Source organism: Accipiter gentilis, chromosome 14, assembly GCF_929443795.1.
Source record: "Accipiter gentilis chromosome 14, bAccGen1.1, whole genome shotgun sequence".
NCBI classification, from domain to species: Eukaryota; Metazoa; Chordata; class Aves; order Accipitriformes; family Accipitridae; genus Astur; species Astur gentilis.
The window spans coordinates 13,396,912-13,468,244 of record NC_064893.1 but is presented as its reverse complement, the minus strand read 5'-3'; the positions used below and the strand labels follow the sequence as shown (position 1 = coordinate 13,468,244).

Genomic DNA, 71,333 nt, shown 5'->3' with positions numbered 1-71,333 from the left:
CTGCCTACTTTTGCTTTAATTTTTCAGTAGATTAAAAACAAATGTGAAGCTGTATAAATCAGATCTTTACATTTTACAGTATGTAGGATCATATCATCAGATGTTTACTTGAGGCTGTTTCCCATGCTGAAATCTATGGTTCTCGAGCACATTTTTGTTGTGGCTGCTGCACATACAGCCACAGAAGATTTGTGGTAGCCACAGTTTTGGTAGTTACTTAGTGAGAAATCCATGTAAGTTTTTTCCAGGGTTGCCTCACATAAAGTGCCTACACCAAAATGACCATTTTATGCACACTTTCCCTCAGGGAAAAAGACTTACATTTCCTGCCACTTTCAGGTTTTTGAGAGAAACAAATAAAATTGCATTTCTCACACCTGTGCAATTGCAACAATTAATAATATATTTATTATCTCTCACTGATGGATACAGGAGAATTGTTCTGCTAGGCCACTACTGTAGAACGCTCCTCACTTAGGAGGCGGTGGGGTTTTTGACTTCACGGTGCTACGATTCGAATTCCCACAACTAGGGGCCAAGAACGATACTTTTTGGGACACTTTCAGGTTTGAATCTGAATGCTGCCAAGTGAAGTTAGCAGTATCTTTGATCACCAGTAGTTAGCTTCAGTATGGTGCGCCTGAATGCGGTAGAGCACCCACTGAAAAACATAACACAAATAAAAAGATAGAAAACTCCATGTTACGGAAATTAAGAGGTAGTAACTTCTGTATTTGCATTTACTTCTGACTGTACTATTAATGGTGAGCCTAGAAATAAACACGGAAAATTAGGTGGAGAAGGAAGGGAGAAAGTAAAACAAGAAAGGTTCATCCTGAACTAGTAGAGGCAGTAGTAGCTTTGTTATTCACTTCAGTGGGCATAGGAAGTAGTCCTGTTGCTGGAAAAAATAGCGAGATATAGCATGTTCCAAAACTTAAATAAATGTGTAAACTAAGTGACGAGAACTCACCAAGAGTATTATTTTCTCTTTTACAGAATGGCAAAATTATTACAGTAGTGAGAGGTGTAAATGCTTCTCTTATAAGTAAGAAAATAACAGAGCTAGTGCAAGAAGAGAGGGAAATTGCAGCTGGACAGAAGGAACGTGACGAGGTACTCACAAAACAGATATTTAAATATAAATGAGTATTTTTATTACACTTACATGGTTTCTCTAAATGCCTGCGATAGTGGGTTTGGTAATGTTTAATTTTTTGTGTTTTTTTCTTAACAGTAAAGTGACATATGTGAGGCGGGGTTTTTTTTTTAGAAATTTCCATTAAATGGTACTTTATTAAAGCTTAAGAAATTTACAGGTTAGCCTGTTAATGGAAGGAATGGAGAGATGGACAAAAAGTCACTAACACGTAAAAGTTCTAGTCATCTTTTTTCTTTCAGGACTAAGTATTTTTCATATATAACTTAACAGCAATACATAATATGGAACAAATACAGACATGGGAAATAATCACATCTTATTGCTTGGTTTGAGTGAAAATGGAGATCAAAGAACTCTGCTTACAGTAAAAGGAAACTTTAACAAACTGTAGCTCAGTTAAGGAAAATGAGGCTAACCCAAGGTCTTTCTTAGAATCGCCTGCTTTCCAGGGTAGCAAAGATGATCTTAGGTTAAACTAAAAATGTTGTAAAGATCTGACAATCTGTTTGGTGACTTTAGTTTTGCACTGGTGATGTACTTTTACTCTATTTGCTATTACTTTAGGTAGATGAACTTGTTTTCCTAGAAGAGAAATCATCAGAAGAGACTGTTGAGGAGCCTGTACCTGAGGGTAAATATATTTGACTTATTTTAGAAATGTTAACAGAAAGAAAAAGAACAAATGTCTTTTTAGCTATTTGATTAAGAATCGGGTATGTCCAGCACTAACAGACCTTCCTTTGATTGAGTTGATAATATGAGAGGCTATGATTAAGGATATCAAACGGAGGGGAAGCTTTCTTCTGTAAGGAATTAAGATATCAGACTGTCATCATTAGTATTTTTACCCCCTCTTTGGGAACCTTCATACTTCAGGTTCCTGGCACATAGCAGCAGTGCTATGTGCCAGGAAATTTTCTTGTGTAAAACCAATGCCTGAAAGTCACTTCTACACAGTCCCTGTGTTAGCTATGCACTTTTGTTGAGGTGGTGTTTGTTAACCCTTGGATGTTCTGCAGGAATACCAAGATGGGGGCAACCTGAGAGGATTGGAAGAGTTAATCTGTGAAGGAATGGCATGCCTTGTATCTCAGATTATTTTTAATTAACTTTCACCAGATTAAAGAACTAAAGAACAGACTTACATATGAGCATAAATCCACAATAGTAAGATAGGGTTCCAAAAAGATGGAAAAATAAGCACCAAACTGTTTGTGAGTTTCATGTCTATGATTTATCTCAGGCTTGTCATGAGCTGGGACCTACATCTTTTCTATTCTTATTCTTATTCTTATTCTTATCTGTGGCTACTGAAGCTTCCTACTACTTCATGTATACACAGAATGCCATTTGGCAACATTGAGATGGAATAAACTCCTCCATCCTCTCCTTCTTCTTGATCTTGCCTTTTTTTTCGTGTAAGAAGGCATTAGATCACAGTCGCAGATTGAGTCATGTCCCTTCTTCCTCTTCATGCCTTCTTTATTGTATGGTTCAAGTGACATATTCCTGACCTCAGCTTTAGCCTATTTTTTTTTCTCATAAACCCTCTGAGATCTAGTTGTACAGCATCAGAAACCCTTCAGGAAGTATATACAGACTTCACACTAATCAATGGAACCTAAACGTGCAACAAAATCAGGGAACAGGGTTTTCAGCTTGGGTTCAGCTTGAGATCAGGGGATCCTTCAGAAGCCATAATACACTGACATTTTGTGGGAATATTTTCCTTACCACATGCAGGTGCCTATGAGTGTTTTCTAGTATAGGAAACAAATTAGTAGCCTGGTGTTTCTGTTAGAGCTATCATTAAGTTCTTCTACAGTGTTTGGGATCTGATTGAATTACATTCTAATGCTGAACTGTACGCTTCACATTCTGCAAAGATGATGTAGTTTATGTTCTCTTCTGACCACTTTCTGTCATTTTGCAGGGATCTGTACGCTACGGATGTTGTAACAGTATGTCTACAACCAGGAACACCTGTTGTTTTAAACATTAGATTGTGTTAGCAAGCATGTGTTACTTCAGCATCCACAATCCGAGGGAGGAAACAAACATCTACTATGACAAGAAATGTGTATTTTACTGGAAATCTCCAATATTCATACAGATTTTCACTTAGTGAATTTTCCCTAGTAATACTCATTCCTTTCAAATTTCTAGTCTTGTACATACAGAGCTCCGTAGACAAAGCATCCATCTTAAACTGCAGTTTTCTACCACACCTAGCTGCATGCGAACCATTTCTCCACCATATTACCCAAAACACCAGTGGTTCATCAGGAATGTGGATTCCAGGGATGGCCAAGGATGGTCCTGCACTCCAAGACATGCTTTAAGTTCTGGAGTCCCTTATTTTTTGGAACCACTGTTTGGCCATCTCAATATTAAAATGGAGAATTATTTAAAGAAACCCACTTGTAACTAATGGAAAATTTAGTTGTGTATTTATTTTGATAAATGTATTCATTGACACATGATTTTTTTCCCTTTTCCAGAAGTAGTAGTCAGATATTCTGTTGGCATTATAAAACCTGATGATGTCTTAAAGGGACGCGTAGAAGAAATTAAACAAAAGGTAGACAGAATTTGAAAAGATTCATTCATCCTATTTAGTTAAGATGCGTAGTAGCAAGATGTAAGATTAAGTAGATCCGAATTTATGCCCAGGCTTTAGAACAAGATCTGTTAATGCTTCTCTGATAAGGATGATAAAAGCATTATAATTTTGACCTGAAATAATATGGTGTTTGCATTGATACTATTGCTTTAATATTTTATGTCAGTAGATGAGGTGTGACTTTGATTTATACTGTGCCGACCAGTGACACATGAAATCTGCAAACAGAAAAGTGTCTTTTTTCCCTCATATCACAATAGAAACAAGAACTAGAGATCGTGGTGGTGAAGTTAATTCTTCACATAGCATCTTGAAGAATGGTAGGCACACAAAAATCAACTAACCAGTTTCTTATGGAAGAGAGAGTGTGTGCGCAGACAGATGTGACAATATATGCATGTAGATGATAAGGCTAATCCATGTGCACTAGTAATTGTACACTAATATTTGTCAGTAGTGCAATATTTGTTCATGCAGTGAAGAATGTGATTCCAGCAAGTATGCCAGGGTGCATCCAAGAATTCAGTATTTGTTTTAGCCGTCACACAATGAAAGAAAAATTCTTTTGCTTTCCAGAATATGATACAATAGTAATGCTCATGGCAATTACAGGAATTTCTCACTGTTTCTGTTAAAAAATATGCCTCATAACACTAGATATCAAGATAAAATTATGCTAATTTTAAAAAGGATTATGGCAGGGCCAGTGACTGCAGGAAGGAAAACCGGGGCGCTGTATAGATTGTTTCTGCAATTACTCTACCTTGGCCAGAAAGGAAAGAAGCTCAGTAAAGGCAGAAAAAGCAGGCTGTGCTTGAAAGCAATTTAGCTGGAGCTGGGCAGCTGCTCCTTGGCTTTGCCTTTGCACTGCCTTATGAGGTGTGTACCCATACTGTTTCCGCACTCAGCCTTGTCAAGGCAGTCTGGGAACACTCAGCACCATCGTAGGGGCTTTTAAAGAGCAAAGTGCTGGTAAGCAGATTAATAGTGGCGTGTGATCGGTACTGGGGCTGGGCAGTGCCTTTGTTGTTTAAATATCAGTATGTGCTATAAACCTCATACCAGTGGACTATGAATTTTGATATAAGTCATGTAAGTGTCCATCTCTTGCACATACTTGAATTTAGTGCAGTAATGTAACTTAAAATTGATAATCATAAAATACATTTCATTTTTGTTTATTTGTTGTTTCTAAAGCCAAGTAGTTTAGCCTAATACAACAACTGTTGACAAGTACAGATTTATATGACTACTATGATTATAATACCAGTTATAACAACATTTTTAGAAGTGGTTGCACGTTAATCACTCACAATGGTTAAAATGAGTTTATTCAATGTTAAATAAAAGGGATTATTATCTACTGAAGGAATACATACATTGAACTGCACTGTATTTTTCACAAACATTAACTTAATGAGCATTATAATCCTGAATTTAGCGAAGTGCTTTGAAAAGCTGGAACTTCAGTTTAGGCACATGTAGCAGTTATATTTGCAATATTTCAGAGAATTTTAAACTTAAGATAGCTTCCAAAATCAATCAATCTTTAGATTTACAATAACATATGATTTTGTATATATCCATTTTCAAATGCCACCAAGTAATAACTGAATAATTGCAGATTAGAGATGCAGGATTTGAGATTGAAGCAGCAGAAGAGAAAATGCTAACTGAAGAGCAGATCAGAGTGTTTTATGCCCGGAATAAAGAACAGGTAAAAACAAACTAAAAGCTAAACAAAAGGAACAGGTAAAACATATCATTGTAGCTATATGTGTTCACAAATCTCTGTCTTGTGAATTTTTAGTATGTTGAAGAACTGAATTAATGTAGACTTTGTACACAGAAAAAAGCAGATATTATCAGAAAAAAGGAGGTAGTATCTCTCTTTTTTTCTTACCGATTCATAAAAATATGGCTTGGTAGCACTCTAACATTCCAACTGAATTAAACTGAACTCCAATTAAATACCAAAAGATTTTGTAGTCCTTTCTGTTATTAGAATCTGTATGACCCTTAGTCATGGCCCTAAACATGGGCTGTTCAGTGCTGAAATGTAGCACGTTACCAAAATCCAGTGTCATCTATATGACAGTATGTATCTATTTGACATGTACTCTTGTAGTCCTTTCTGTTATTAGAATCTGTATGACCCTTAGTCATGGCCCTAAACATGGGCTGTTCAGTGCTGAAATGTAGCACGTTACCAAAATCCAGTGTCATCTATATGACAGTATGTATCTATTTGACATGTACTCTTCCAGCCAGAAAATAAGTAGCACTATATAATACGTTTTTTCTTCTTTACAGCTTTTATCATGGGGTAGTACTAAGAATAAGCACGTGCACAGGCAGAAAAAGAAAGCATCTCCATTGATGTTTATTTTTCTGGTCTTATCCTATATTAGGGGACAACAAATAGCTAAGAACAGACAGAAAGTTCAAGAAAACAATGAAATTATATTGGTCACCACTAAATGGCAGTGGTCTAGCAAACTATCACCTGGATATTGTCAAGTGCTTTGGCAGTATGATAGCTAAAGTTAACTCTACAGAAGGATCTGAATCACAAAAATAAAGCTGCTTAGCAAATATTTATACCTTCTCCTATTTAATATCTGTGTAAGATAGAGGCTGGAATTATATGCAGACAACTAGTTTGTTTGATATTTTTAGAAGGACCAATGGAAGGGATCAATGAAAGGGTTGTCATAATCAAAAGGAGCTGGGAAAGTGTTCTTGTGGCATTCCAAATGAATGAGAGTGAGACAAGATGGTTCCTGCTGAAGCCAGAGGGAAAAAAGAAATCTGATAATAATCACCAGATGGCTGCCCTATGGTTTAGAAAGGAAGTAACAGGGAGAGCTTGTAAGGAGTCATGAAGAGCTTGGTTTTGGCAAAGCTGGGATTGTAGTTTAGACAGAGGCAGTTTTGAAATGGAGGTAAAAATAAGTCATCTTCATGAGAACAGCAGCCAAATTTGAGATTAGTTAGGTATAGAGGGAGACGTGGGAGGAACAAAGACAGAGAAGCATGCGATGCTTGATACATGGCAGCACGACTACACCGCAGCAAATCTCCATCAGGACAGGTAGAATAACAAAACTACTATGAACTATAACAAGTGGTCCAGAGGGCCCTATGCATATTGAGGAGCCAATTACTTGCCATTCTTTAAGTGTAATTTTAGACTGAAAAATAATTATGTTAATGTGACAAAATAGAATATAGATTCCTTTGTGCTCAGTGGGCAAAATTATTTCCAATTTAATACTCTGCAAGCTTGTTGAAGGTCCAGAGGCTGCCAGTTTTAACAGAATGGAGACTCAAAGCAATAGACCTTCAGATATAACTGGAAGCAGAAATTGTTTCTTTTTAATGATGAAGCTGGGTGACCCAGGACAGCCAAATCTAATAGCCACACCTATTTCTTCTAACATGAGCAAATGTACTTTTGAAGACGCAACAGTATAAACGCTCCCTTTATATGTCATACTAAATGTTCTTGTACTTGCATTTATTCTGAATCTTTCAAATTTGTTCATCTTGTGAAATGGGTTAAGTGTATGCATAGTATGAAGATAATTGAAAGAGAAAAGCAATGAATTGAAAGCATACATGTGAATATTTCATACTTGTATTATTAAAGGAAAAATGTATGATACACAGTCAGATAAGTGTGACTGGTAAAGAAAAGATTTAGTCAAATATTTAAAAGGAGAGAAGATATTTGAGGAAATCCACAATATTGAAGTAAAAGGTGACATACAAGGAAAAAATATTAAAAACTCACAACAGCTTCAAAAGTTATTTTCTGATGAAAATGTACATTTATAGGATTGAAGGTTGAAACTGAAGGGAGTGAAAAGAACATAGCAAAGAAAATGAAAGAAAAGCCTACAAATGTCTTGCAAATATCTCAGTGTTCTATATTTACAGCCAGCTACATGATTTTTAGTTTCAAAAATTATTAATGGAACTGTATTGCAGTTTGTTGTGTCACACTATATGTGCTACTGCAAGCATAGCATTTGAGCACATCGAATTTCTAGGTCATTCTCTTCACTCTCGTCATTTGCATTTTAACCTGGAAGAACATGTGGTGTTTGCTTAGTGTAGTTCCATGACTTCTTTTATCTCAGTTAATTTTGTTTTAGACATTTTAAAATGTTGTTGCCTCAAATGATTGATCAAAAAACTTCCCAAACAATTTGACAGGGTTTTGAGTAATGTATGTGAATGCCATTTTAGAACAGGAATTATGAGTTGATTTGAACAGGATGGTTGTCTCATTTCTGATGATAAACTCAGAGTTCCAGCAAGTCATTGGGGGAAAATTATGTTTTTTAGCCTGATTTTGATGATTTTGTTCAATTCATGATGAGTGGACCATGCCACGTTTTGGTAATCACTAAAAAAGAAGCAACTGATGCTATTCCTCACTGGAAAGAACTACATCAATCGAGTGAGAGTGTGCCTGATGAACCTGAGGCTGAGAAGCCAGACAGGTAACTCCCAGTGAAAATGTGTATATGTGATTCAGTTGCAGCATTCAGAGCACACCATAAATCAAGGCACATTCTTATGGACACTTATGTTCCTCTGGTTCACAGGGTCCAGGGAGCAGGCAGAGCTCTTCACCTGGTCCTTCACGGGACCACCACTAGCCATGCAATCACAGTTTCTGTGGGAACATAGAAACTCCATGCTTCCTAGGTAAAGGTGACAAGCAAAGGGCACCGATCTCTTGCTTTTTCAGAACTAACCTTGAATGGGAACCGTGCTACACTTCAAAGCTGGTGTAGTCCATGCAATTCCACTTCATACTAGTTCACCCAGACAAAGTGACTGCCAGCATTGCCCATGTTTACTCCCATGTATGCTGGGAAGCTGTAGAAGTGGCCCAAGGGAGACGGGACACCTGAATCGTGCTGTGCTCCCTGGGACCACTCTGTAAAAGCCTGCAAACAAGTGGGACAGTTTGGGGTTTTGTTCCCCCTCCCAAGATGCATAAAAAATTGTAAGGATTAGCTGTTCACAACCATGGTATCTTGAAATGTCTGGTTTTCTCCTATGCCAAGTATTTGTAGAGAATTTTAAAGAGGATGATAGTTGCATACACAGAATCAGACAATAAAGACAGTGTTCACAAGAATTCAAATATTGGATCGAGTTTTATATTTAGACAAGAGATTTACTTAAAGCAACATGAATTTAAATACTGTTCCAAAAAAGAACTTGCCATAATAATTGATATTTTTGTTGATGTCTGCTGTATCTCTTTCTGCATTAATTTAGTACAACGGGGGAATATTGCATTTTCTCTAAGTGGCCAAGAATGACTGTCTTTACGTAGCTAAATAAACCTTAGAAATGCAGGCAAGTAACAATGAGAAGTACCTCTGTTAAAGACAATTCTGTAGTGCTATCATTTTTATGATCATGCTGTACATGAATTAAGCACAATCCTTTTATTGATCATTCATGATACACTGTACACTTCTCAGTAGTAATTCTGTCTCATGAAACAGAGAGACTATTTTGAATAAGCTAGAGGGGAATTAGAAAAGCTGCATGGCTGAGATTTCTCTTTCATAGCACATGACAAGGCACTTTTTGAGAAGATTAATAATTATTTTCTCAGAAACATTAGTCATGAATCTGAATTTAATAAAAACTTAGTTTGGCATTCTATTCTTATGTTTCACTAAACTTTAAGAAAGTACATTTTCAAGAAGTCAACTGATAACACAATGCATGCAGTGACTTAAATACTGTATTACTTTGTGTCTCATTAGGTTGGAAGGAACCCATGAAACTGAGACTATATTAAATATATGTGATGTGCAAGACAGTGTAGAAGATGCCAGTAGACAACTTGCCTTTTTTTTCCCAAATTTTGGAATAAAGAGGACAGACCAAAATGTTGAAAAGACTTTGGCCTTAATTAGACCTTCTCTCTTAAAGGAAAGACGACGTAAGTGTTAATAACTACATTTTCTATCTAGGATATAGAAAAAGTCTCATATTTTGATTTTTAAAAGTTCTAACTCTATTAATGAAATGCTCTTAGGTTATATTGTCTCCCTAGCATTAAGTCAACAGTAATCTTTGTCAGGAAAAAAGTTACATGGTTAATGATTTTGATATATTGAGAATGTAATTGGCAATGCTATTTTGTTCCTTTAGTTGATTTTTCAAGAATGTCTTTAGATTGTCTATTTGGATGGAATGTTTCTAGAAGACCTCTCAGAGAAGCTAGCATTTTAAAAGCATAGTATAGGGGATCATACTTCCCACCATAAGAAAGTAGCTGGTATTATTCTTGTATGGCAGGTCCAAAGTATATCAGTGGAAAGGTGAAAAAGATCTGACCCAGGGTGTTCTGTGCTGCACAAGGTAGTGCTACAGAAGGGCAAGTCTACACAGACAGCATTTTACAGATTGTATCAAAAAATCTACCCCATTTGCATTAAGCTCCATCCAAACAAGTTTACTTTTTTTCTCAGGCATATATTTGCATTTCTTCCTAGATTCTAGATAGCATTTTTATTTATAACTTGAGGACCTCTGTACTTGAAATAACCTATGCACAGAGATCTTAAAGACTACAATCTTGACCTCTCCTTGTGTATTTATTTTCTTGATTGTTATCTGGTATGGTGCTTAGAGCAGCAGTTCTGCAGTGTAGGTAATTATAGAGTCATTTTTGACTTGTCCCAAATACTGCTTACTTACACACGTGGTCTTGTAAGACTTAGTTAAATGAATATCCACCTATTCAAACCTTAGATTTTCCCCTGGTGATAGTAATACATATCATATTTCTCAGTCAGGAGTTCCAACTGAGGTTTCTGAAGTGAGAGAAAGCCTTAAGAAGGTGAGCATCAGCATTCTGAGTGTCCAGGCAACTACTGAAGCCCTCCAGCAGTTGCTTGAAGTTGGTTTTCTGTTCTTCAATTAGGAAATTAATTCACCTGTAAAAATTTAACATTATACTTGGAAAGCCCATGCCATTTCTTCTCAAATGTGCAAATTAATGAATGGATGCAATTTAGCGTTATTTCAATATATTAAACAGATTCTGTCCTGCAAAGAATAAAGGACGATGGCTTCAAAATAGCAATGCAGAAAGAAATAATCCTATCTGAAGAACAAACACGTGAATTCTACAAAGAGCATGAAAATCAAGACTACTTCCCAGTCCTTCTAGAGCAAATGACCAGGTACTATGAATGAATAATGAGAATGTGGATCTATAAATAAGACTGAAATTTTCACAATGACTAATTAGCCTGAATGATACATGGCTACAAGATACCCATGTATCTGAGAGTTTAGTAAAACTGAAAACAGGATCAGACAACTGCAGATGAGGTAATTCCCAAGTACAGCAGGTAAATAAATGAGGTTTTTTAAAAATTACTAGCTACTCCATCTCTGTATGTATGATGTCAAAGTCAGCAGCAAATTCCATTGATTTGGTGAAACCAGTCGAGCTCCACTCTGGAAGGCTGCATTTAGGTTGTCTGTAGGAAAGCTCTGAAATCTTCATCCAGGCTGTGTGCTGGATTCCTCAGGGAGGAAAAATAAATCATGTTTGGATATTGCCTTCAGAGGAAGTTGGGATATGGCTGGGACAAAAACTTTGGAGCTGATCAGCATTTTTATGTCTAATGATAAAGACATAGCCCAATTCTATAACATTCTTGCTGTTGTAGTAACATTCAGTAACTGTGAAATTTAAATTCATGTTTAAGCCCCAAAAGTTTTTATCTGACTGTATCTGTTTAAACAGATATTGGTTTTAAAATCCTTCAGTATAAGAGCTCATTTTCCAAGCCTGGGCTATGTATAATCAAATTACTTTTACAAATTACAGAGAGTTTCTTTTTTTTTTTTTTTAATGCCAGTTTTTCCATTTCACAGTGGTCCAACCCTTATACTTGCTCTAACACGAGAAAATGCAGTAGCACACTGGAGAGATTTATTAGGCCCAAAGACTGTTGAAGAGGCTATGAAGGAAAATCCAAACAGGTAATACTTAAAATAGTAATTTACTTTCACATTCCTCATCTCAATGAACACCACACTCCAACTGGTGTAGCTATAGTGCCATCATCTGGGAACTGATACATATTTCTGTAGTTTGTTAAGCTTTTCTTGGAAGTGTTGTATTACACATCGAAACTATAGCATTTTTTCAGAAATAATGGCTGCTAAACACAATGAACAGCTGAGTTTAAAAACAGGTATTGAAGTGAAAGCAGATCTCTTGAGTCAGAGAAATAATATTGGTAATATCTCATTCTTTCTTTTTCTCGAAATAGTACCATTATTTTTTAGAACAGATGCTTATTTTCTCAGCTTAATGAAAACTTTGCATCAGTAGAATATTTTATTTGTGACTTAAGTTTCTCCTACACACTTTATAAACGGACATCTTAGTTTTACCTGCTTATTGTATTGTTCTAAGAAACTGCTGCCGCGTCATCTTACCTGTTGTTGACAGAAGTGCTGTTTCATTAAGAAAGAACAGGTATTATCTTGGAAATATAACAAGATGAGAGCTGGGAGGAAAGGTATTCATATTTCAGATCGTTAATTAAAAAGTTGATTGTTCTTTTTGTAGACAATGAAGGCTTCTTACTCCTACAGAGAGATCATCAAGCACTTAAGTCGCCATATCAACATTAATTTATATTCACTGGGTTAAGGCTAGTCATAGTTAAAGCTCAAAATGGCTATTCCTTTAAGTAACTTCACTCTTTAAATGACTTAGTTTACGTGCAAAGTATGCAGTCAGCAACATACCTATTGGTCAGCTGCATGGTAGTTCTACACCTGATGATGCTCAGAAGGAATTACAGTTCTTCTTCCCTGAGGAGCACACTTTGGCATTAATCAAACCTGCAGCTGCTAAAAAGCATAAAGGTAAGTGATCTAGAAAGTATGGGCTAAGTCTACTGATGTAATTTCTACAAAATATTACCAATGTACACTGCAGTAAATCCTGTCAGATGCATTCTTTTCATTCTTTGAAATATTTTTTCCATACAGAGAAATGCTTTTATAGGGCTTGCATAATTCATACTGAGATCTCAAATTTCTTTGCTTAAGCTGCCTATAGCTCTTTATTTACAAGAATGGCAGTGAATTGAAGTGAGAGAGTTCTTAGCTAAGTTAAACTGTTTAAAAGCCAGGTACTTGGCCAAAGTAGCTGCCCAGCATCCTTCCAAGTCAAAGAAGAGAGAGGCTTTCCAAATTCATGTTACTTATTTCAGACAGGTATCTCTACTGACTCAAAAGGGGTCATTGCTCAATTAGATGCATTCCCGTCCTTGGTTTAACTTGCCATTAGACAATGGGAATGAGGAGGAAAGGTCAAAGTAAAAGGAACACTCTGTACAATTTGGAATCTTACCTTAAAGATTTTTGCTGCCACTTTTTTTAAACCTTATATCCAAAGCCTCTTCTTGGCATTCTTCTTTTCTCTCCTAACAAATTTCAGTAGCCTTTCCAATGTTAATTCATCATTGGCTTTTGCGAGTCTTTCTCCCCCTCTTGGAACAATCCAGATTGATTTTAGCAGGCCAGCTGGTGTGTGATAGAGCATTACAACTACAGTCCACATTCTGTCCAATGTGAGAAACCACAGTGAGTGCTACTGGTATAGTTTATAACAGTCTGGGTTTGTCACCTGCATAGAGCTGGATTAGTTCAATGACAATGGTTTCTGTATATTTTAGAGGCCTGTTGCAGGGTTTGTCATATTGTCCATGATTGTTTGATATTGTAAGTAGAATTTTAATAGGTGTTGGTGACTTTTTTTTTAAAAAGCATCTAGTATTTTCTGAAACTTTTAAAGTTGGGGTGGTTTTTTGCATCTAAACTTTTTAAATTTTTTTTTTCATCTAAACTGTTTCAGTCAAGAATGAGTTTGCTTGTTCCTGTCCTAGATGACATTATGCAAAAAGTTAAAGAGGCTGGATTTACCATCTCAAAGGTTAAAGAAGAAGCCTTAACACGTGAAATGGCTACACAGTTTTATAAGGATCACAAAGGAAAACCCTTTTTTGAACATTTAGTGACATGTATGACTGAGTAAGTGTCTTGTTATACAATACAGAGATATGTATGTGTACATGAAACTTTGAATTTACACTGCCAACAAAACATGCTACATCCAAAGTGGGCTAAGGATTTTGCACTCTGTCCCTCTTTCTGGCAAATTTAGTCGCTTCTAGCACGGAACACTCTTCCTTTAAAAGGAGGATTTAAAACTCTTTCCAAACTTATGGATAGTGACTGTTATTTTGGATTTTTATCTCAGAAAAAGAACTGACTTCTGATGGAATCCTTGTTCTTCCCATGTAGGACAAATATCCTCCTCATAATACTGTTAGTATAGCTGTTGATAAAACAGAATGCATTGTCTTGCTTCAGAAGTGATTGGGTGAGAATCATTTTTAGGACAAAAAGTCCAAATCCAAATAGCTGATCATCATAATCTTTTTGGCTTTCGAATATAGGATATTGTCTTAAACAAAACACTCAGAAACAAATTTTAAATTTTAAACAGTTTAACAAAATTCAGATAGCATCATGCTTATCATAACCCTTCATGGTACCTCCTAAGTCAAAGCTAAGTCTGCATCTCAGAATAGTGTAAGAGCTTCCTTATATTGATTTTACAGGGGCCCATCAGTGGTAATGATCTTAACAAAGGAAAATGCTGTGGAAGAGTGGAGGCAACTAATGGGTCCAACCGATCCAGAAGTGGCAAAAGCGACCTCTCCTGAATCAATTCGAGCTCAGTTTGCACAAGATATTTTGTCTAACGCTGTTCATGGATCATCTAATAGAGAACATGCACTGAAAAGCATTGAGTGCATATTTGGAGAGATTGATATAGATTGAACACTTATGATACAATCTCTGAAAATTGATATTTGTGTCATTAGATGCATTTGTCTACCCAACCATCTATATTTAAGACTATATATGCAGACATATTTTCTTTTATACTCCATCCATTTTTTATCAGCCAGTTTTTTGTCATATTGCAAAGTATATCAATGTAACAAGTAATACCTGTTAGAACTTTGATGTTAGTAAAGATTTCTTTATGTACGCTTCACAGATAGTTTTGCTTTTATCACTTTAACAGATTTATACCTTTCCAATAGTTCCAGGAGTCTAAAGAGTTTTGTATATAAAGACCTTGAAAAAAACAGGGTCAAGGCAGGTCATTAAAACACTATTAATGACACATCCACTGTGATGTGGATCGAGCCCTCCAGTTCAGGCAGCCTACAAACGAGAAGTGCTGAAGGGTAGTGGAGGCACTGCTACAACATTGGCAGGGAGCAGCAGCAAGTGTGAGAATGCCCTACATGGGAGAAGGAGCCAGGAGCCAAGCATGACCGTAGCCCCACAGCATCCAAGCAGAACCGGGTAGCCACGTCCATGAAGAATCCCAGACAAAGCAAATAATGAACCAGGTCCAGGACCCATTCAGGCGTCCAGTCAGGAACAACAGGAGAGAGGGCCAGAGACAGGTATTCCTGCAAAACAGCTCAAGCAAGGATTAAGCCCAAGTGTGAGCTTAAATGGGGCTCCTGGGCCCATTGGCCAACAGTATGGGTGTGCATCCGGGTGAGACTGCTCAGGGCTATTAAGGCCTATTGGTTCCCTCAGGGCCCTGAAAAACATTTGCATTGTTTATTTATCCTTTCCCTAAACATCTTGTAACAATTACTCTCACAGGTAGGATAACAAACTAGAAGGTCCTTTCCAGTACATTTACTCAATTCAAATATATCAGATGAAGTAAAATATAAAGTCAGCTCTTACATAACAGCTATTCCTGACATATACCTCCTTGCCAAACTAGTGAATTTGTATCCTGTCTCTGTCTAACTTGGCTGGCCTTTCATGAAGAACACAAATATTCTTCTGTAGCTGATATATTCTCACTTTTGCTGTCTGAGTCTGCTGAAGGTTGAGATACTGAAGAATGGCATTCAGTTAAAGCAATGTACTCACAGCATTGATTGTAAGTGCAAAGTCCAGAAAGAGTGAAGTCTTTCTCACGCTTTCTGTATTGTTCCTATTGTATTTAATACAACTAGCTGTTATAAAGAGCTTCCTGACAAATGTTTCTGTTGTGATGGGTCATTTGTTATTATAGACATTCCTCCACCAGAAGTTGGACTGAGCATTCTCCTGGTGGCCCATTTTCACCTACAGCTGCTTTACTGCCATAAACTCAACTTGAGGCTAGCTAGCCTGTAGGAAGTTGTGATTAGTGCAGAATTTATATGTTGCCTCAGTGAGGTGAGTTCTGAGAAGCATACTTCATAGTTGCTGTATGTTCTTTGGCTTGGTTTTTGCTTCAAAAAACCCATTAAAACTGTTCTTCCTGGCATCATTTCAGTGCTCTGGGTCTTTTGGGTGCTGGCACATTGTACTTTAAACCAAGAAGCAGTCTCAGAAAAGGCCTGAGTAGGGCGATTTCACATACATCAATTCAGCTCATTTCCCAAGATCTTTGCCAAGTTAATGGCTTCTCTACCAGGGGAGCAAATACAACGTTGAAAGTTTAGATGGGATTATTTTTTGACAGGAGCAGAAATGCTGAAAACAGCAAAATGTGTTTATGTCTTATTAAGAGTTCATGAAAATTCTGATGGAAGTTCACAATCAAATAGCTTGATAGGTATCATACACAGGTTTTGAATACTGTGGATCATTTATTGCACTGGTCTTAGAAATTGCAGTTAGCTGTAGGGGTACAGTAGCTCTGCCTGTTTAAGTGTGATAAAATTTTATATACTGAGTTATTGCTTGTTTAACCATCATTCTTCATCCTCTGTTACATCAGCCTTAATCAATATAGCATTTTTTTTCAGTTTGGTTTAACTATTAGTTTTTGAAGGATTCCATTTATTCAGGTTCATATATTCATGTGTATCAGCTGTGATCCCTGTTTTGTGCTTGGTTAAAATGATGCAGTTGGTTACATTGAAATATTATGCATAGATCTACAGCAGTTTTTATTCATGTTGCATAAGTATCCCAGCCCAAATTGAAATGTGGGAACATTTAATTTATTAATGCTTATTTTCTTCTTCTAAATATGTTCTTGATCTTAATGTTTTTCAGCAGCTTTGGAAAGGAGGAATTTAAGAGATACATTTCAAAACAATAAAAATAACTGTTTCAGTCAGCTGATGAAGAGATTTAGATTCATGAAGGTTTTATATCTTTGACATACAGACTTTTGTAGAATGATTAAAATCTCATGCATTCAAAAGCATGGTAATTGAAATATTGACAATATTTTAGGAGATTACTTTGTCTCTTTAAAAGTTTAACACAACACTTAGGTATTGTACACATAATCTAGACTGCTATGTGCTCTTCTTCAAATTTTATATTACTGTGACATAGACATGGATGTAATTTTTAAGAATTGAGCACTTGTGATGGGATCAGCAAGCATTTGCATTTATAGAGTCGGGAGGAATGTGTTCCAGCATAAACTCCATTGAGCCTCACAGATTAAAATCTTCTCACAATTAAATTTACACAACTCTTCTGCCTACGAATTTAACAGAAAGTCTGACTCTGTCCTTTTATCCATATCTAAATGCCAGATCGAGAGAGAATGTGACCTTCACAACCGTTTATTTAGAAAATATCTCGTGGTTCAGCATAGAATTAGGTGGTGCAGAGATGTGATGAAAATTCGTCCAACACTAACAACAGATAACATAATTATTCTTCTGACTTTTGTCCCAGCAGGAGAGAAATGGAACCACAGGGCGTGTTTATTTGTACAACAGACCACATATTTCCTTGTTTAGGAACTTTAATGAAATCATAATCTGACACTAAGACTGTATTAAAGATCTGTTTCAGATTAGAATGATAAAGAAGCTGGTCCTGAATCCCAAAATACTGTTTAAGGAGAATTAGTATGTCTGATTGTAGTGAGTTTTTGCACTGAATTACTGCATAATGAAATAAGAGAAGTGGGGAAAAAGCTTTTTTTCCCCGCCAAGAAGATGGAGTCAATCAGCTTGTGGTTGTGTACCGCTGCACTGTTTTTCCTTTGCTCTGGCTGCTGAATGAGCTACACTGGCAAGTCAGACCTTGTAAGCATCTATTCACTTTATCCACAGTTCTTTGTCAGCAAATGATTAGCTTTCTGATTACCTTGCTCAGAGGATAAATACCGACGCGCTCTGCGCATCTACAAACAAAAGTTTTCATCATATTCTAACCAGAAGGGATGAAAATACTTCAGGCATTGGTCTGTTTGGGGGATCTCTTGATCACCCCGATGCATCCATTAATCTTCTATCTGTAACATAGACACTCTGACATATTTAAGGTACTTTTGGGTTTTGATCTTAGTATTCTCATCTAGAGAAAAGGAGTGTGTTCTCCCTTCCAGATGTGTTCCTTTATGCTTATCGCCATACCGGTTTATCCACAAGCCTTCTGGTAACACCAGCCAGTCTGGTATTAATAGATTACCTGGAAGCCTCTGAATTTACTGCATATGTAACAAGCAAGTTTGAAATCCTGTTTCACCTTCCAATATGGCTGGTGTTTAATGTCAGAGATGTTACAGGAAATATAGTGTCAGCAGTTGAAATTGAACGTGGTTTTTCCACAGAGCTTTGACTAGGTCTAATTAGAAGTAATGCACCTCTATAGAAATTAATAGTTGCAAGTAATTGGGGTTTTTTTTACTATAAATGTAAACATAATTTTGAATGTTTGTTGACCCGTATTGATGGATATATATTTATTTACAAAATTTACTGGAGCTGATGTGGTTTACCAGAAAAATCTGGTGAAGGAAACGTTTTCAGATGTGCATTTACATTCAGCTACTAAGCACAACCAAAAAGTGTGTCTCGGTTGTGCATAATTGGAGTAAATATTTTTTCAGGTTTCATTCATTTGGAATCTAGGTTACAATGCTGGATAAAATAATTTAAGAGCTGTTTGAGTATTTTGGACTGGAAAATCTTCTTTTTATTTGTACGGGAAGTATTTCTCAGTTATATGCAATGGCTGGACAAAAGTAACGAAGTTGCAACACTGAATTGAATTAAAGTGACCGGGTCATTCAGGTCTTGTTGAAGGGAGGTTTATAGGGTTTTTTTTTTAAATGTGGTTCATAAAAGAGTTCTGATTTGCATTTACAGTGACCTTCTAAAATGGTGCCAATTATTCACAGTTAGAGTAAATATTTTTTCAGGTTTCATTCTTTTGGAACTGAGAATAGAACATTCACTGAAAATATTCAATGGCACCGCTTACTAAACCAGGCACATGTGTGTGGGAGGTAGTAAGAAATGCACTAGAAGCATATGTTCCAAGTTCCAGGCAATTTTTATTTTATATTAAAAAAATGCCAAGCCCCTCAGTAAGAAGGCAGTTGTAACACTGAGAAAAAACATTTGACACTTCCAAGTTTTGGCCTGTTAACTTTTCAGCTGTAAATAGGTACAGTAATTACTTTGGTCCATCAGCTAACTATTAGCCCGCTCTACTAAATCAAGGTTTCATGACTGTTGCTGGGTAACACAGCAATGACTACCCCTGGCCATGGATGCTCATGAGGAGAGGTGAGTCTGACTTTTTGATGCATGCTTGGGAGTTGATTTGGTGAGTGGGCCACGTGGGGATGCAGGAGGATGCACTTGCCTGCTTGAACAGCCCTCCCTCCTCCAACATCTGTTTCACACCTTCACAAGGGAAGGGCAGCGGGCTGGAGAGTGGGGATGTTCTGGGTCTGGATTCAGCCAGCATTTGATGTTGCAGTGAGTTAATAATTGTAAGGGATTTTCATAATGGAGTGACTTACATTAGTCTTGAATTGAGTTGGCCCATGGCTTCTTAAAAAGTAGAAAAAAATGGATTTGGGAAAACACACTACCTTACTAATCCATCCCCCCTGTCTGCACATCTGTTCTTTATATTATGATATCCCCTGCTTTTTGTGGTATTGCCTTTCCTTCTGTATTTTTACCATATCAGAACGAGAGTTAGTTAGCATAAAGCATACATAAAAATGTCAAGGGGTTTGGAAACACCGGGCTCGGTGCATTGAAGTTTATTCCAAAGTACTGGAATGGTCAGTCTAGTGACAGTAACTTAGAGAAGGAACGGTGACTATTCTCTGGAGGAAATAATTTTTACTTTTTTTTTCTCTGATATCAAAAAATGAAAAAAGTTTGATTTTAACAGTTGTAAAATATTATATGATGTTGCTGTGAAATTTAGCTAGCTGTTCCAAAATTTTCTTTCACAAACACCACACTTGACCATGTTCACAATAAAATTGATTAAAGTGAAGTTTCAGAACTTTGGTATTTGTTATTTCAACCTCACATTAATAGGACTGTTGCTAATTTTTAATAGCTAACCTCATAGATATTTATTGAGGTTCTTTAAATTGGGATCAATAGGTAATCAAACTTAACAACTCCTGCTACACAGTAGATAAAGCTATTTTAGAAGCTTTCCAATCATACTGATGTTTCAGATCTGATGACACAGATTAAGTCAGCATTTTCAAACTCACCTAACTTAGTCACCCACAGTGAAATTCTGTCTCCTTTGATTTCGATTTCAGGTTTTCCGTTTCATTGTACAGGATTAAGGTTTCACCTATAGGCTATATTTAGGCACCTGTCTGTGGCCTGTTTTTTTAGACATGTCAGACATTCCCCCTAAAGTCAATAGATTAAATATATGTTCAGCATTCCTGGCACCTGGATTAAATTTTGGATGTAATTCTGCAGGTGTTCCATGAAGATAAATTTCTGCATCTGCCCAGATTTAGCAGGAAGGGCTACATTCAAATGCTGACCTTTGCATATTTTAACCAACTCCTCAAAGCTCAACCAATGATCATGTAGGGTGGGGGGTTTTCCCCCGAACTACCCTATACACTATTATTCCATTTTTCTGTAACACCTCTGTCCCTTTGTTACAAGCATTCTAACTTGGCATCTATGTCTTCAGCCTGTGTTACCATATTACCCAGTATATTACTGCTGCTACCAGTATCACTCCAGCATAGTCTGCCTTCAATTTCACCCATGCAGATTTAATGGGAATTCTTGTAATGACAAAGATCAATACACTGACGTGACCAATTGCAACTCCTTGTATTAACCTCCACAGAACTCTTTTTTTTTTTTTCCTGACATAGACCCCCTCTGTTTTAGAAATGCTCATTTTCTTTTATAGATACCAGAATTGCCAAGTCTAGTCCTTAGTTTTGCTGCAAGAATTCTTGAAGCTCTTTCAGATGTCTATCATGAGCACTTACAACATTAATGTAGGTGATCTTCTTATGTGTTAACAGAAATCAGACTCTGCTATCTGTACTGCCTCATCCAAGTACAGCTTGGGAGGAATAGCGTAAATGCCATCTTGGAGTTATGTTGATTAGATTTATATCACCTTTGCTATTTTAATACCTCACATGGCAAATGTTAAGTCAGTAAAACTTAGTACATAAATAAAAACATCTGCTTTGTCTGTGACCCTTTGCAGGGTAAATGTTACTGTTGGATCAGCAAAACTGCAGATAGCCAGTCGTTTTGAGAAGTTCATGAATAGGGACAAGCCTTATTTATTTATTTATTTTATTTATTTATTTATTTGGTATCAGAGAAAGATTTAGAAATATGGTGTCAAATGATAAAAAATTATCCAAATGAACACTGAGCCACATGAAGCCCTATCTTCTCCTTAATACTGTACATTAGCTGTCAGTTATGTTTAGAATAATGCTTCTATTCCAGTTTTCATAACAAAGCTATATTACAGCAAACATAAATGTTACTTTTATGAATTCTACAGATCTTCACTTAAATCTGTCCTTTTAAAAAATACTGATTTTTCAATTAGATGCTTAAATATATTTGAAATTATAACAACAGAAGCCAGCCTGAAGTACAATAAAAAAATGAAATGTCTGCTTTCAATGCATTTTGCTACATGAACCCACAAGATCAAATACTAACACTGTAAGCATATTTTAGCACACAGAGAAAAATAATTACATAATGCATACCCAGATGCTTATTGGTAAACTATGCTTTTGAAGGCTCTGAACAAGGGCTGTGATTCCAAAGAGCAGATAGATTCAGCTCCAGCAGCTGCACTAGTTGCTGCCCGAGACGTCTGCCAGAGGTTGCCATTCTTCTGCTTCTCCCTCAGCTGCTATGGCTCTCAGCAAACCAGACTAATTCACAGACTAACTCACAGAACAACTCGCTGACTACTACACCACTGCACTTTCTGAGGAGAGAAGAGATGCCCAATGCAGCTCGCCAACCTCTGGCAGGGAAGCAGAGCAGGCAACGGGCACAAGGAGTTAAAACCTCTGGCAGCCAAGGCTAGATCTATCTAGAATTGCAAATCAGAGCCCTAAGATAAAGCTCAGTCAGCTTGAATACGCCTACCACATATTAGTGCAAACCTATGCTCTGTGGCTTGCAGTGGCTTGAAAGGAAAAGCAAACCTTTTAAAAGTCAAGTGCAGCAAAAACGTCTATGTAGAAACTGCCGTGAGTTTTTAAGTCAATGAGTTCTGGATTAATAAAACATGCCAACCAAGCCAGATTGTGACCCTCATTGTGCGGGGAAAGTCTTTCCTTCTGGAAATTTCATACTCATACTTTTTTAGGGTTGATTTCTTTCTGGCCATTTCTTATTTTAATGGCCTTTTTGGGGCCACTGACCAGTGGGTTGGTGTTCTTCGTTGATGGTTTTGGGGCTCCGCTCCGACCACTGCGTCCTGCATTCTGGTTCTTACTGCGGGCCGTTCGCAGCTTTTGTTCTTGCAGTCTCTGTTCCCACCTCTGTGGAAATGCGGAAGACAAAGAGGCTGAGTTGGGGAAGGACATAATCATAAACAATTATGTCTTAATCAAAGCTATGCTGAACCAGCGATACCAATGCTGCTTTAATGGGTTTGTGCTCTATTCTGCGGAGCCATCGATGTCAGTGTGTTACAGCTGTCTGCAGGGGGAACCTGCCATGTGGTCTTGGGTGGGAGAATTTCCACGATATCAGCAGATGGCAATGACAACTGCACACCTCGTGTGCATGCTGCACGTGAGTGTGCATCTCACGCCTTTTCAGAAAGTCAGGGGAGCTGGCACCATGCCATCAAAAAGACAGGGTCTGCGCACTGGAACTCCTTTGCAAAGCCCTTCTTTGCTGTCTTACCGAACGTGCTACTTAACTTTTCCTCAGAAAAGTCTGCAGAAAGCAGACTATCCTTTCATATATTTAAACACACAGCTACAAGGGAAGGTGGTATTTACTTTCTGCTTCTGCTATTCCCTGGGGTGGAGAGCACTGGGCATGAAAGAGCTTATGTTATGGACAGACAACGGAGATGACCACTGAAATCACAGTGTTCACTGTTGCAATGGGATGGTTGTGAATAATGCACCTGCAGCTTTATTCAGCAGCATCCCTGAGAAATTTTGAAAAGCAATGAGATCAATGAGCCCATGAAAGAGAATAGCTGTCAGATTTCCAAACCCGAAAGTGCAGTGGTTAGAAAAGAGGTTAAGTGGTTAGGTGGTCCAAAATATGGAGAGACCCACAACACTGTGGCAGAGACTGCAGTCTTTCACTTCTAGGAACAGAAATACCTATTTTAAGGAAAGCATGGTAGATAGTAGAACCTGGAAAGAGTCTCACCTCTGCCCTCTATTAATGAACTTTCTCTTCTGAAACTCCCAAAGGCAGGGGCTTTGCCCAGTGGTCAGAGCAAGAGAAGTGCTGTCCAGCTTTCCTACTTCATATCTCTGCACCGACCCTGTTGCAACTCAGACTCTTGCCCTGGCTAGAGGAGAGGCCAGCCATGTTGTGGTTATGTTAACAGCTGTCTTCTGTAGTTCACAGACAGCTCAAAACATTCATTTTAAGTGGTAACTCAAGACAAAAGCTGGATGCAAGTCTTCAGGGATGAATGATGGGCATTAAAATGAAGCCACTGTGATACCTAGCTCCATACAGCTATCTTTGTGTCATCAGGGTCATTATATGTATCTTTATAAAACAAAAAAGGCATTTATGCGTGTCCCAGTCAAACATGTTTAAATGAGGATTTAATTTATGAAACTATTAATATCAGAGGGAATGACACATGCTTTGAGAATTATTTTGTTTGGCAGTCATGCATCTATTTGACAGTCTGGAAATGAATGTTCAAACAGGTTTCAAGACACAATTAGAAATGACAAAACAGTGTGAGGAGGCCACTAAAACACACTGTGTGCCAGTAACAGGCTATTAAGTTGACAGCTAAGGGATTTCAAGAGTCCAAGTCATACGTCAGTATTCTCCTGAATCCCTCATGGTATCATCTGCAATTGCAATGTATTTCTTTTTTAAAGATTTAAAGCATGGTTTCTTTTTCACACATAGGTTTTACGTAAGTAAGTGAGGAGAAAAGGGAATGATAAAAGCATCAGATACGATTTCCACAAGGAGCTGGCCTGTAATCCAAAAGCTTCTGCGGATAGATACATACATCTTTTTTCCTCTTCTCTATCAATTGCCAACCAGCTCATAATTAAAATAAGTAGACATGTACGTCCTTAATGCTCTGAAACCCTTTCTGCGTTCCAGAGATAATTTTCTTCCATCTCTAAAAGTCTGAGGAAGACTCAGACACTGTCTTGATCCACCCTTTCTTTCCACTACAAAGAGGAGTTTACAAGCAGGAAGTAATAGCAAGTGCTACCCTGAAGCCCCCAAAAGCAGGGGCATCTGCTGCTCCTGCCTCCCATGTCTCCATACCATAGACTTTTCCTTCCAATGTTCCCTGAAACCAGTGAGGGCCAACACTTTCAGTCGGTCTTTAGTGGGAAGTAGCCAGCGAGAAGTCTGCACCTCCCACCTGCAATCTTTAATGCAGCAAAGCCTGTTTATCCAGCACAGTGGATTTTAACTTCCTTTCTTACCTAAAAGGTGAACTATATGCTCCTCTGCATATCACCTATCTGACAGTTACTTGCCTTGGCAGTGATAGGAAAGAAATTCCTAGAGTCATTACTGTAATAAGCCAGAGTTCACACAAAGATCATCCAACCATAATATTTAGGGACAGTTTGCAGATAAAACAGAAATAAAATGGAAATAAAACTTTAGAGGCCTTAAAATGCAAGACTAAAATTTTCAAATTTTCACTTACACTTCTATGTAATTATGAGGTATGAAAATGTTGAAGTGAAAATAATAATACCCAGAGGTGTTATGGATATCTGAAAGTCAAGCAAGTTATTCAATGCTGAAGTAGAGCGAAGGTGTTTAACTTTTTATCAAGAATATCGGCATTTTTTTCTTTGGTTGTATGTACCTTAAATCTTTTGTTTAGTTGATCCTTCCATTTTTCAACTAGACATCCATCAAGAAGCATCAACCTGAAAATTAAGAAATAAATATAAGTTACAGATATTTCTGGTTTTGATTCCCGAGATGCCATTCCAGATGATTTAACACAGACCGAGGTTGAAATGCACCAGCAGGTACTGGTACTGACAGTTTCTCAGTACGGGACGATAGGCAGAAAAATATTTTTCTCCATGCCTAAATGCTTTCTAATGGATTTCTATAGGCTTATACTGATACTTCTGAAATCCTATTCTGAACTCTGTAAAAACAGAATACAGTTTTCAAAAGAAATCAGATTTTTACAGCCAAATCTGCAGCTCATAGCCAGTGTTGAGAAAACATTTAGAGCCCTTTGTCCTCACCTGCAGCTATTATGCAGGGGGAAATTGTCCTGTCTTGATCACTGTTAACAAAAAGTGATGTGTTGGGTAACATCCCATGAAACTGTTTAAAGGTATATGTACATGTATTTTCACTTACGCCCACTATATATTTCTCTGTGTGTTTGTGTGCAGAAGAGTAGTTGAAAGAAATGTATTTTACTTCTGAATTTTAAAAAAGCTGTTTCATATGCACCAGTTAATACAACTTAGCTGACGAATGGTAACACCTTACCTGATCACTTACAATCTTCTCCATTTCTACCTATAAATACATGAAGACGGTATTATGGATTTCCTACATGTAACTACTTAATGAGTGCTTTAAAGTGAATTTGGAAAATGTATGGGCAGTGATACTGGCCTACCAATGAAATCTGGCTAGCTCCTGTATGAAAATACTGAGTTTGGTGTTATGAAATAAACAAAACAAAAATGTAACTATTAACTGTAGATGCCTTAAACAGCTTCTAAAATAGTTCATTCTAAAGCAGTTTGATGTCACACTTTCTAAGTCCCAACCTAGAAGCAACTATTTTATAGCACAGGGATGCTGGAATTTCTGTATCTTCTCCACTGCTAACTATTTTAAATTTTATTTTTCTTTTCATCCTTTTTTTTTTTTTTTTTTTTTAAGATACTGGGCCTTAATATGCCTTAATATCGTTTCCCTAATTCTGGAAGGTTTTACTTAGACATCAGTGTTGGCTAGAGACATCAAAACATCATTATGAACGCACACAATTTCATACAGCACTTTGCTGGCGAGTGAGATTTACACACCATAGCAGGGCCTGGCCTGCAGTTTCCATGAACAGTGTTGCTGCTCATACCAGTTCAAAAAGAGTACAAAATGCTGCCACTCGTAGCCATTAGCCACTGTGCATCCACTTTGCCCAAACATGAAAGGACTACAATGAGTGCAAGCCCGGGCGAATCAAGACCAACATGACACACACCTCCTTTTCTTTCCCAGGAGAGGTTAGGTAATTAACATATAGGATTGAAGCTAAGGCCACATCATGATGAATGAAAACACAACACAGTGTGCATCTGATGCAGCTTCTGTTTGGGCCAAATAATGGAGCGAGACCCTAACCCTGCTGATGGGCAATGGGTGTTTTGCCATTGACTTCAGTGGAGATACAGCTTCCACCCGTTTTGCTTCTGGCATTTTTCAAAGCTGCTGTAACTCAAAACCTCCTGTTTGCATGCCACTGAGTTCAACAGGAAACACATATAATAGTTTATGTTTCTTTTTCAAATCCATTTTAGTACACTATATGAAATTAAAAACCTCAGTGGCCTTTAGAAACCATCACAAAATATTTAGTGAATGGTGTGTTTTTCCATAGTAATGGAGAAGCAGATTGCGATCTTTCACTTTTGAAATCTCCCCCCCCCCCGACAGCCTCCTGAAGGGTCCTCTCCAACAAAGCTCTGCAGGTCAGAGCTCCTCAATTGCAATCTTGGCCATGGTCCTTCTGCGTGACTCAGAGCATGTGTCCCTAAAATGGCTAACACAAAGTAGAGGGCTCTAAATTAATCTTTGTGAAATATTTCCAGACCTGGAGGAGCAAGGTGCCATGTAATAATAAAACACTGTGCCTGCTGGCTCACAAAAAAAGGGTAAGGTAATAAGGTATCAGATATAGAAACACCTATAAAGCATATATCAACATAAAACTCATTGAAAATATAGATATGGTCCATCAAATTCCGCACGTAGGTGTTCTGTGGTCCTCAACAAGTGCACATGATCAATTAACAGTCACATCACTGTGTGCAAAACCAGCCTGCACATTTTACAAACCTGCCTTACCTCTGACCCACGGCACACAGGCACATGTACCCACCACGCCACAACCTGTCCTGTTGCCATCTGTTGCTACTGGTACATTTGGGGTGCTAACGGGGACGAGATGTCCCCTTCTGCCTCGGGGACACAGAGAGAAAAGGGAGCTGTGATTCATCCCTCCCTCCCCTCCAGACCAGCATGCTGGATTTCCTTCCACGCCTGGGGCTAGGCTGACTGCCAGATGAAAGGTCTGGTAAAGTTAGTTTTGTTTTGCCTTTTAATCATACAGCAGGACTGGCAAGCTGCTCTGAGAGTATTTACTTTTCATCTGCCATCCGGGAGCCAGAGCTCCAATGGCTGCAGCTTTGGCAGGTCCCGGTACAGCTGTGGGATCAGAAACATCTCACCAATGGCACCGGTCCGAAGTATGGATAGGCCAGCAGAGAAAGCCTGGCTCTGTCTCCAGCAGCTCTGCAGGCAGATGTGTATCATCTCTTATCCCCTCGCCAGAGGGGTTGGTGAGGCAGAACTGTGCCTTCCATGTGGTCCTGCCACTATGGACCACCACCTACAGCCACCTCCATGTGGTCCTGCCACTATGGACCACCACCTACAGCCACCATCGAGCTTGTAGCCTGTGAAGCAGCTCATGCTGAATGGAAAGCGGTCCTGGAGAAACACTCCCAAAAAGGCTGGAGATGCCTGAACTGCTGCATGATGCATTAAGCAATACGCTGCCAGCACCCAATGCCACCAGAGTTTATGCTCCACATGTGAGCCAGGTTTTGTAAACATTGCATCGTGGTGCAGAGCTGAGGCTGATTGAGTGGAAAAAGTTAATTGAGAAGGTAATTGAAACATGTAGGTGTACATGTGAGTTATCTTAAGAAAAACTAGCAGCGGTGTAATATTAACCATAACTCACAAAACATGCTCGTGACCAGAAAGAGAGCTCCTTCCCGTCTATCACAGCTAGCTGTAACACTTTCCTGCACTGCATCGCCCGGGCTTACCTTGAGCGCCATTCATAGCACATGATGAGAACATCCTGCTTCGGTTGGAGAGGTGGACACTGGCAGGAGGAATTTGTAAGAAGAGGCACTTGAGACAGAGGAATTGATGTCGAAGACTTAAGTATGTCTTTGACTTCAACCACAGTCGTTATCTCGTTGCAGTTCCCTCTTTCTATGCTTTTTACTTTAGCGTGAATGACTGCGATAAGAAAAAGAGAGGTGTGAGAACAACAAACGGTCTTAGAAATTGAAACACATCTCAAAATTAGAGAAAACATATTAAATTGAAAGCTGTTGTTTCGGCTGTGAAACTAGAATTACTGCTTCATGTGAGGGCACGTGCAGTGGCTTAGAATAACAGAGGCCCGATCCTGATTTGGTTTTCAGTCAGACTGTTGACAACTGTGAAATTAAACATGTGCTTAAATCTTTGCCAGATCAGGCCAAGCGATCTCACCTGGAATCGCACACACTAACAGCTTCTTTGACTCAGACTTGTACAATCCCTTGCATAAATCGGACCCGCTCTATAGCCACATCTGCCCTTTTCCAATTAAGTAATGAATAATTTAGCTCACAGACAGCTAACATGAATTCAGTCTTCTCAATAATAAAATCATTTCCCTGTAGGTTGCATCCAGGAACGAAAGTCTTTTCTTAAATATAAGAAGGGAAGGTTTGAAACAAGTAGTCAAAAAGTAAGAGGCTTAGGATTGTGATTTACTCGGTCTATACTTTTTTCATCTTTTGCCTTTGGATTAGTCATCATTAGTAAGATCCTCATACAAAACAGACTCCAAAAACGGGTTCTTCTGACTCTGAATACACAAACATTCATATCTTTACCTTTTATTGAGGAATACTGCATGTCTGCATGGATGCAAGAATGTGAAACTGTGTAGATTGCACTAAGGATGAGCTCCCTGGCTAACTCTGTACCTGCGAACCCTGGCAGTACCTACCCCCGCAGCATTTCACCCCTTCTTCCTTGTGAGAAGTACCAAATCAGAGAAATGAAGCACCTTTTTTTACACAAAGGACTTTGTCTCTAGGAAATGTCAAAATAGGAACGGTCCTATTATCACAAAATTCTTGAGTGGAAGAAACATCAGAAGTGTATGTACCACAGGGTGACCAGCCTGCATTGACACTGCCCCTGGCAGCCACAAGGTCAAAAGCCTTCAAATGGACCTACGTAAACTTGGAATAAACTTCACTCGTAGAAAACAGGAGACCAGCAATTTTAACGCTGTCTGGGTTTTATGTGCTAACTTTATCAGGACATGTGTAACAGCCACAAAACACATGAGGGATTTCAGTTTTGGAGACTCACAATGCATTTTCAAGTCTAATTGAAACCAAGTTCTGGCCAGCTAGAAAAGCAATTCAGCTGTATATATTATTTTTAAAGGATTTCAGAAAAAAGTGGATTTTATTTGCGAGTTGTTCTGCCTTGCCTTGTCTCTGAAATCATTTTCCATATGAGCATGTCTATTTGTTTCAGGGGAGGCTGAATAAAAATCTACCTCTCAAAAACAAAAGCTTCATTTCACAAAGTCAATGGAATTAAATTTTGGATCCCAACCTACAGTTTTTATTCAAGCAACACTCCCACTGAAGTCACTGGAATCAGAATTTATATGACTAACACCTGTATTTAGTTTCAGAATAGTCATTTTATATCACTGCTTTTTCATACATTTCAGACAAGTGTGGAAGTTCATTGTCCCACCTGGACATATCACTATATTCTCCTGAGATTGATTAAGGAATTATATAGAAGAAATACATGACATAAATGCACCAAAATGCCATAACAGAAAAAGTGTACAATTACCTAAGTTAGATGTTCAGCTTGATTCTTCCCACCTAACTGGGGTCTGGATTTTTTTCCCTATACTTACAAAGAAGCAAGTGACTACAAACTTGCTTTCATTTGATATCAGACAGAGAGGAATTGACTGGATATAATAACCCTATTACATAAGAACTCAATACATTCCTTGAAGAAACAACTTTTATCTGAGAAAAAGCCCATAAATTTCAAAAGACCAGGAGACTGCATGCTGAATTCATGGTTAATATGGTTAATAAGGGGATTTCTATTGACATTACAGATACTTAATCTGGTATTTTTCTAATGTTAATTAGACTTCTTCCTGGCTCCCAGCATCAGAAAACCAGAGCAGGGGGAGCCAGGGGAGAAGAGGGGTGAATGCTTACTTATATTGCCAATAAGCCATGCAACATACCATAAAACTATCGGCCAGCTCCTCAGCTGGCTGGTGCAAATTGTCACTGAATCCAGTTAATCTCTGACAATTCCGCACCAGATGAAACTCTGGCTGGTAAGTAAAAGAATACAGGAATTTCTAGTAATAACTTTTTACCTGGCTTCAGCTTTGTTCACATTTACAAGTTTTGTTTAGGTGATAAACCTCTGTTTATTCCACCTGCTGGATGAAAACCGGAGCTGGCCAAGCAGCACATGGTCACGCTCACATCTCTGCACTTACTAGAGGGACCTTTGCAGTAGCAAGCACCCTTTCTGCAGAGCGACCTGTTGATGCCAGTGCACATTACTGACATTTCACTGCTTTTATCAGAAACACACCATCACCTGCGCGATGACCGCTACCGCCTGCGCCAGGTGTGCGTGAGTGGCGGGTTTGGGAAGAGGACGGCTGGGTGTCCTCAGGCAAAAACCCACTTGGAAAGGCTGCGGCGCTGGAGCGGTGTCCTCACGCTGCTCTTGCTGGACGGGGCCTGGTGCGGGTGCAGCGCCCAGCTGGAGCTGCCAAACTGGCGGGGGGGCACCGAGAGGGGTGGGACGGGCAAAGCAAACTATTTTTACACCACCACCACCACCCCCCGCCCCCCGCCGAGCCCATGCACTTACTGTAGCTGTAGTTCTTGGCCAGGTAGGTCGACAGCGTAGGCTTTGTCTTTTTGCACCTGCATCGCTCTTCAAAGGAAGAGAAGGGGAAATGGTTGAGGGGTGTCAGAGGGCGCCTGCCGCCGGGGATGGGGGGGGGGCCCGAGGCTCACCCTGGCCGCGGCTCCTGCAGTCGGGCTCCGGGGGTCTCTCCGGCACCAGCACGCCCTGCGTGAAGTCCGTCCACTTCACATCTGCAAACAGAGGGGCGGCGGGGGAAGGAAAGCTGTCGGGGAGAGGCTCCCGGGGCAGGGGTCCCGAAGCCTTTCCCCCCCTGCCCGGGACGCCCGGCAGGGGTAGAGGGTCTGACGGCCCTCCCCCGCCCCCCCGCCTCCCCCCGGGGCCCTCACCGTCGGGCAGGTCGGTGACGATGGCCTCCGGGGAGATGCAGACGCCGCGGTCGTAGACGGGGAGGTCGTCGCAGGCGAGGCTCTCGGGCCAGCTGTGGTTGTAGCGGCGCATGATGGGCTCGCAGCCGTCGCGGGCTCGCTGGCAGACGGAGCGGCAGGGCTTGATGGGGTCGTAGAGGAACTCCAGGGTGCAGATAGGGGCATACATGGCGCAGAGGAAGAAAGGGAGGACCGGGCTGCAGCCGGTACCCACCAGCTCCTCGTACTGCTCGATGGCGAGGACGGCGTTTTCCTGGGTGCTGTGGTGGAGGTGGTTGGGCATGCGGGTGATGTTCCAGGGCATGGGGCGGCACATGGGGATGCGCACCGCCTCGCACGGCGCGCCCTGCGCCCGCGGGCTCACCCGCAGCCACAGGGACACCGCCACCAAGGCGCGCAGCATCCTCCTCCTCCTCCTCCTCCTCCTCCTCCTCCTCCTCCTTCTCCTCCTCCTCCTCCTCTTCCTCCTCCTCCTTGGCCGCCGCCCGGCTGCAGACGAGTCGCGGGAGCCGCCGCGCCGACAGCCATGGACATCGCGGGACCGCATTTATACCGGTGGCACGAGTGACGTGGGGCCGATCGCGCTCCCTTGGCAGCACCGCTCCTCCGGGGTGTGTGTGTGTGTGTGTGTGTGTGTGTGTGTGTGTGTGTGTCTCTGTGTGTGGGGGGGTGCGTGTGGGTGCGCGCGCGTGTGTGTGTTTTGCTGTGCAGGCACGGTGACATCACCTCCACCCCGGTTTAATCCCCCGGCGACATCACTGCGTCTCTCGTCCGCGGCTCCAGTTCCGTTTCAGTTTTCATCTGTGTCATAAATTCCTTCAGGTGGAAGGAGCGGGGGGGGGGGGGGGGTGTGTGGTGGTGGTGGTGGTGGTGTGAGAAAAGCAAACCCAAACCACATGCATCTGCCGCGGGGCTGCGCGCTCCCACGCGCGGAGAGGGGAGGAGGAGGAGGCGGGAGGGGACGCGGGACCCACCGTCGGAGCACCCCCTCCCCCTACACCTGGCCCCCTCCGCCTCCTGCGGGGCTCAACTTTACGCTGCGTTTTCCCCAGGGACACGGAGCAGAAACTTTTTGCGGGCTTGGGGGCTCGGCACGGACGGGGAAACGCCTGAGGCGGACCGGGGTGGGGGGGAAGTTGTTCTTTGCCCGGTTTGGTCGGGAAGGGGGAGACGGCGGGGGTCGACCCGAGGCGGGAGCGGGGCAGCGCGGGGCCGGTGCGGGGCTGCTCTGCGGGCAGTCACCCCCCACCCCCCCCCCCGCTGCGCTCCCCCCGTCTCTGTCGTCCCGCCGCCCCCCCCCCCCCCCCCCCCCGCAGTCGCATCTGCAAATGGGTGGAAGAAGGGATTTCAGGCTTTTCCCAAGATTCTTTTTATTTTTCTTTCGTTAGTGGTCCACGGCCACACGCCCCTGATGCAGTGGAGTGGCATGCCCCCGCGGGAGCAAGGGGCTCCGCCCCCCCCCCCCCCCCGCACGGAAAAGACCGATGGGTCCTTTCTCCACTGTGGGCAAATGCCGGACCCCAGCCTTCGAGGCACCCGCTGAGAAAAAGGGATTAACTCCATGCCAGATTATTGCAACGGCCTAGGAAAGCCCCAGCGGGGCTCCGGGTTAGCAGGTCCCGGGGCTGCCCTGGCCGGGTACGGCTGTACCACCGGTGTTTCCCCCTTGCAGCCCCGACAGAGGTGGGTGCTGCAGAGCCGGAGTTATCTGTGGGGCACGGGCTTCCCCCACCCTTTGTGTGCGAGGGAAGCTCATCCAGAGTGGGCAGGAAACTACAGCTGAGAAAGCTGAGAGGGCAGCGGGAGATGGAGGGATGCATGTGCTGGGTGACACCGTCTGTCCGGGGGGGCCTGCTGCAAGTCCTCCCTCGAGAGCAACATTACAGCAGTTTCACCTAGCAGGTCCCTCCTGGCCGTGTATCCCCTCCCTCCCAAAGCCCGCACAGGGTGCCCAGAGGCACCCCAAAGCTCAGGCCTTGCAGCCGCCCCTCCGGCATCGCCCCCCCTCGAGGACCCGTGGGCACGGCCAGGACAAGCAAACCCGCCCGGTACAAGGGGTGGGGGGCACTGGCGGGCGAGGGTCCCCAGCGCCCGTCGCCCCACTACCTCCCGCTCTCCCATCCCGCTTCGAGACAGCAGCTCGGGCAGAAACCGCCTCTCCCCGCTGTGGTGATGCGGGTTTGGAGACGGACCGCCCCCCCACCCCCCACCCCCTTCGGCGCAGGCCTGCCCGCCCGCCTGCGCGTCGTGCGGGGCGGCCGTGCGCGGAGCGGAGCAGGGCGCGGAGCGAGCATGGCGCGGGGAGCGGGCGAGCTGCGGCTGCTGGGGCCGGGACCGGAGCCGGGGCTGCTGCTGCCGCTGCTGCTGCTGCTGCTGGGCGGCCTCCTGGTGCGGAGCGGCGGGGCGGCGGCGGCGGCGGGGCCGGAGCCGTGCCAGGCACCGAGGCAGTGGGAAGGACGCACCGTGTCCTACGAGCACGGCACGGGCCGCAACAGGCGGGCCGCCGTCTCCTACGATGGCCCCAACCAACGCCTCCGCATCCTGGAGGAGAGGAAGGCCCTCATCCCCTGCAAGAAGTAGGTGCTTGCCGTGGGACCCCGCGGCCGGGCCGGGCCGGGCCGGGCCGGGCGGTGGTGGTCGGCGCGGAGAGCGGAGGCGGCTCCCGGGGGGCGGGGGCGGGCAGCGGGCGGGGGGGTGTCTTCCCCGGCCATCCCTCACCCCCCCGTATCTCTCTCTCTCTCTCTCTGATTTATGGTCCAGAGTGTCAGCTTTTCACCCTGGGAGATAATTCTTTTCTCCCAGTTTTAAATGGCACGGGAATCGAGTCCAAAAACACAGCCCAAAATGTGAGGTGTAACCAGTATAATGAAGAGTTTACGCTGAAATGCCGGAATAATGCCACAAAGGGGTGAGGGGTGGTGGTGGTGGGGGGTGATTCTAGCCCAGTAATTTGCTAACAAGTTTGAGTCACGTTTTACAAGTTCTCTGGTCTTTCTCCATTCCTGCAAGTGCTAAGTCAGTGCAGGGGGTCAGGATGCATCTGTCACCTGTGGGACAGTGTACTCATTCCCATTGCACAGGCCGCCCAGCCCTGGAGGACCTCCCCGTTCTTAATTTATACAGTAGGTATCTGTTAAGCCTGTAACTAACCCGACAAAATCACTGTGTCATGGTGCATTTCCTGATTTGCTGAAACATAAGTGTAGAAAAAAAGCTGACTCAAGGAGGGCCTCCTTTTATCTCCTCAACCTGCCAAGCTCAGGCCCTGACAGGCTGGGTGGAAGAAACAATCAGCCTGGAGAGGCCTGAGTGAGTGAGACATTTCTTTGTACCGAGCATCAGTAACTCTCAGACACCCTGTCAGGACATACCTGCCAGTGTGAGGGTAGCCAGTCTGCCTGTACGTTTGCCTCTCCCACCTGAAAATTGTTCAAATAATAGTGCATCAGCCCTGGGGATGTATCAGCCAAGGTGAAGCCCAGCCTACAAATACTGTATCATCCAAACTAAACGGTCTCTGCTATTGAAAGATCAATATTCCTTTTTGCTCCCAGCTTTTTTTTCCAACAGTGATCAATTTCTTACCAACATCACATAGTCATTGTTTTCATCTTTCCAAAGTGTATGCTCTTCCTTGGTCCTTCCTCTGACAGTCCCCCCAACACTCTTAAAACTGTTCTGTGTGTTTCATTTTCAAGCTTAGCTTTCCCTCATCGTAAGCTTTTTTCTTTATTACTGTTTTCATATAGGAACCCTATGAAGAATGTTGAAGCCAACAGACAGCTGTTTGCTGGTGGTCTGCTAACATACAGTATAGAGTCTGACACTGCTCTGCTCATACGCCCCTTCTTTTCTAAGTCCTAGGTTGACCTTCATGTTTGACAAGGGTAAAACTGCCCTACAAAGTCTGATGCAAGTGTTTTCTAGCTTCTAAGTTGTACTGAGCTCATTTCTTCAAGCTTATGTTTATTTTATTTGAAAACTTTATTTTGAGATTGAATAATTATTCTACATTTTCTGCTCTGGGCCAGATTTTGGCTTTTGCCAAGATCTGCTCTTTTTACATTTTTTTTTGACAAATATTTGCTCAGGATGCAGTTTTGTCTGGGCTGATAGTGCTAGAAAGAGTCAGAGTGCAGACAGGTGCACTTGAAGCATCTCTCTATTGGTTTTTCCTGTATTAGTTTTTTTGTTGTAGACAATCCCTGACCTCAGGGATCCCTGCTGTTTCCAGGCTGACCACATTTTCTGCCATCCAAAACTGGAGGGTGGTTTTGTTATGTGCGCAGCTAGTGTCTGCTAAGGGCGTGACCCAGCTGCCATTGAAGTCAACGGAAAGACTCCCATTGATTTCAGTGTGTGTTGGATCGGGTCTGGAGTTGTGATCACAACTTCATTTCACTGTGGACACAGTGAGTCATAAACTGAAGCTTTCAGAAGTTAGAGGCGAGGGGATTTATCCCGCCTTTTGAAAAATAACCTCTCCCCCACTCCGCTTTGACGTTGGCAAGAAAAGGGTAATTAGGCCAAGGCAGCGACTGACTACAAAAGCAAGAAAAATAGTGCTGTCCTGGTTTCTAGGGAAATTTTAGTTTAAATTCTCATGAACGGACACATTTTGCTCCTATCAGATGTAACTTACATGCAGCAATCAGGGTTGGCCAACAACCAAATTTTTGTACACAGCATTTTCTGAAGCTTGCGACTGTGGACCATAATCAGACCCAGCCCTGCTTAAGTTACTTGACTGAGGTTAATCATCAGGGACACAAAGACCTGCCTGTGTGGAATGGCTTTCAGGCTCATAACCACAGGAAAACCTGAAAATTTCAGGTTATATTCTAGGTATATGTTTCAAATTCATGTAATTTTCTATGTGGCATTTTCATACCTACATCAACCCAGTGTTTTAAGTAAACTCCTGAAAAGTAACCATAAGGTAAATATCCCATCGCTGCTTCTTTGCTCGCCGGTCATTGCGAGAGCACCTGAGATGCAGCAACTGCGTTGGTAAAGGCTGCCCGTTCCACATCAGCCCGCCGCAGTGTTGTCATCTGCCACGTGAGCACACACCTCGCTCGCTGCACAACCACGTGGAGCCGGTTCGTTAAAGCAGTCCTTGATGGTTGTTTCAGCCAGCTTGTTGGGTGGGTGTTTCTCTGGGTCATACTGTTGACTGCCTGCACTCCAGCTTAGAGTGTAAAAACTACCAATAGTGATCCTGGGCAGAGCTGTTTAGAGAACCCCTTCCAGTTGGATTCATTACTAAACTTTCTTTTTCGCTTCTTTTACAGCCCTAGCCTTAGCTACACTTTGCATCTTAGGTTTTCTGCAGTGTGCCTTGCCCCGCTGCTTCTTTCCCCTTCAGGATCAAAATTTTGGGGATAGACAAGGAGGGCAGGGACGGTCTCTTGGTTTCGTGTAGCACTCAGCTGAATACCAGGCGCAGAGAAAAGAAAACAAATCAGAGTAGATTGTGCCATTTCCTGTTTGGAAGAGGTCATGCCAGTAGGGTTATTATATGATGTGAAAGGAAAGCGCTTGAAACAGTTCCCTAGAGCTCTTGAGGCAGAGCTGTGTCACTTTACCTGTTAAACACAGGACGTTTTTTAATCCTTTATTGCCTACTACTTGGAGTTACCTCCTTTTGTGCTCTCTGTATATTAATCCTTCCTCGCTCCTGTTCAACCCTCGGCTGACCACCATCTCAGGACACGTCACAAAACAAGTAAGTCATCAGCACGGTTTTGCTGTTGGGGCAAAAGTGTTTTATTTTAAGGTAACATCTACCAGTTCAGATTTGAATATGACATCACTGCAAACCGGTGAGAAATCCTGGCACTACAAAGGTCTAAACCAAAAATCCTACTGACTGCATTGTGGCCAGAACTCCATGTGTCCTGCATCACCTTTCATTTTCTTGGAGAAACAGAATGAGAAGTGTACTTTCTGGCACTGCTGAAGCCACTCAGCAGGCATTAGTGCTCAGTTATGAAGGAAGAAAATCACGAAGTGAGGAGCAGAGGAGAAATCATGCAGGTGGTGTTTGAGGGCTGGGGTGTTACTTATCACATGCCATATTTATAGTTTCACCCTTCTCTTCTGTACTATTTTTCACAGAGTGATGAGGCACTGTATTCAGTTTGTCCTAAGAGGAATGCGATGGTGGGGAGAAAAAAATTTCCATGTGGTCAGGAAAGTCAGTAGGAGGAAAGAAAATTTATTTTTCTCTTCTATAAGTGTATTTTAACCATAACCTCCATGGGCCGTTGTACAGTGTGCAGCAATTGGGATGCCTATTTACCTGTATGAGACTGCTAGGGGTATTTTCTTAACAATCATAACTGCAAAGCAGAAAACCAACCTGGGGATATCATATCAGTGTTTATTTAAAAACAGAACTGCATGTTGGTAATTTCTTTAGGGAGGATCCGGGGAACTACAGGCCTGTCAGCCTGACCTCGGTAGCGGGGAAGATTATGGAATGATTTGTCTTGAGAGCGCTCACATGGCAAGTCCAGGATAAGAAGGGGATCAGACCCAGTCAGCATGGGTTTACGAAAGGCAGGTCCTGCTTGACCAACCTGATCTCCTTCTATGACCAGGTGACCCGCCTAGTGGATGAGGGAAAGGCTGTGGATGTTATCTTCCTTGACTTCAGCAAGGCCTTTGACAATGTCTCCCATGCCATACTCCTTGAGAAGCTGGTGTCTCGTGGCCTGGATAAGTACACTCTTCACTGGGTGAAAAACTGTCTGGATGGCCGAGCCCAGAGGGTTGTGGTGAATGGAGTTAAATCCAGTTGGTGGCAGGTCACAAGTGGTGTTCCCCAGGGCTCTGTGTTGGGCCCAGTTCTGTTTAATATCTTTTTCAATAATTTGGATGAGGGGATCGAGTGCACCCTCAGCAAGTTTCCAGATGACACCAAGTTGGGAGGCAGGGTTAATCTGCTTGAGGGTAGGGAGGCTCTACAGAGAGATCTGGACAGGCTGGATCGATGGGCTGAGGCCAATCGTATGAAGTTCAACAAGGCCAAGTGCCGGGTCCTGCACTTCAGTCACAGCAACCCCATGCAGCGCTACAGGCTTGGGGAAGGGTGGCTGGAAAGCTGCCCCGCAGAGAAAGACCTGGGGGTGTTGGTCGACAGCCGGCTGAATATGAGCCAGCAGTGTGCCCAGGTGGCCAAGAAGGCCAACGGCATCCTGGCCTGCATCAGAAATAGCGTGGCCAGCAGGAGCAGGGAGGTGATTGTTCCCCTGTACTGGGCACTGGTGAGGCCGCACCTCGAGTGCTGTGTTCAGTTTTGGGCCGCTCACTACAGGAAAGACGTTGGGGTGTTGGAGCGTGTCCAGAGAAGGGCAACAAAGCTGGTGAGGGGCCTGGAGCACAAGTCTTATGAGGAGCGGCTGAGGGAACTGGGGTTGTTTAGTCTAGAAAAGAGGAGGCTGAAGGGAGACCTTATCGCTCTCTACAACTACCTGAAAGGAGGGTGCAGTGAGGTGGGTGCTGCTCTCTTCTGTCAGGTGGCTGGAGACAGGACAAGAGGAAATGGCCTCAAGTTGTGGCAAGGGAGGTTTAAGTTAGATATTAGGAAAAATTTCTTTACTGAGAGGGTTGTCAGACTTTGGAATAGGCTGCCCAGGAAAGTGGTTGAGTCACCATCCCTGGAGGTATTCAAAAAGCGTGTAGATAAGGCACTCCAGAACGTGGTTTAGTGGGCATGGTTGATGGTTGGACTCGATGATCTTGAAGGTCTTTTCCAACCTAAATAATTCTATGATTCTATGATTCTTTAGTTTCAATTGTATTTGCTAAAGACAGACACATTTATGGGCAGGATTAACTCCTTTGCTTGGCAACAAAAACTGCTTGTGAACAGAGAAGCAGCAAAGCTGTGTTCAGAGAAATACGTCTGTTATTCCGGCAGGCTGTTTGCATGCATGTGTCAATCCCTGTCCTTGACTGAAGAGGAGCAGTGTATGATCAGGTGCAAATGTAACAGCATTCATCTGGAGAAGAGGTGATGACTTTTCAAAATAAACAGAGTGTGGGCACACGTGTCTGACTTGTCTCAACTACTTCTCAGTTGTTTTAGGATATGTGATTGTAAAGGAAAAAACAGCGGTGTCTGACCTATTAAAATCATATAATCCATCCGTTCTGTGGTCATTATGGTGACTCAACAGGCTAAGTATTGAGCTACTCTGAATGACTGCAAATTTGTTTCCCAGACTTGGTTTTGGGAGTGGTTTCTGCAGCTTAATGTTTAGGGGAATGAATGATGGTCATCCAAGTTATTCGGGAGCCCAAGCCCCATTTTTTTAAGACTATGTAGAGTGTGCAGACTTCTGAGACCCTTAATTTGCAGTGAAACATAGAAATGAATTTTCAGCGAAGCATAGAATTGAATTTTCAGCAGTTTCTTGAAATCTAACACGAGTTCTTGGGATCTAAAATGCTTCATAAGCTGCTGTGTATGTAAGTCACTTTTGAGAATAAGAATGAAGGGAAGGTACTCAAACCTCCTGCATTTACTTTCTTACCATAGGTGCCAAGTTCTTTCAGGTGTCTGCTGCTGGTGATGACTGTGAGTTTGGAAAGGTGGCACTGGAAAGCTGCTGTGATGGATGCGGGCTGGCAGTCAGATGCTAGGCAATAGCCTGAAGCATGCAGCAGTTGTTCTAGTGAGCGTTGTGTGTCATAGGGGTATGGAGGGTTGGCTGTACAAGCCTCAAATTTTGCGTTTCCATCATAAGCCAATTTACGAGTCGGTTTACTGAGTCCCTCAGTGATGCTCCCTGCCAAGGCGGCCAGTTCCTTGGAGAAGAGCACTGTACGAGGAGGGAGCCGTGGTCCACGAGGACTGCGTGGAGGAGCACCATGTCTTGTCTGGACTGTTCATCCTGTTTGTTTCTGCCTATGAGAGGCAACAGCCATTTCCCTTTCCAAGTTCTCGATCTTCTTGGAGGTCAGAGAGTCTGTACTGTTCAGGGAGGCAGTGAAGTTAATTGTCTTTGTTGTTGCAAGTGGGCTGGGTGGGAAGAGATGAAAACACCACTCAGGGGAGGCGGTTGAAAGTCTTCAGGCATTGAGCTGCAGCACTAACCAGGAAGTGGACTCTATCAGGGGAAGCTGGAAACTGTTGGCTTACCAATGTGCTTTTGCTGTCTCGTGTTTCGTGCTTTTGGTAACTTCCTTGGATGGCAGCATCTTTGTCAGAGTTGGGGGGGGAAGAAAAAAAAAGATAACTGTATATGAATGAGGCAGATACATTGCTTTGAGATGCCCTATTTTTGTTTAGTGTAGTGTTCTGAAACCCTTTGTTTATGCTAAGTACGCTAGAGCCCTTTCACACACTACCGAAACACAGAACCCACCCAAACTTCAAAAAATAAACTGGCTCTTAAGTTTGAAAGAGCAGGATCCACAAAACCCTTTAAAGCTGGAGAGAACGTGTAGCTAAACAGTGTCCTGTGATCCCAAATTGATAATTTGCTGGAGTGCTGGTTGGTGTGCTTAGAAACCGCTGTCAGGCACTCAGTGGGGTCATTACTACCACATCAGTTATAGATGTTGTCGACTGGATGTTCTTAAAAAATAGATGTTCTCATCAAGAAGTTTTGTTTTTCTAAAAAGCATTGTTAAATGATAGGCACTGGCACCATATTGCTGTTCATACTAGTGGATATTGGCTTAAGCCTTTTATCTGTCTGAACTCTTTAAAGTTAGGGGAATAATTCCACCTTCTTGTCATCTTTGAACTCTTTGGAATAACGTGTGTTTGCATTGAAACTTACAGCTTGTTTTGTACTATTGGACATTATAGTAAAAACTTAGAGCAAACCCAGGACTGCACTGAAGATATCATATACCTACATTTCTGCAATTCCAACCAGAGGACCAGTGTTTTCACAAGATAAATCACCGTCATTTTTATTCAGGGCTTTTTTAACTCTTTTTTTTGGTAGAGACTTAGAGTGGAGGTCAATAGAGAGAGAGATTCAAGTTCATAATTTGTTCTGTGCTCGCAGACAGCATACAGACAGTCGATGGTGACATGACTGCACAGCTTAAACAAACACGATGAAAGAAATCTTTATATTCATGATCTTAATTTGGGCTCCATTCAGTTTGAGGCCTGATGTAATTCAAATGGCACAACTGGCAACATCACACCTATTCTCATAGGACCAAATGCCATTTGTCTGAAAAAGTATCTCCTCTGAAGGATAAACCGTAATCTTCTAATTTAGGGCTGATCTTGCACTGCTGTGAGCTGAGAAAAAACCTGACTGTACATTGCTTTTGGAGAAATTTGAGGGATAAAAGCATCCAAAGGACACTTTACCAGTTGATGCATCAGTCCTTCCATTGTAATCTGTTTAAGTTAAGGCTACAGGTCTCCTTAATGTAAAAGAGCCAGTAATTTAAAACAGGTTTAGGTATTCAAGAGCACATTTACTGAAATGCCTCCAGAAATTTGTCTGTTCACACGGTTAGTACAATCACTATAACCCTCTAGATTCTTTCCTATCTGTAGGCTCTCTGTATCTTCCCATCCCAGTTTGGTTCACCGCAATTACAGTGCACGCCACGATCAGGTGGTTTAGGGCAGCGTCTCTTCCCAATGATGTGTATCCGTCAGTACACTGTTGAGGCTGTAGCTGTCCCTGGCTGAGCAGTGGGCATGTGCCGGGGCTCCCTTCATTGCAGGGTGAGGGAACATGCTCCAGTATTGTCCTAGCAGCTGGGGAGCAGCTGTGGCATGTTCCCAGGAACAAGATTTAGGAGGTACTACTGCACCCTGGAATTTGGAGAGAGCTAAGACCAGGGGACACACTGAATTGTTCAGTCCCATGGTTTATCTTCCACATGCAGTTCAGCTGTATTTTCCTTGATAGGCCAGAAAGAGAAGGATTTTGAATATGAAGGCTGCACATGAGCATACTGAAAAGCTGAAGAGTTTGGGTTAATGAACAAATGATTGTTCCCTTACTTTTTGCTTACTTTTTAAACTCAGGGCTGCAAACCTAGTGAAGTCAATGAGAATTTTGCCTTTGGCACAAGGATCTCATCCCAGGACTTTATGTTAGATGCACATTTGTAACATGTGGGAGGTATGTACAAGAAATACATTTCTCCGTTTCCAATTCAAACTCGGCCTCAATTCCTGAGGTTGGTCCACACTGCCAAAACTGAAACCATCATTCAGCCTCTAGCCTTATTGATGACAGCGATGGTAGAACTGTGGTGGACAGCTTTTAATACTGTGTCATCTGAGTGGAATTGGAAGATGTAGTGATAAAACCTGTGCCTCTGAATCTGGTCCACACCCTGCCTCTGCCAGCACTTCCAAGGATGAATTTTGGTAGGCGATTGCCATTTAGAGGAGAGGAGGTGTTCAGGGCAGGAGGCAGGATGTTTTAATTATAAGAACAGAAGACTTCTTTTTAACCTTCCCTGCATTTCATTTTGCAGTCCATTTGTTCAGTAAGGTACTGAATTTTCATGCTACTGCTGTTCATTGGTTAGTATTGCTATTGATTTGTTCATGTGACAAGAGAATTTATGTATGTTCATTATTTTGTAGTTCAGAGGATGTTCTTCTTGTGCTTTTTCCTGTCAGAGGTCATCCTGCTCTGAAGGTTTTCTTCTCCAGCTAGAGAACTGATTTCTTTTGCATGCGAAGAGGCTTGTCCATTTATTAACTGGGTGGGACAGGTTTTCAACTGGATGACATTTTCATAGACAAGTGAAGTCAGTGAAATGGTACTAATTTATGTCTTCATCTGTATGCCAGGCCATTAGCTGATGCAGAGTTGAAAGGTAGGGTTCAAATATCCTCCCATCCTCTCCATTTTGCGATGAACTGATGGCTAAACTTGACATGATTAGGTGTTTCAATCCAGAAAATGACAGTGGCATAGCAAATAATACTGACTTATTCAGAAAAAGCATAAATGCACTTCTCTGTCACATAACATGGGAGAAGGTTAAACTTAAAGGAGCTTTGGGAAAGAAGAATGCTTGCCACAGTGGCCAGGGGTCATGAAGAGGTAAGAATAGGAGTAAGAGGCATGTTAATAAATGTGTAATATTAAAAACTGATGCAGTCTTAGGAATGGGCTGTTGACAATTCAGGGATGAACACAGTAGAAAATAGGGCAGGGTTTTCTTCTCAAGCCAGGATTTAGGCATCAGATCTGTGCAAGGACTGGAGGAAAGGGTCTTTTTCCCACGCCTGTCACGCTAGGGCTGCTTTCTGGAGAAATGGACTTGTAGCCATCCGGCCAGTGACTTTCAGGCTGTGGACCTGTGTAGCTGCAGCAGCAATCTAACTCCAGACCCTCATGTTGCCCAACTTCATCCATATCGTCAGATGACCTTCAGCTTGGCCTTCCTGTAAAGAATTGCATGCTCAGCAACTTGCCAACTTCTCTCTCAAAGTGTTTTTACCTGTTGCTCTTCATAACTCAAAGGGGAAATTATTTTCCCCTCTAAAGTGTTTTTAAGGCATGGTATAGTGTCTGGCGTGCTGGGGAGAGGGTGATGTCTGGGTGGAACAGGGCCACCTTGTGCAATATTTTGGCTCTTCTAGAATAAGGAGCATTATGCCTGGCATGGCATTGCATAACCTGAAGGTACCACTGGCCAGTGAAACTTCTCCTCATCTCTGCCAAGCAGACCTGTTTCTTTTAGCTGTTTTTGTTTACCACCTCACTTTTATGGCCCTGGGGGAGGTGCATGTATGTTGACAAGAGCTCTAAGATTCCACAGGGAAACTGTGTGTCCTCCCGAGGCTCCGGAGGACGGCTTTTTCCCTATATCTCTGATACTTGAGAGTTACAGGTCAAGGACAGGATTTTCTGCCAAGAGTTTGTTCCCATGCATGAAAGTACAGAAGGCTCAACAGGCGAGACAGTCCTTGTTTTCAGTAATGTATTAATTTCTGGAGTTGGTACCTTTTATACTCTCATACCCAGGAGTAAATTAGGGGTTTCCAACAGCAGCATAACTGTCCTTGTCCAAAACCTAATTTACGACAGGTGGTAGTAAGAAAGAAAGAATCACTTGTTTTCATCTGAACTTGTACTTTTTTCATCTTTTATAAATATAGATCCTCAACAAACATTTATTTGAGAATCAGTTTAATCATTCTTTTGAAGGCTGTGTGCACACATGTGGTTTTTTGTCCCATTTGGTTATTAAAAGATGCTTCCCTTGTACCACAAAAAGTGAATAAGGTAAGAGTAATTTTTGCAATTCTTGCTTTTGCTCTGAGAATTTTATTAGCAACATCCTTACAGTCAGTAGGGCTGTTCCCATAACTTAGCAATGACCATATTTTTGCTTTTTCAGATTTTGGTTTTGGATTTTCCCAATTTTCAGAATTTCTGGCATCAGAACGTGAATTTGGCAGGCACTTTCTTCTTGTACAGTGCTCATACTGTAGTTATTACAATTTTTCAGTCTTTGGCTACTAAGATTTCATATGTCTTGGGAGCTACTTAGCTATTCATTCCATGAAAGCCTATTTTATCCCTTTCATTCCTTATGAAATTTACTCTCTCATTCTGGCATCATCCAGACTATATTTCGTGGGCCAAATCCAGCCCAGAGGGAACTTCCATCCAGCCTTCTGCCTTTCCCTGCTGAATAGCTCCTTGTTGCTTTTGTCTGACACTTGGATCCCCCTGCGTCACTGCCCCTGTGTCCATGTCGGAGGAGCAGAAGGGACTGGATGCATAGGTTGGAAATTACCCTGGTGAATCAATCCTGTGGATGAGGGTCAGTGATATGCACTGCCATATTGGAATACTAACGGAAAAATCACCGGTAATATATGTGGATGCCACACTGCATGTGTATAGCTTATTTCTTTTGCATATAAAACAATGCAGGGTTGAGTGATCTTGGGACATTATTAATTTCTTGTCTGACAAAGAACCCTGTAGGATTCTGGCAGTTAAGAAGATTTGGATGATCAGGTATCCTTCATAGACACCAAATTATTCTAAAACTGGAGCACTGCATTTTTTTGTAAATCAAAAAAAGAACATGTTTCAAAACTTAATAGAAATACTCGTAGAACTGCGTAACTGTCTGATTCAACCCAAATGTCCCCAAAGAGCCATCTAAAAGCTACAGGTATAAAAGCACATAAAGTTTCTGGAATTCTGGAAGAGTAGTAAAAATCTTGATTGCTGCCTTATTTTGAATCTTAGAAAGCTGAAACTGTTTTGCTGTAGCTCCTCCCTAAATTATAAACAAAAGCAATCTCTTCACTGCAGTTGAAACTGTCTTTTAATATGAAATATCCAAGAAGTGACTTATCCTTAAGTTCACTAAACTCATTTGCCCCTCTGAAATGGAAGGTAATATTGCATACTTAGTGGATATCTTATTTTCTACATGTATTATTTATCCTGAGGCCAGTTCTTAATGAAATGTGATATTGTGACTGATAGCAAAACAATGCAGAAGACAAAAATTACCACATGTATTGCAACATCCCATATTAAGGTTACTTACGATGAACCTTGTTTCTTTACTCCGTTTAAAAAAATAACATTATAATAATGCCCTGCTATTTACCTTTTGGTCAGTTGAATAGTTCATAAGTAATTCATTCCAAAAATGGCTTCACTGACCCTTGTTGATTGACTTCTTGTGCAGTAACAAGCTCTTCAGAATCTGCTCCTTTATAGCTATTGCCAAATATTATTTCATTTTTTCGAGTGCATGTTCAAAACACAATGTCAACTGCTTTACTGGAGTTAGCAGTAAAGCAGAAGTTTTATGACATCTGTAACTAATATTCCCAGGTTGTCTATTGGGAACAAACTGTTTTCTAATAGAGTTTATTTTTTTTTTAAGAACAAACTTACTTTTCTTAAGGCTTTAACGGGGTGAGAAAAAAAGCCCCCCGAAACACCTCCACAGAATGGTACCACTTACCAGCAGGTTAAAGAACAAAAAATTCTGCCTTTGTTCTGCTCTATTCTTCTGAGCTTGGGACCAGCTGCAGAAAAAAAAGGGTGTAAGATAGCAATGAAGACGTCCACTTACAAGACTTTCCACCGAGGTTTCGGTCTCTGATATTGCCCATCCATTTCTCTGTCGGGTCTGGCACTTTCACACTTAGCAACCCTTAGCTGCTGTCCTCCTGTCCATTCTCTGTGGGAATTCATGGCAAGGTTGCTGCTTCATCTGAAAATCAGATAGCTCAGTAGATAACAGGGTTCCTAAAAATGTGGTGTGCTTGGCATTTGCCATTTATTTTGGTCAAACCCTACACAGGAAAGCTGGTGTGAGACCTGTATAGTGTTTAGCTGCTGAACAGCTGGGAATTTCCCCTTAAGTAGTCTGTCTGCATGGAAACCTGCTGTTTGTATGGATAGCTGTTGTTTCAGAAATTAATGTTTCTGAGACGCAATGGTCAGACTTTCCCCAAACTTTTCCAAGGGCAGTTTTGTGCATGGCAGTGCTAAAGGCTTTTACACACTCATATGGAACACAGTCGCTACAGTGAACGCAGCATAGAAAGATCTTATTTTTCATTCTTTCAGTATCTCCTAATACCATTTGCAACTGTGGTTTTATTATATTCAGATACTTTTCTTGCCAGGAAACTTACGGTTCTGCCATACTTTTAGGCAGCCAGCACTGGAAAGTTTACTCATGCTATGCAGTTATGGTAATTCTCAGAGGATGTTTATTATTTGGAAAGCAGAGGATGCTTACAGGATGAGGAATTCTTACTACAATTAGTTCCCAAATTAATGTATCACTATTTAATTAGACCCAGATTTGTTGGCCTGCATCTTCTGTACAAGAAATAAATTTCTTTTTTCTTATCTGTGGTGGCATCTGGGGACTTGGACGCCTCCTTGTATCACTTTAAATACCTGTGCACAAAAACACACATGGATGTGGAAAGTCAGACTGGGTTGTATCTGTTGTATCTTTTCTGTTGTATCTGTCCCAGAAAAGAATGAAAGGGACAAATTCGGATAATATGTTCGATAAAGTGTGAAGGTGTGGCATCTCCTGTACTTTTTTAGGGAGGGGAAAAAGAATTGGGGAGAATAAACAGAGATAAGGGTGTGAGTGTGGAGATTTCCCTTGCATTTTGTTTATCCCCTTGTTATTGAAGACTGAAAATGTAAGGGACCATCTAACTGCCTCAACATAGCAGAAGATGAAAGACTTGCTATTTTTTTAATTTATCTTCTGGTCTGCCTGTCTCCAAAACCAAACGCAAGCATGTAGGTATTGATTCTCAATACATTTATATGTATTCTTTGTTTATTGGCACATTTCTCTTAATTTTTGGTTAGTTACATTGCCTGTAAGAGTAGGTGATTTCACAAAATACATACATCATAGGCAGGTAATATTAAGTTCCTAAATCCTTAATGTAAGTAATCCAGTCTTCTGAAGTAGAAAACAGTTGGCCATCAGAGATGGAGGCAGAATTGGGTAGAATTCAGATATGTTCAGGGTACCCAGTCTGTCACATCAGTTGTGCTAATACAGTCAAGCCAGGTCAAAGGGATGTACAGTCTGGCATAGAGGCACGAGCTGCCATTTGAGGCATCGCCAAATGTAGGTACCACAACGGCTTAGTTGGAGCCCGAAGAAGGGATCCATGGTGAGTCAAGTGGGATCTCCTCTTTTACTCTGTTTTGGAAGTCTACCACGTGTCTGAAACACAGTTTGGTTCTCCAGATTTCCTTCCTCTGAAAGAATGGAAAAATTCACTTACAAAGCTTGTATTATGTCTCTGCAGGATATGTATTATAACCGAGATGCTTATATACTGTAGCAATAGTAACTATAAACATTGTTCAGTGTGTTCAATGTCCTTTGGATTATTTTTTTTAACTGTGGAAGTGTTCTTTAAATATCCAGTTTCTCCTCCATGTTGGGCTAATGAATCATCTGCTGTTTGCCATTGCTGCCCCCATTTATAATCAGCCTGGTCTTCATAATTCATCCCCCCCCATATTTGAATGCAGTTTCAGGCTGTAAAAATCCGTAGATCATTTTTGTATTTTTTAAAGTGTCACTTAAAATATTATGAGAAGAGGGAAAACATCCCATCATTACAATATGCGTATGATGTTTCTGGGAGATAAGTATAATGTGTGAACAAGCATCAAAGATAAAGACAAAAATCTGCTTAAATTGTTAGCCCGCACTGTTTATACTGAAGCAGCGTAGGTGGCAATTAAGCTTTGTTAGAGCTGATCATAGCAGCCTCCAGCTACAGTGCCCTTGAGATACACCTGCTGTGTAGAGGGCTGGGGCAGGCAGTGGCAACATGGGGCTCGTTTGGCGCAGAAAGCTTTTTCTGTCCTCTGTTCTTCTGGTTGCTTCAGCAGCAAGCCCACTGATCCTGCTGGAGGGTGGCTGGCTCTGCTGGGAAGAGCTGACCCGTGCCGCTGGGAACACCGTCAGGACGGGGACCTGGAGTAGCACAGCAGCACGTCTCTGGTCAGAGAACCTTCTGTCCAAAGTTTGGCAGCGCTAATAAGCAGTTTGCTGGAGGAGGTGGACCATATTGTCACAGCCAGCATGTTATAAAATAACTGTTGCTTGCTGCCCTGTAAAGCTGTAAGGATAGGGAGGGTTTCCAGGGTGAGAAAAGTGGTATATCACACAGGTCTCCTCTTGGGAGTTGCTAAAGGCTTTGGACATACCTCTACCCGGATGCTTTTTGTAAGAAGAGGTGAGCAGCAACTGAATCACTGTCTTGGCCAGACTGAGTTTCCTCTGCGATTTTTGCTTCTTACCAGCTCCCTCTGTCAGAAATCGCTTTCCTGTTCCCTGAATGAGCCCAACTACAGGGTTAACGCAATACAGAGAACCTGGGAGAGTTCAGTACCCCAAGAGATGCTGCAGACCAGAAAACAAATGGATAAATGAAAATGGTACAAAGATTTCTCACAAGCTAATTCATTTTTCTGAGTTTCTATACTCTCAGAGCTGTAGGATTTTTGTCAAGTTAGCTGTAGCAAATGACTACATAAAAAAGGCCCCAAAGAGGGGTTTTTATGACAAAAAGATGTTTCAAATAATTTAAGTGTTTGTAGTTAAGGATGTAAAGGTATTAATTACTTTGCCTAAAAACAAAGCCCAGAACATTGTGGAGAAGAGAACAAGAAATATCACAAGAGCCAGAATATTCACAAGTCAGCTTAAACTTCTGGAAATACATTTTGGGGAGTTGAGAGTGCATAAAACATGTCATGTTTGCCTGCAGCGTCTCCTCAAATTGCCCATTTGAGATAAGTTGATAGCTGTGTTAGGTTTTAAACATTTTTCAGCTTCTTTTTTCTTCTAAATGGAACAGCTAATAAACACCTGATGTAACATCTGTAAAAGTGAAATTTTTCTGGCTGATTTCACAGGGCTTTGGGTCAGGTTAATGTGTAATTTTGGAGAAGTTATACAGCCAGATTTATCTCTAATTACATAGCTGGTAGATGGAAATTGTAAACAGCGGCAGTTACATGAGGATCCACTGTTATGATGTGGAAAGAACAATTGTCTCTTGACAGCCAGGGGAAACATGAGAGATGGGAGGGAAAATCTGATGGGCAGAAAAGTGATTTCTGCTGATGCACTTCTCCGGGGAGAGAATTCAGGAGCCTCTTCTGCAGAAAAAAAGTGTCTAGTAATGTTGGGGACCTCAGTTTTGCAATGGTTACACTGACACACTGAATTTTAGAAAATACTGAATACCATCCCTCTGAAAATTTGTCCTTTTCAAGAATCTTCATGTTAAACATACAAAATAGGAAGCTGTTCAAAATCACTGGTCAGTTTTGAAAATTTTGCCCATTAAATGTATAAAATATCGCAAATGGAAACAGCAAAAACCTACAATATGCAAATATGAGATACTGTGTAAATTTTAGATAATTATAAAGTCACTTGTACTTTAAAAACAAGAGTTATTTTCATATTTGTTATGGTTATAGGAATGGCAAAGGAAAAAAAATTTTGGAATGTACAAAAGTTCAGAATTCATATTAATCAAGAAAAGCTCCAAGAAAACTGTGCCTCCCTGGCAATGTATGTATGACACTGGGCTCTGTGTTCAGGAAAACAGCCCCAAATTAGGTAGGCATACCTGTTTGCTAAAGACTTCAGTTTGTATTTGTGTCAGATGCTAAATGGTAAAGCTATTTCTGTCATGTTTTAAGCAGCATGGGTAGTCTAAACATGTTCAATAGGTCTAGTGACCTTTTCCTGAGTAATGGAAAACTTTCAGCTGTGCCAGTACGGTATATTTATACCAATATTATTTACAGGTCTTGCCCTCCTTGCTACTGCTTCTTAGAACTGTCCTTGAATGAAAAATAAATGTGTCAGGTTTTTAATACAATTAAAAGGGCTATAAACATTCTTAAAAATAGAAAAGTATTCTTGGCCATGCTTACTTTAGCTGATTGCTATGTCTTCAGCAACTGTTGTTTCTGTGATGGACTAACAGATAACCTGTGAAATGATTCTGCATCAAATACACCAATGTGTATCCTAAAGCAAGTACTCAATAATTTGAAGAGAAAGGTTTTGAAATTCTTATTCATCTATTAATTATTTATGTGTTTGCAGTCCAGCTGATTTTTAAGAACATACGGAGGTCTGCCAGTTTCTTGTGATGCATCACGTATATTGCTTATGGAGGATTCCTGAAAGCAGTGTACGCGTAGTGACTGCTGAAAGTCCCCCACAAAAGGCAGAGAAGTTGTGGATTACTGGAGGGTTGTAATAGTAAAAAGCACAATAACTCTACAGAAGACCAAAAAACCCCAGTTTTGTGAAGAGCAATTTTAACAGATAGTTTGACCTTTTAATTATTCCCTTTGGATGCTGAGAATGTATCACTTGAATCCTGTCTCCCCAGTCCTGATTTTAGACAGTATTTGTCTTTAACTCATTCAGGCACTGAAAACAATGTCATGGTGTAATTAGGGTTAAGTGTAAAAGCAAACAGAGCTGAGGATCATCAGTGTGCAGGAGATGGCACCATCCCTCAAATCCCCAGGCTCCCTGTGTGAAATAAGATGGAGGCTGAGCCCTCCACTGAGGCTCCTCAGAGAGGATGCACAGGTGCCACCGTTGCTTTTGGGAGGTCTCAGAAAGCGATCCCCAAGGGTTGTTCAGCACCTTTGGGCAGGTAGCAGTGTCAAGGATCCAAATCATAGAACTGATAATGTCAGGACTAATTGATTAAGCTTGTCTGTTGCCAGAAGAGATGAGCAGCCATTGATATTCTCTAATCACCTATGTGTAAGGCTGGGAAGGTCTCCAAGTTGCCATATAACCCGTTCCTCCATCCTGGAGAAGTAAAGCTTTATTTGGGATATTTCTGACCCCTGGTTTTGTTACCAGTACTTGTAAAAGCTGGAATGTAAGAAGGCACACAGAGACATTTTCAGAGTGTCTCATAAGTAAACCCTCCTTGCTTAAAGTGATGCCATTTTCTTCCAATGATATCTTCAGGTAACATGGAGAAAAACTGGTATTTTTTCTTAGCTTTTTATATACTGGACAGCTTATCATGTGTCCTACCTCAGTCTTCCTTTTGTAGACTAAACATGCTGTTTCTTCATAGGTCCTGTTTCTTAAACATCACACCATTCTTGCTGTTCTCTGGACTATATCCCATCTGTTTATCTGTTCCCTTAAGTGTGGCATCCAAAACCAGGAACAGCATTACCACTCTGACCTCATCAGGGCTAAGCAGAACAGAATAAATGACCTCCCTAATTGAACCAGAACTGTAAACTTGCCTTTCTAAATCATTACTGTGTACTGTACCGCATGTGTTCAAAATGCCATTTGCTTTATAATCATGGAGCAATTAATGTCTGTCCCTAATGATATGTTTTCTCTTACACAGACATTCCCTTCTTTCCTATAATTCTTTTGTTTTTCACACTTTCAGTCAGCTCCACCTGGACTTTTAACACATCAATGCTTTGTATTTGAATCCAGTCACTAATTTATGCACTCAGCAAACAATACTACTTTTGATAGCTGCTGAAGGAAGAAGAAAAAGACTTCTGGATGAAATGAATACATTATTTTTACCTCGGAGGTGGGGAGGGAGAACAAAGTGCAGTGCCAGGACTTCAGGTCGCATTTATTTGCAGTGAAGTGAATCTCCATCTTTCACAAAGTTTATTTAAAAATAAGCTATACTCAGATCTTTGGATAAAGATGTTAGAAAGTTAAAGTGTACTTAGCTTTCAAACTGTGTTGTCTGATTATCCTAGCTGGCCTGACTTCCAAACTCCCGTGAAAACAGACCTAGTATTTTTTATTTTTTACATTGGACAGATATCTGAACGACCTGAATCATCCCTCTTAAGAAAATCATTGCAGATGGAAGGTGGAAATCATTACATCTTGGGGCAGTAATCTGGTACAAGTACATATCCTCACAAATTTTTCCAGGGAATATTCCATCATGAAAGAAAAGTTTGCTCTATCAGAACAGGGACCTACTCCCGATCTGTTCCAAAGGGCAATCTGTTCCTCAGACTTCTTTGTGATTACTTCTTATACGGGAATGCATACTGAAAAACAACTAACTGGCCAAGTATATGCGTGACAGGATTTACAATCTCAATGAAGAGCAATGTAGTACCTGTTCATGGTATCTGAAGATCCTTCTCTGTTTATACACAGAAGTTAAGATGTGTAAGAAGCTGCAGTGCCCAAGTCCTATCTGAAAAAATGGTGTTTACTTTTTATTATTGTTTTATTCCTAAGTAAGCATCTGGAAAAGGGAGATTGTTTAAGTTTAGTTATTTGTGATTAGGGACCTCATTCTGCTATGCCTTTCTGATGTGTAAAATAGATATTACCATATTGGGCCAGAGCTAAGATCCTATTTAATATCCTGTCTCTGAGCCTGATTCAGAGAAAGGTGTGAAAACCCCGGATAAACCTGACAATTAGAATCAGAGAATCAGAGAATCATTTAGGTCAGAAAAGACCTTTAAGATCAAGTCCAACTGTTAACGTAGCACTGCCAAGTCCACCAATAAACCATGTCCCAAAGCGCCACATCTACATGTCTTTTAAATACCTCCAGGGATGGTGACTCAACCACTTTCTTGGGTAGCCTGTTCCAATGCTTGATAACCCTTTTGGTGAAGAATTTTTTTTCTAATATCCAATCTAAACCTCCCTTGGCACAACTTGAGGCCATTTCCTCTCATCCTGTTGCTTGTTACTTGGGAGAAGAGACTGACCCCTACCTCACTACACCCTCCTTCCAGGTAATTGAGGAGAGCGATAAGGTCTCCCCTCAGCCTCCTTTTCTCCAGGCTAAACAACCCCAGTTCCCTCAGCTGCTCCTCATAAGACTTGTGCTCCAGGCCCCTCACCAGCTTCGTTGCTCTTCTTTGGACACACTCCAGCACCTCAATGTCTTTCTCGTAGTGAGGGGCCCAAAAATGAACACCATATTTGAAGTGCAGCCTCACCAGTGCTGAGTACAGGGGGAAGATCGCTGCCCTAGTCCTGCTGGCCACACTGTTTCTGACACAAGCCAGAATGCTACTGGCCTTCTTGGCCACTTGGTCACACTGCTGGCTCATATTCAGCTGGCTATCAACCAGCACCCCCAGGTCCTTTTCTGCCAGGCAGCTTTCCAGCCACTCTTCCCTGAGCCTGTAGCATTGCATGGGGTTGTTGTGACCCAAGTGCAGGACCTGGCACTTAGCCTTGTTGAACCTCATACAGTTGGCCATACAATTGGTCTAGTAGGTTGCTAACCATTTCCCCTTGGATTATGGGGGCTTCATTCTGCTCCCTGTCCCTGTCTTCCAGCTCAGGGGGCTGGGTACCCGGAGAACAACTGGTCTTACCGTTAAAGACTGAGGCAAAGAAAGCATTAAGTACCTCAGCCTTTTCTTCAGCCTTTGTCACTATGTTTCCCCCCGTATCCAGTCAAGGATGGAGATTCTCCTTAGCCCTCCTTTCGTTGCCAACGTATTTATGGAAACATTTTTAATTGTCTTTTATAGCAGTAGCCAGATTAAGTTCTAGCTAGGATTTGGCCCTTCTAATTTTCTCCCTGCATAACCTCACAACATCCTTATAGTCCTCCTGAGTGGCCTGCCCCTTCTTCCAAAGGTCATAAACTCTCCTTTTTTTTCCTGAGTTCCAGCCAAAGCTCTCTGTTCAGCCAGGCCAGACTTCTTCCCCACTGGCTCATCTTTCGGCACATGGGGACTGCCTGCTCCTGCACCTTTAAGATTTCCTTCCTGAAGAATGCCCAGCCTTCCTGGACTCCTTTGCCCTTCAGGACTGCCTCCCAAGGGACTCTGTGAACCAGGCTCCTGAGCAGGCCACAGTCTGCCCTCCAGAAGTCCAAGGTGGCAGTTCTGCTGACCCCCCCTCTTTACTTCTCTAAGAATCAAAAACTCTTATCATTTCGTGATTGCTATTTCCAAGACAGCCTCCAACCATCACATCACCCACCACTCATTCTGTTTGCAAACAGCAGGTCCAGTGGGACGCCTTCCCTACTTGGCTCCATCACCAGCTGTGTGAGGAAGTTATCTTCCACACACTCCAGGAACCTCCTAGACCGTTTCCTTTCTGATGTATTGTATTTCCAGCAGACATCTGGTAAGTTGAAGTCCCCCACAAGATCAAGGGCTAGCGATTGTGAGACTTCTCTCAGCTGCTTATAGAATATTTCATCTGCCTCTTCATCCTGGTTGGGTGATCTATAACAGACTCCCACCACGATATCTGCCTTGTTGGCCTGTCCCCTGATTCTTGCCCATAAACACTCACCATCATCAAGCTCTAGACAATCAAAGCACTCCCTAACATACAGGGCTACCCCACCACCTCTCCTTCCTTGCCTATCCCTTCTGAAGAGTTTATACCTATTCATTGCAACACTCCAGTTGTGCGAGTCATCCCACCATGTTTCTGTGACAGCAAGTATTTCATAGTTTTCCTGCTGCACAATGGCTTCCAGCTCCTCCTGTGTGTGGCTCATGCTGCATGCATTGGCGTAGATGCACTTCAGTTGGGCTATTGATCCCACCAGCTTTTTGGGGGGAGAAGCCCTAATTCCTGTGTGAGCATTCTGAGGTGCTTCCACGGTTTGCGACACAATAACCCTTGCATCTTTGCTGCCTCATGGATCTCCATCCCCTACCTCCACTGAGATGGCAGAGCAAAGGACCTTGCTGGCACACCGTCCCTCAAACATTAGCATGCCAACCCCAGGCTTATCTCTGGCAAGCCTGGTTTTCTTCCTTTCCCCCTTCACATCTAGTCTAAAGCTCTTTCAATGAGCCCTGCTAACTCCTGTGCAGAGATCCTTTCCCCCCTTGGAGACAGGTGCACCCCAACTGTTGCCAGCAGCCCTGGTGTCATGTAAACCAACCCATGATCCAAAAAACCCAAATTCTGCTGGTGACACCAGGCTCGGAGCCAGGTATTGATCTGCTGGCTCTTCCTGTTTCTTCCCTCATCATTCCCTGCAACTGGAAGGCTAGAGGAGAACACTACCTGTGCTGCTGATCCCTTAACCAGTCATCCCAAAGCCCCGAAGTCTCTCTTGACTGCCCTTGGACTTCTTGTCGCGACTTCACCGCTGCCTCCCTGAAAAATCAATAATGGATAATAATCTGAGGGCTGTATCAGGGTAGGAAGCTTTCTCTTCACATCTTCAACCTGGGCCCCAGGGAGGCATCAGACTTCCCTAAGAAGTGGGTCCAATCTGCATATGGGGCCTTCTGGTCCCTTCAGAAGGAGTCTCCTATGACAATGACCCATTTTTTTCTTTATGGAAGCAGTTTTGAGACAGGGCGTAGGCCGACTTCACCTCAGCGACACATGCAAGCTGGATGAGCCGTCGTCCCCGTCATTGTTCGGTTCCACTTGCAGAGCCTCGAACCTATTATGCCAGGGCAGCTGGGAAGGTGGGCAGTCACAGAGGAGACGCGCTTGCGGCTCCAGGCAGGAACTTGTCGCCATTGTCTCCTATCCCTTGAGTCACCGCGTTCAGCCAGGCGGAGAGAGGATGGGGAATCCTCTGTATCACACGTCCTGCCTGCCCGTCATGCCTGTCCCAGGGAAGGCAGGGGGCGATTCTGGTAGTCTCCTCTCTCTCGCACTCCCTGATACTCCTCAACCCACTTGGCTCCTCCCCAAGCCCCGTCACTAAGCGGAGGAGTTCCTCTCCCGGGCACACCTCCCACTGCTGTCCTCCCGTCCCGGGGTAAGAGCGGGGCACAGCCTGCAGCCCGGCACTGGGGCGGCGGCGGCGGCATCTTCCCACTGGAGCTCGCTCTGGGCAGCTGGGTCACTCGTGGTGGGTGCAGGGCTTACAGAGGCCATGGCCTTCTGCCGGGTGGGTACCGTTGCTCCCTGGTCGAGCTGGCAGAGCTTCGGCACCCTTCCTGCGCGCCAACGGCCGCGCCATGCCCTGGTCGCTAGTACTGCCTAAGGGCTTCTTTTAGACGTGGCAGGGGGCATGGCCAGCGTTGCTCCTGGCCTGGCCCAGGTCCTGTCAGCCGCTGTCGGGAGAGCTGTGGGTTCCAGTGGCTCTCTAGCAATAAAATTAAAAACAGGTGTGTCTTTTATGTGTTTGGGTATTTTTTTCTTTTTGGAGATACTCTCAATCACTGTAACCATTATTTTTCTGGTGCTCTCTACATGTTAAATTTCTGCTTCCTTTTTCTTACTTTTTTCCAAGCTCATAGAGTACCTTAATATAATTGCATGCTCAAAAGAGCATTTCTATGTCTCAGTTTTGAGCATCCATTCTTTCTATTGAGTTATTTACTTTGCTTCTGTATATAGCACGGAGGATGAGAAATACAATAAATAAATCATAATGTACCTCTGTCATTTCCCTCCTTATTCTTCTGTCCTTCCTAAGGCCTTTAGTATACATTGAAAGGCAAGTTCTGGCCTTCCTCATTCTTTTTGGTCTCCTCTAAGCCCTGCTGTGATTTTCCAGTAACCTTTATTATTATTAACCTACTCAGGGCAGCAAGGCCTCACTCTACTAGACTTTTTTACAAACCCAGAATAGGAAAATAATGTCTGACCTCAAGTATAATTTGGTATCATGTGGTTCTACTAGTATATACCATATTCCCTTGGAGGTGATTCCATTGATTCATTGGAAAGCATTATGGTATTCGGTCCACATCTTCCATTCCTTTTCTTTTGAGCTATTCTGTTGTCTGCCGAGGGCTCCAATTCACAAATATAACATTACTTATGGAAACACACTGATGCTGTCTATTAAGGACAGTGCATCTTTTAGCCTCTTGCAAAACACAACTCCCTTAAACACAATGCTTTATTGTTTTCCTGAATTTCAACTTCAATTAGAATGCTTTGTTCTCAGGGGTGCAACTTGGTGGATCAGACTGATTATTATGGAGTGTCAAAAAGTGAAAAAGAGACAGCAAAGGAAATGGCTTTCTTCCTGATGAATTTGATTTCCCTTAGTATTTGCCAAAGTAGCTAATCTAATTCAAGGGAAAACAATTAAAAGAATATGACATTGCATAATTTTTTAATTGAGTTTCATAATTAAAGTCACAAAAAATGTCATCCTTTAACTGTTGTAGCTTTGAATTTCCAGCTTTTGATTCCTATATTGAAAGGTTTTCTTTCTACATGAACTTCATAATTAACAGGACTTAAGCTGCCTAATTCTTTCTGCTTTGAAAACTGGTAGTGCTGTCAAAGTTCCTCATATACCGTGCTAATTAGATACTTGATGTAGGGAGCTTGGTCTCCTTGAAAATAAAAAAAGGCCTTTACAATCTGTGAGTGATTTAAGTCAGACTAAAAAAATACTGCTTTCACACAATATCAGATTACATTTACTGTCACGTATTTGCACAATACTGTGTTTGTACAATATACCATAGCCCAGCACCACTGCCAAACATGTGAGATCAAATATGGTAAATTACTGTTGTTGTTGAGGTCTGATACACCAGAAGAAAAACACAAGTCTGAAATTACCGAAAACTTCATGGGAAAGAGGAAAGGAGTTCCCAGAAATATACTGAAAAACGAATGCTTCTCAGTTTTGAAATGAGCTCACCAGGGCTTTCCAAAAGCAGATGAATGTTCTTGACCTGATGAGTGTTTATCAACTGTCTGCGTGTCTGCTTGGCAGCTTTGCTCCCTTGAAAATGTTCTTAATCTGAAGAGCTGAGAAGATGAGGTTTTGTAGTCATCCTTCTAGTAAAGGTTCCCATTCTCCCAGTACATCTTTATTCAACAACAAAGAAATAAAAAAATAGTGGTATTGTTGTGAAGTATGTTATCAAGAGGATACAAGATAACTCAAGAATTACATATTTGGATGTATCTGTCCATGCACACTCGAACAGAGAATTTGTTTGGGATATTTTTAGTGAAATTTCTTCTAGTTAGAAGCATTTCTAACTTCTTTCACAGTGTTTAAAAATGCCTTTTTACAAACAGAACTGGCAAAGAATTAAGTAATACCACAAAGGCAGACAGATGCTTCAAGCTTTCAGTTAATCTCAAAAGGTGAAGCAAAATTAGCTTTGGAATAATTGCAGTGACCTCAACTTGATATCTTAAATAGCAAATACTGATCTCTGCTGTGTAATGCAATTGCTCTAATACAAATCATACATAAAATTTTGCTTTCATTTTTCAATTGCTTTATAATACTTACTAAGTAATATAAATAAGTCCTGACTAATCCAAGTGGGAGTTTTAAGGATACAATAGCTGCAGCTGGGAAAACTGAATCAACAGGTTAAAGCCCTGGATGCATGACACCTCATATGCCTTTGCAGGAAAGGAAAGTCTGTTTTACAAGAACCATTGTTTCATTGTTTTCTGGGGTAGGAACTGTCATTTTGTTCTTTATTAATACAATGCCTCGCCCAACTGGTTCTTGATCCCTGATTAGTGTCTCTTCAGTGCTACACCAATAAATAACAAGAATGGCATTTTAAGACTCCAGTACTGTAAGTTACTTGTCCAAAGCCACAGAGTGAAATGATGCAGAGCCCAATTTAGCACACAAGGAATTTCTTTTACCCAGTCTCAGCCTCAGACCATTATTTTGCTTCTCTCTAGCAAATGACCTTGTCTGATGTGCCTCGATACATCACGTGGCTCTTGGCATGCCACTGCCAGCACCTCTACTCCTCTGACTCACTACGAAGGCAATTGGACAGCAAGCAGCTTCTTCCTTCTAGGTTTGACGATCACGAGGGAGCCTTCAGAAGTGCAGAAGGGAGTCATGCGGACGTGTTAGGTGATGGGCAGGCTCGCATGCTTCAGGACTGGCAGCTGGGAAGGATCTCAGCACAGGGCAGTTTTGGGCAGGACTCAGTGCAGACTGAGTACCTGAAACAGGGCTGGTAGCATGGTCTTGAGTCTAATGACTTTTTTTTCTGACAAATATTAAAAAATAATTCATTGTTTAGACTTGCGTTAATAACATACAGAACAATAATCCATTCAAAAGACAAGTCATTAGGTAAGTTTATTGGTTTCAGTCATTTACAAGAGTCCGAGAGTCTGTCTGTATGTTTTCTGGGTTGCCTTCTGGGAGGCACCTCTATGTCCCCAGATTTCAGGACAAATCTCAGAGGTAGGACGGTATTTGGATGCACAACCACTCCTCGCAGTGTGTCCTCAATGCAAGTGCTTCGCCTTATGACTGTGTGGGCACGGTATTCTGCCCTTGCATTGAATTCAGTTCAGCTCTTATTCAGAAAAATGGTTTCCTTAGCTCAGGAGAAGAGAGTACTGAATGCAGTGTTTATCCTACCTGTCTGACATGATTATTTCCAGCAAAGTCAATGGAATTATTTGCACAGGATATGGTCCAGTGTTAAGAAATTCTTTAAAGCATAGGAGTGAAAAACATGTGTGTGTCTTTATATGCTGGAATTTATCCATTTTCAGGCACAGACAAGGGGATTATTAAGGACCATGAGAGAGTCCCGTTAAGGGCATAGTGTACAAAGGGTGTGAAGGATAGGACAGGGTAGGATGGAATAGGATAAGAAAGGAAGGGAAATAATCTCAGTCAGGCAAATAGAGTAACTACTCCAAATCTGTTTGAAGGTGCCCAATGAACAGGTTGGGGCTTCCTTGAAGTTGGAAATTTAAGGAATGAAATTATTATTAAAATAATATTAGAGGTGGGCACAGGCTGCAAATATGTTACTTTTTCTGAAAAAACAAACTAATTAAATATCATTTCCTCTTCTGTTTCTTTGCCAAGACCTATCTTCAGGACTCTGTGCTTCCCCTCAAGCAGCCAATGAAATCTCAGGCACCTAAAACAAATAGAGGCAGTACACTTAGAACTTGGCCAGTAAAAAAAAAAAAAAAAGAAAAAAAAAAAAGAGGAAATTATTTTTAAATATTTTGCTTTAAAATATGCTAGATTGTAATTTTTATATTCATGCACATTTTGTTATTAATTTTGGCTGGTAAATAGTTCTCTTTATAAAACAACCATTCACCTTTCATCTGCAGTTAAACTCAGATTCTATGTAATCTTAGGTTTCTCTGCTTGCTATTTCCAGGATACACAGGAGCAATTCTCTTTAAAACTTGAATGTGAGGTACATCTGGGTTGAATAATGACAGTGTAAATCATGTTCACTGCTTACCCAGGGCAGCCATGCACAGTGAGTAGAGCCATGCTCTCTGCAGTTCTCGTCTTGTGTGTGTGTGCCACCACAGCTGCTGACTTCATCCCAGCAGCACATCAAATCGTACGACTTGTGTCTGTTCCACATATGTTCACTCTGCTTCTCCCAGAACCTAAAGTGTAGGTGGTGGAGCCTCTTGCTCTGCAGAATGGGTGCTAGAGACATGCTTGGTGATGAGTTTGATTTGTTTGGATTTTTCTAATTCTTCTTTTCGTTGTTGTTTCATAACGCACAACTTGCTGTCTGCATGGAAGATAGCAAAGTCAAGAAAGTAGGCTTTTTTGGGTTGTGGCCCTCCTTCTGCAAGTGTTCTGGCCATCTGTTGAAGTCACAGAGGCTATCCATGTGCTGGAAGTTAAATACATGCATTTGTCAGACTGAAGTTTGAACTAATGTTTCACTTGAGTAAAGGTGGCACATGTCCCTCAAACAATGATATTGTTTCACGGGTTACAAAATTTAGAACAAAAGATATTTATTCCATTAAATAATTTAGAAAGGAAAGGATAAGGAAAAAGAAAACGTGAAAAAAATTATTGTTAAAAATGCGAATAAAATTCTGTGTGAAAAAAGTTTTAAGTAAGAATTTAAAATAAAAAAAGAAATGTAATTGTTTAAATTTTATTCCCAGTAGTTTGTAATGCTTCACTAATATATTGCTTTTTTGTTCTTTCACAGAATGACTGTATTATTACTCAAATATCTCAAACATGTTGATAGACTGATCTGTAAGGCGTTCCCCATCCCACTTTTATGGGAGCTACTGGGCAGCCAGCTGAACAGTAGTTGAGTCATTAGAGCCTGGCTGCAAACACATAAATAAGTGTATTTTAGTGTTTTTATGAGTAGGTTCTCTGGACTGAACGTGATATAAAAGTTATATATGTCCTTACATGCTCAGAGGCTTGGGTTTACATAAGGTACCAGTTTATATATACTGAATTCTTCAGTAGCGTCTCACAACTGTGGAGACTTTGCCTTTGACTAAGAAAATGGCAGGTGAGTTTAGCTTGGTAAGAGTCATCACAGTAGCATGAATATTTTAAGATATGGGCAGGAGAACGATTTACCACGGGGAAGCTAATATGTAATCCTGCAGCTTCTCAGCCTCTCTGTGTGCATCTTGTTAATGTGTGGGAAGTTCCTGGTGACTGACTCCCTCAGGGAAAGCGGGACAAGCTACCTCCCATGTTGTGCAAGGTCATGCGTGAGAGGTATGCCCCAGCTTACCTTGTGTCAGCCTGCTTGTCCCCGTTTACGTTCTTCATCCCCATTCAGTTTGGCTAATGCCATTTAGCTTGGCTGTGTTTCCACACATGCTGGATAAATGATCCTCTCAAGAATTTATGGGAATGTTGCTCAGATCCTTTTCACCATGCTTAGACACTTCTCATAGTGCAACCTTTAAATGCCTGTGTCAGTGGTGGGTGAAGCATTCCTGTCTGATGCAGTTGTATAGTGCAACAATTAAAACTGTAAATTGTGTTGTTGTCAGCCCTCTTGTATGTAAACTTCACATCCTCCCCAAAAGAATGTGAGAACTGCAAAGAGAAACATGCAGGAGTTGGGAAATACCACAGAGAAGGTCCCCTCTTGCTTTTGTGCATCATCTCTAATTACATGGATTATGCACTGTTTTCCACCAGCTTCCCGTCTTGCTGATGGCACAGGATGAACACTTAGGGTCTAGCACCAGGTTTGTGAAGTGGAAGTTACCACTGTCCAAAGGACACCCAAGCCATTTTTTTTTTTTTCCAGGAAATGGAGGCAGCATCATGAATGAAGCAAGGAATTACAGATGGAAAGAGGCACTATTACAGATAGGCAAGATGAAGGTGTTTGTGGTAATTAATACCATCCCTTCCTTTTCTCTAGAGTCCCTGCATTAACAGTAGACTGTAGCCAAATACTTGAGCTGAGATATTCACAGGGAGCCTCTAACAATGAGTGCACAGTTTTGGGGTGTTTAGAGAGTGGCTCCTGGCTCTGCTTTGCAAAAGGTGCAGCACACACATGAGGATGCTTTGAGTTGTACTTTGAACAAATCATCATCTGATTGATAATACTAAGTACCCTGGAGAAGTTAAGCTTCTGGTGTTTCTGGTTGTGTATTCAAAATCAGCTCATACTTCTGATAATTTTGATTTCAGTTTCTCTCTGTTTCTGTCCCCCATTATAAGGCAAGAACCATACCACTGCCTTTTTATAGGTATGGAAACAAAGTCACAGTGTTTTTGGTAGACCCAACTACTATAACTAGTAACTAGATGAAAATGTCAATGAAAAGGTTTATCATCTCTCTTAAGAGCAGGGCTTGGTCACTTCATACTCTATAGAAGATTGTTTTAAAATCCTTATTAACTATCCATTTTGTTGATCTCGCCTTCTGGCCTCTCAAGCTTATTGATCTCCACACCTCTCCTTATCTCTGCCTTACTATTTTGCTCCTCCGCTTTCTCTTTTCACTACTTCTTGAGTCTGGTGCTTCCAGAGAGAAACTTTGCTGTTAGGAGGGAGACCCTCTCAGTTCTGCACTTGGGACCAGGTACTTCCCCCTTCACCAACATGTCCCACTGAGCTACATGGGTTGCCATGGAGGAGCATCTGTGAGGATGGCAGATGCTACATCTAACCAGCACAGAGAAAGGCTCTACCACATTCATGGGGAATTGAATCTATCCAGCCTATGCAAGCAGATTTTTTCCAAGGCTTATAATTTAGCCAAATCTGGGCAACTTTTAATAAAAACTTTTCCCCTGCCAAATTTCAAGTCCTTTCTCCAAAACATGGAGGCACTAGAGCTTTTTAATGAAACAGTTATTAAAAAACAAACCAAAACTAGGAATAACAACATGTTTTTCTCTTAGTTGTTCTCAGAAAAGTTGTTCTGTTGTTCTCAGAAATGGCTGAACCAGTTCAGCCTGATTTATTTATTTTGGAAAGAGTCAGCTGAGACAAATTTTCAGCATGGGAAATTTCAGCCCAACTGGTTAGCCTTTCTCAAAGTTTGGCAAAGTTTAATGCAAGTGAAAATGGTCTTATACTGAGAAGTCAAAGGCAAGCTTACTTATCAGCAATGCTTCTTGCTTAGTATAGAAAAAGACTGTATATATATATATATAACTGCTTTTTTTAATGTTTCAGATTCTTTGAGTATATATTGCTCTACAAAGATGCAGTGATGTTTCAGATTGAACAAGTTACAAAGCTTTGCTCGAAGATTGCTCTGACAGAGCCATGGGATCCATATGATATTCCTGCCAATTCAACTTATGAAGATCAGTACTACATTGGGGGACCTGGAGATGAAATTATGGTACAGGAATGGTCTGACAGAAAACCAGCCAGGAAATGTATGTGCATGCTTTTGTTTCATCTTAATAATAATCATTGTCTCTGCTACCCAGGGAAAAATAAAATTACTCATGTTTCACCCCAGATTTCTATATTTCTATAAAGTTTGCTGGAAGAAATAATAAATATATCCTGAGCACAGCATATCATTTTATTATCAATGTATTTTATTAAGAAAATGTGTTATATCTCAGCAGGATCAAATATGTCCAAGGGACTTGATTGTGGTTTAGTTCATATCATACAGATTTTGGCATGGAACAGCATCATTTTGCATCTGAATCAAGCAGCCTGTATCCAAAATATATCTAGAGAAGAATTGGCAATATAATTAGGGGCACACTCAAACTAGAGGATGCATAATAGAAACAAAGCAGGTGTCACTGTGTGTCTACACACAGCTATCAAATGTTATCACAGAATACATCCAATACATGGTTCTGCAGCAATGGACATCTTTAATATGCACCTAAGTTTTGTTATCCACTACACTAGTAAGAAACATCTGCTTGCAAGACTTAGTTCTGCACTTGGCAGCTGAACACCTGCATCATAAAAGAAAGTAGGCTGAATTTTCCAAGGTACAGTATGTTAGGTTTTGGATGCATAGCAATTTACTAGCACATTGGCTTCAATTTCGTCTATGGTTTACTGATGATCCAGGCAACTATAAAAATAATTTTAAAACCCCCATGAAATTTATGGCACTATTCAGCTCATGCAATACTTATGGTTATAGACACCTAATACATAGGCTGGTTATGAACCTGAGCATTTAGCCAGGGGAAAATATTTCTTTCTTGAATAAAAGTAGAAAGAATGAAGTAGAAAATGAAGGATAAGATGGTTAGACCTCTGTAACTAGGTCGATATACCTCTGCTATTCTACAAGACACAGATTACCACTTACTGCAAAAATTTTGTTTTTCAGATCCGATATTTTTGGAACTTTTATGGAATTTAATATCCAGATACATTCAGTTAATGATGTCTGATTTTTATCCTGTATCTCCAGTTCTTTTCTGTATGATCTTTCATGAAAATAATGTCTTAAAGTTGTCTACCCATCCACCTTTCAGCTAATGTTGGCTTGAATTCTAGAAATTATATTTCTATTAAAATTATAAAGGTTTCAGTGGAGATACAGGCTACCTTGGTAGCATCATATTTTACTTGAATTTTTTATTCAAAATTCTGATAGAAGACTTGTTGAGGAAAAGAAGCCTCCATTTCTGGATACTCAGAACCCAACTCATTGAGGTCAGAATGGTTTTGGTATATTAGGATGCCCTGGAGAGGTATGTTCAAATATTGCTCAGCTTGCCACCCTTTCTTTAGATACTGTATGTGTGTTTCATGTCACAGCTTATCTATTTCTGATAATGTGATTGTGGTACAGCATATGATGCAATACTGGAAGGACAGAAAATAAGTATGTTTGCTGCCGAGTGAGAGAAAATAAACCTCCTTGGGGCTGGAAAAATTTATTACAGGCATCCCTCAGAGGAACTGATTTATGATCACAGTAGGTAATTTTGTATTTTAACCTCATGAATTTCTGCTATCAAGAGATCTGAAATACATATAACAACTGGATGAAGTGGTGTACAATGGAAGGGGTAAAGAAAGATCACAGAAGAGGTGCATGGGGTTAGTAAAAGAGATTTAAAAGTGAAGGGTATTCAAAGGAAACCACCTTGATGCTACTTACTACAGAAATAGCATAGTGGTGAAAGTAGAGGTGATGGCAGAGGACAAGGGGGAAAGAGAGTGAGGGAACACCTCTGAGATAAGCATGTTGTGGAATTAAACCAAAGTTAAAAAAAGGGACAGACTTGCTACATCACATACGTGGAGGACATCAGCATTGAGTGTAGTCTTGAAATAATTAATGAACCAGTAGAAAAGTTTGAGAGGAGTAGGAATTAAAAAGATTGACATGATAATGATGATATGAGTAGATTACGGTAAACAGAAGGAATAAATTAAAAGAAGCAATGGAGGCACTGGAGTTGTATTTGGGAATGTTCCTCTTCTAATGAGACAAACCTTCTGTGCTTGAGAGACTAAGATGGAAAAAGATGAAGCAAGGTCGTGTTTATTTGGATTAAAGTTGTGATGAGTATCATCAGTGTAAGAATGACAGCTAAGATTATAAAGGACCACAAGCTGTGGAAGCAAGACACTGTGGCTGTCAGTTCTAGTGCAGAGAAGTCCCCAGCACAGCAGAGGGCAAGTGCTTCCTTGGGTAGGTGAGTGCAGAACTTCCTGTGCATGGGAGGGAATCGGATCTCCCACATAGTTTGGGGGGTGGGGGTAGGATGACGACTAAGTGGTTTAGAGTGTCAAAGGCTGTGTTGAGGGACAACATTGTGAAATGGACCACAGGTTTTCAGTAATCACACCTTTCAGCTTGTCAAGGACACAGTGTAAGGTAAAATGTTCTGGTGCTACCCAAGTTGATGGCACCAAAATTTGCCTTCTGGGAAAACACAGTATTTCATTGCTTTACTGGTGAAGTGAGTAAGTGCTGACATGAAAGTGGCATGAGAGATGAGAGAAATCAGACTTGTGCAGAACACAACTATATTTGGGACTGAGCAGAAGTGACGGTCCTTCAGTAGAGGTATACCTGAAAGGTGGCATACCAATGCCATGACGGTACCATGATTTGAAATGTGCCTGACACCAACATGTTCAGGTTTAACATCATTGCAGTGTCTAAATTATACCAGTTTTGTGGCCTTTCTTGGTGTTTCCATGCGTATGGACAGGACTATGGGCAGTTCAAGCCTGTAGGCTTTGCTTGAGAAATGGCCATTTTTTTGACTGACATCATTGTGACACATTCATTCATTCTTGTTATCTAAATTAGTCACATTTCTGCTTGGTTACAGTGGAATCCTGGGTCGGCGTTTACACAGTCAAAGACTGTTACCCAGTACAGGAAACCTACACGAAGAACTACAGCGTGACAACTTCCACTCGCTTTTTTGATCTACAGCTGGGCATTGCTGACCCCTCCGTGTTTACCCCACCCAGCACCTGCCAGACAGCCCAGATGAGGAAGATGAAAGATGAATGCTAATTATGGACACTGGCTGCCCCGGGAAAACAATATTAGCCAAGAGGATGGTTATTAATAGCCAGCTGCTGACGTCTAACCTGATTTTTCAAGTTTATTGTTGCTCTTTGGGGAATTGTAAGTTTTCACTTGAGGGAGAGCATAAACATTTAACTGAGTAAAATATGTAACACAGAAGATCTCTTTCATCACATTAATCTGTTCAGTGGTGCACTTGCGATACTATATAGTTACCACTAAGATAGTATTTATAGATGCTATTTATTTAAGCTGTGGCTGATTTTCCTTTTGGAAAGGTTTCATTATTTATTTTTTCAAGAAGACAAAGCATAAGAAGACTGCAATAATGGTAACATCTAGAAGGAAAAGCTAGATTTTGTTGTTGTTACTTCTGGGGACTTCAGGGAAAGGGAAGTATGTCCTGGGTAAGACCTCATCCCTAACTGAAAAATACCCTGTTTTAAAAAATGAACATCAAAAATATGGAAATTCATTATCTTAGTTTTGTTTTGCTTTGTGGTTTTTTTCTTTCTGCCCTTCAGGAAGCTGGTAGTCTAATGTTTGAGCTGATTTTTTTTTCTTTCTGAAAAGAAACTGGAGTAGCTCTATTCATGTAATGCTAGCTAACATGCAAAAAATACTTGTCTGTTTCTTGGGAGAATGGCATGAAAGGAAGGGAAGGAGGGAGAGGTACACCCCCAAAAAACTAAGCCAAAGTTTTCTTGCATTTACAACACTTTTGGTGAAGTGTTCCAGTAGGGTGCAATGAGACATTTTTCAGTCATATTTTACTTTAGCACCCACTTTTCAAGGCAATACTAGTTTTGACCTATGCAAAGAGATTAAAAGGTACTGCACTCTAGACAGCTTTAATATTTTGTGACTGTTTTCAAAAGTCCTTACTCACAGAGTATGGAAACACCTTTATAATTCCAGGCAGAAGTGGAAAAAAAAAGCCGTTCTTAGCGCATAATTAGTAAAGGCTAAATCAGCGTCCACACAGTGCCTGGTGATCTGGATGGAATGAAAGACGGAGCTGTGTGACTAGCGTGGGGAGGTGAGAGGAGGAATGGGAAGGAGAAGGATAGTTTTTAGATGTCCTCTGTGTGGTGTGGCTGCAAGGCACTGCAATCTAAGCAGAAATTACAATCTTGCTTTATTTTGCACCCACTCCATTAGTGCCTGCCTTATTTGCTGTTCCATCTGCATCTCAAACCTTATTACCTCTGCATCCTTTTCTGGTGGGCAAAGCAAAAGTTTCCTTAAGGGGAATAAATAACTAACCAAAAAAGCGCAGGGAGCGCACGTATTTTGCTTTAGAAAATTCAAACCAAATCTTCATGCACCTTCAGGCCCTCAGAAGTGTGGAATGGTGATGGGTGTTGTGCTTTTTCTAAATGAAATTAATTGGCCTATTCTGTAAGTCTAGGCATGCATTTTATTTATTATTTGAAAATATGTTTAAAGCCAGATTCTTGTCCTCTTACACATATTGGGTAGTTACTTGCTCCAGAAATTATCTGGCTGAAAACAGTGCAACACTGGGAAGTTTGGTGTCTCTGGAGGAGAGATGCTGGGCAAGCTTTTAGTGCTGTATATGCTCATAGCTTTTTGTACGTAAGCAAGTGGTACAGTGGTTATTTTGCTTTCACAGTTGTGGTCAGAATGGCATTTTATTTTGCCATGTGCCTAATGAAAGCATATACACATACCTGCTAAAATTTAGGTAGTTAATTAAAAATTTTCTCTCAGACATGACCATTTCACTGAAACATGCTAGTGGAAAGAAGGATTGGGTTTCCTTGAATTTAGAGTGCATTTAGTCTGTACTTGCCTTCTGTATTTTTTGTGACAACCTAAATGCTAACTGCATATTGTTCTCATTAGGGCAATGATTAACATGCATTTCTTAATATCTGTGTCTTGTTAGAATCTGGAAAATATAATAAATCTGGCTAGCAAACATGAAGCTGTGGTACTGTATCATTTGGGAGGACTTTGTTGTGGTAGAGCAGATAGCTGAGTAATCAGGGTGTTTGTATTATGTTTTGCTGACAGTGATATCATTTCTAGCAATAACATTAAATGTTCCTTTAAATATGAATTTGCAAAAGTCTGGTACACAGAAGTGCTTTAAAAATGTTGCCATGACATACAGGGCAATTTTATATGGCTAAATATGTATTTCTAAAACAATGCTGTTGTCTTCGTATTTATGCTCTGCAAATTTAATAGAGTTGTCAAAGAGATGTCAAACAACAAATTTTTGGAATACATTTTTTAAATTAGCCAAGAACCAAGTATGAAGCACAAAATAGTTTTTGTTATCATGTACCACAAGAGACATTTTGTCTTCATGTGAAAATGCCAATGACTCAGTAAGAATGAGCATGAAAGGACTTTAAAGTAGCCACATAGTGTCCTGTCACACTAAAGTAAAAATGGGATTCTGATATGTCTGATAGTCTGGGGAATTTGTTTATCACAGTACCCTAGTGGAAAATTAATAATAAATTGCTATGGACATGAGTTACATTGTATTTTATTGGGTAACTGTGACAGAACCTGGGAGCTGGGATAGCCTGTGAGACAAAGCTGGTTTTGTGAGATTTCCAGTACTTCCTGGTTTCAGCTGGGACAGAAATAGTGCAAACATAGATCTGCCTGCCATATTTTTGTATTTCTGCTTGGAGGCTTCACTGAAAGCAGGATGTGTAGAAACACAACATTGTTTTATTTAAAGTTAACCAAACATTCCTGAACCTCAAAACAGATTTAGTTTGAGTTTGGGGAGGAGATCTGGGCATTTGGTTCAGTTCCTATTTTAACAGTTTGCTTAACTCTAGTATTAGGGCCAGATTTTGCTGCCTCAAGCCATGCTGCACACCATGGAAGTGCTGCCATTTACCAGGGCATGCCAACTTTCATGAAAAAGGTAGGAAGAAATATAATAATCCACAGTCAAAGTAAATTTTAGTCAAGAAATCTCTAAACAATACAATATTCTTATTTTGGGACACTGTAACAAAATTAGTGTGTTTTCCACCTTGAAGTTCATTTCATTCTAGTGCTCACACTTACACCTTGCATCTCTTTTCCCACCACTCTATACTTCACAATGTCAGTGGATAATGCCACTTCCAAAACAACATTTAGAACCCTCAATTGCATTTATTTCAGTAGGAGTTCAGCACCTAAATGCCTGATGGATCTGATCTCTAATTTTGCCATCAGTCTTATCTCAAGTGCAAGGCTGGTGCCAGCCATAACCAAATGTGAACAACATACACTGAACTATGTGTAAGTGGACCATCAGTGAGAGCAGCATTGGCTCAGGTGCAATCACTGGTGCCCCAAAATCCCAGTTGATCAGAGGTCTCAGCATGGCTCCTGCATCACATCCT

The 71,333-nt window shown here is 41.4% G+C and overlaps 3 protein-coding genes across 3 annotated transcripts in view; 2 read left to right on the top strand and 1 right to left on the bottom strand.

Annotated features, from left to right (window-relative positions):
• The window catches only part of NME8 (NME/NM23 family member 8), a 17,093-nt gene extending 2,385 nt beyond the window's left edge, over window positions 1–14,708 (top strand). Inside the window, exons 5-15 of the mRNA XM_049816738.1 lie at window positions 1,000–1,116; window positions 1,727–1,793; window positions 3,664–3,743; window positions 5,410–5,502; window positions 8,139–8,296; window positions 9,587–9,765; window positions 10,870–11,014; window positions 11,718–11,825; window positions 12,571–12,722; window positions 13,748–13,892; window positions 14,486–14,708. Of these exons, the coding sequence (XP_049672695.1) occupies window positions 1,000–1,116; window positions 1,727–1,793; window positions 3,664–3,743; window positions 5,410–5,502; window positions 8,139–8,296; window positions 9,587–9,765; window positions 10,870–11,014; window positions 11,718–11,825; window positions 12,571–12,722; window positions 13,748–13,892; window positions 14,486–14,708 (1,467 nt within the window). The remainder of the gene's footprint in view (window positions 1–999; window positions 1,117–1,726; window positions 1,794–3,663; window positions 3,744–5,409; window positions 5,503–8,138; window positions 8,297–9,586; window positions 9,766–10,869; window positions 11,015–11,717; window positions 11,826–12,570; window positions 12,723–13,747; window positions 13,893–14,485) is intronic.
• Window positions 14,709–21,502: 6,794 nt separating this feature from the next.
• SFRP4 (secreted frizzled related protein 4) lies at window positions 21,503–32,383 on the bottom strand. Its single transcript, XM_049816630.1, has 6 exons — window positions 31,717–32,383; window positions 31,480–31,560; window positions 31,331–31,396; window positions 28,432–28,630; window positions 25,206–25,269; window positions 21,503–22,689 (listed from the first exon to the last, which is right to left on the bottom strand). Exons 1-6 carry the CDS (start codon window positions 32,300–32,302, stop codon window positions 22,501–22,503), a joined length of 1,185 nt encoding a protein of 394 aa, XP_049672587.1. The 5' UTR covers window positions 32,303–32,383; the 3' UTR covers window positions 21,503–22,500.
• A 1,587-nt stretch (window positions 32,384–33,970) lies between these two features.
• Window positions 33,971–69,884, top strand: EPDR1 (ependymin related 1). The gene is made up of 3 exons (XM_049817115.1): window positions 33,971–34,331; window positions 64,635–64,843; window positions 67,742–69,884. Exons 1-3 carry the CDS (start codon window positions 34,048–34,050, stop codon window positions 67,930–67,932), a joined length of 684 nt encoding a protein of 227 aa, XP_049673072.1. The 5' UTR covers window positions 33,971–34,047; the 3' UTR covers window positions 67,933–69,884.
• Window positions 69,885–71,333: the final 1,449 nt, after the last annotated feature.

Excerpts from the sequence above, each read along its gene's own strand:
- EPDR1 (XM_049817115.1), top strand. The coding sequence starts at position 34,048 with ATGGCGCGGGGAGCGGGCGAGCTGCGGCTGCTGGGGCCGGGACCGGAG. Across the intron at positions 34,332-64,634 it reads GCCCTCATCCCCTGCAAGAA|ATTCTTTGAGTATATATTGC; the intron begins GTAGGTGCTTGC and ends TTAATGTTTCAG. Across the intron at positions 64,844-67,741 it reads CAGAAAACCAGCCAGGAAAT|TGGAATCCTGGGTCGGCGTT; the intron begins GTATGTGCATGC and ends GCTTGGTTACAG.
- SFRP4 (XM_049816630.1), bottom strand. The coding sequence starts at position 32,302 with ATGCGGTCCCGCGATGTCCATGGCTGTCGGCGCGGCGGCTCCCGCGAC. Across the intron at positions 28,631-31,330 it reads GGCCAAGAACTACAGCTACA|TCATTCACGCTAAAGTAAAA; the intron begins GTAAGTGCATGG and ends TTCTTATCGCAG. Across the intron at positions 25,270-28,431 it reads TGCTATGAATGGCGCTCAAG|GTTGATGCTTCTTGATGGAT; the intron begins GTAAGCCCGGGC and ends CTTAATTTTCAG.